This window comes from Euleptes europaea, chromosome 18, assembly GCF_029931775.1.
Source record: "Euleptes europaea isolate rEulEur1 chromosome 18, rEulEur1.hap1, whole genome shotgun sequence".
NCBI lineage: Eukaryota > Metazoa > Chordata > Lepidosauria > Squamata > Sphaerodactylidae > Euleptes > Euleptes europaea.
Window position 1 is genome coordinate 32242973 of NC_079329.1, and position 72089 is coordinate 32315061.

A 72089-nucleotide genomic window follows, 5' to 3' on the forward strand; every position below is an offset into this window, starting at 1 on the left:
TTTTAGGGGAATGGGAGGCTTGGATGAAATATTGTGAATATGAATTAAAACTGGGGAAAATGGAAGAATACCTATTAATCTGATCTAGAGGACATAATTAATATTAAGAATTATAATCATTTATATTAATAGAAGATGTTTTATGAAAGTTTAATGAGTTTATGAATAGTTAAGATCAGACCAATTACGATGGGATGAATACTTTATTAGAGGCGGACAGAGGTGATGGGGAAGTCATAAATTTTCCTTTAATTGTTTTTTTGTTAGAATTTAAGAAACTATAACAACATTGAGATAGAATTCTGAATTTCATATTACCTTTATTGTTGTTTATTATTATGGAAAATTTTTATTATAAAAACCAATAAAATTATTGTAAAATACCCAGGAAGCTGCTTTACACCAAGTCACAGTCTTGGTCAGTATTATCTACTCTGACTGGCAGCAGGTTTCCAGTCTCCCAGGTAGAGGTCTTTCCCAACATATATCACCTTTTCATTTGAAATAGAGATTGGACAGGGTCCATGTGCATCCTCTGTTACTGCAGTGGTGGACCTACATTTTTGGGACCCTGAAGCTTGAAATGTTATGGGGACCTCTTTGCAACCAGCATCAATAGGGCAACATCCAACAAGGTGCAGCCTGAATTGAGAATTCAGATGTCCTTTTATGGTTCTAATTGGCTGTAGCCTAAGGGCTGAGCTATACAGTTATTAAGCTGTGCACCAACAAAGAATTCGATGATTCAGCTGCCAAATGCAGGCTATGAATAGATTCTGGTGAGCTCAGTGAGCCCATACAGCTGGGGGTTCAGGTGCTGCAAGCCTCTGAGAAAATTTTGAAATTTGACCAATTACAGGGACATTTTGAAGCTGTATGAAATGGGTATTAGGGCGTATTCTAAGGTCAATATTAAGTACTTCAACCCATTGGCTTATGAATCTATCACTAAAATAGCCTTATTTTAATAACAAACACTTTAAAAACTCTTGATTTTATTGAAAAATCCACTCATTAAAAAAAAAAGTTTCTTCAGGGTCCCATCAGGATTAGGGGCCCTGAAGTTTAAGCTTCATTAGTTTCACTCTAGATCTGCCATGGTGCTACTGAGCTGCGGTCCACCCAAACATGCTTCTATTCTCTCAGCCACCTTAAAGAACATCTCTATTAATGATGCAGATGCCATTGTTGTTGGGGGAATATAAAACCTCAGGGTAGCCCAGGGAATGACCCTTCTGGCATCAGAAAGGGATGAACTTGGGGAAAGTACATCTTCTACACACAGAGTGTTAAGATACTTCCCATAGTTTCCAGGACATAGAGGTTCCATGGCACACAGGTTCCTCATGGGATCACAGCCACACATCAATCATTTTCTGTGAGGTGATTTTCTGAGCAGCATAATGTTTTTAGGAGGAAGATGCTTCTAATCCTAGGGCTTCTAAACTCTCCCCCCCCCTCCCATAAAATGAGAATAAATGAGAGTTTTAGCTGAAGCTCTGCTTCCCAGGACAAAATGGGAAATGCCTCCTAATCTCCTCCATCGGTATATGTTCAAAATTTCCAACCATCTATGGATGTACAAGGGATCACTCACTGGCTGAACCACTATCTGGCTAACAACAAAGAAGGAGAATTCACAGCAATTATATTATCCGTTCCATTGCCTAATAAAATTCTAGGTCCAGGTACATCACAAACTCCAACTATCCATGATTTTTAGCTAAGTGTGAAGCAAACAGCCTGCAGCCATATATCAGGTGAGCAACATGAATTCTTCATAAACACTCAGTGAAGTCACCAATGGAAATCCTAGTAGGCAGGTGTATCTAGCCTGCTGTTCTGCTAGTGAGAAAGGAAGGTCTACCATGAAAGACTTTGCTGGGTATTATGGGATCTGCACTGACCAAAGCTCTGTGGAATGGGAGCTGTTGTATGGAGAGAAATTAGGCAAGATTGAGGGGGAAAGCTGGTTGCATCCAACACAGAACTGGGTTACCAATGTTACATTTTGGGAGTCCCCCCCAACTCATTTACCCTTTTATTTTATTAATGATTCTTTGCATCTTCTTCTTTTCTTAGGTTACATATGCTTCTTCTCCAGTTAAGAATGACCAAAGCCAACCTGCTTCCTTTCACCATATGTTTCCAAATGGGGCCCATCAATATATGGGGCTTCTTCGATTATTGCTGCATTTCAGTTGGACATGGATTGAAGTGATTTATATAGATGATTCCAATGGAGAAAGTTTTGTACATGATGTGCTTCCCATGTTTTCGGAAAGAAACATCTGCTTTGACTTCATAGCAAGATTTCCCAGCTTAAAATTTTTACTGAGATTGCAGATGTCATATCAGAAGGAAGGGAAGTATTCAGTGTTGCAATGGGAAGCTCAACCAATGCATTAGTTGTTCATGGTGAAACCTCAACCATAGGAGTTATGACAACATTGCTGCACTTCATAGCATTTGAGAATGTACCTGTGGAGACAAAAGTTTGGATTATGAATGCCGAGGTGGAGTTCACTTCAGTTGCCGTTCAAAGAGGGTGGAGCATACACTTCCTTCATGGTGCAATCTCTCTCTCAGTTCCTGCCAAGAAATCATTAGGATTCCAGAAATTTATTCAGATGAGAAACCCTACAGTGGAAAATGAAGATGGCTTCATCCGGGACTTCTGGGAAAATGCATTTGCCTGTTCATTCCCTGAAACCATAGAGGACACGAATGCTGGGCAAATTTGTACTGGGAGGGAGAAACTAGAGATTCTTCCAAAGATTGTTTTTGAAATGAGCATGACTGGCCACAGCAACAGTGTCTATAATGCTGTCTATGCTGTAGCATATGCCTTACATGCCATGCATTTACAGAGAGTCAAGCACTCAAGAATGGGGGATAAAGAAAGACAGAAGCTTCTGAATCACAAGCCATTGCAGGTAAAATCCTGAGTAGAACAATGTCAGAAACCTCATCATACATGTGGGTGCATCATGTCCTGGAAATCACAGAAAGATGTCTCTTGCAGACGGCTTGAATTTTGGCTAGGTCAGCCTGAACTTCAGTTTGACAGCCAGTTCCCTTGTTCTCCTGTGTAAATGAAGAGTGCATTAATAAGGGTTAGAGAGAAACAGAAGCTTCTGAATCACAAGCCATTTCAGTAAATCCCGAGTAGATTAACATGAATAAGGATGTATTTTAATTTAACTATTTATATGCAACATGGTGTGCAATGAGGACCCAAAGCATGTCAAAATACAAAATTACAAAGGAAACAAACAAATTCCCATAAATGATGAATCAATGTCAGACCCGAGAATCACAGAGATAAATTTCTCATCATAGGAAGCCAAAGCGAGTCTTTGTGGGGTTCTGAAGGGGGCTGCTTCTCAAGGTAGAGACACCAAATTTTCAGCATGGTTGCTGATGATCCTCTTTACATGAACCCCAAAGTTTGGTTAAGTTTGGGTCAGAAGTCCAGTTTTATGAGCCCCTGCTTTTCCTCCATTGGAAATAATTGAGGATGGATGGGGGCACCCTATTTATGGTCCCATAAACTTGAACCCCTTGACCCAATATTTACTGAACTTGGAGGTGCTTGTAAAAAGAATCACCCAAACGTATCCAGCAAATTTGGTCCCTCTACCCTTAAAAAAACCTGCCCAGAGTCCCACAAAAATTCCCCTTTGAGTAAAATGGACTCAAAATCTTTTGGATATTTTGGAATGAAGCCAGGAAAAAATTGTGGAACTCCCTGCCCCAGGATGTGATGATGTCTGCCAGCTTTGGGGGCTTTAAGAGGGGAGTGGACATGTTCATGGAGGAAAGGGATATTCATGGCTATTAGTTGGAATGGATGCTGGTCATGCTGCATACCTGTTCTCTCTAGTATCAGAGGAGCATGCCTATTATTTCTGGTGCGGTGGAACACGGGCAGGATGCTGCTGCTGCAGTCGTCTTGTTTGAGGCTTCCTAGAGGCACCTGGTTGGCCACTGTGTGAGCAGACTGCTAGACTTGATGGGCCTTGGTCTGATCCAGCAGGGCCTTTCTTGTGTTCTTATGTTCTAACCCATGTTGGTATGGGGATTTGGCTGTGTGTGTGTGTGTGTGTGTGTGTGTGTGTGTGTGTGTGTGTGTGTGTGTGGTTTCTCCAATAAAATTTGGGACCATTAAACCCAAATCCAAAAAATACCAAAAGTTTTTTTGGTGCACACCCCTAATGGTTTCAAAGGAGTCATATTATATGGTATGTACCAGCCATTTGCTTGTTATTTGCAGTGTGCTATTTACCTCCTTCTTCCACTTTGGTTTTCATATTAATTTCATTCCAGGCCTAACTGAAAGGACTTTTCTCATCTTGAACTTTTTCTCTCTTTGTATTTGCCTTTAAGACAACACAGACCTTGTTGTGCATGTCCACCATTTGCTAAAGCCTAATGCCTGCTTTCCCTTCTTTGCTAGCTCCATCTCTTTCTGAGAGATGTCTCATTTAACAGCACTGCTGGGGAAAAGGTTGTGTTCAACCAAAATGGAGAGTTAATAGCTGGATTTGATATTATCAATTGGATCACATTCCCAAACCAGTCCTTCCTTAGAGTCAAAGTTGGGAAGGTAGACCCTGGAGCTCCCTCACACAAAGTGCTCACCATCCATGAAGAGGCCATTGTATGGCCCAGCAGGTTCAACCAGGTAGGGGCTAAACACAGTTCAAGAAGTATCTATTAAAATAGTCCATTATTAATATTCTGGAATAGACCTCTTCCAACTAGGGTTGCCAGCCTGGCTTCTAACCCCAGTGGTAGCAAAAAATAAAAGTTGGGGCAAAGCGACATTGTAATGGTCTGGGAATTCCCCAGATTCTACATTGAAACCCAAACAGATTAAGAGAATATCTAGAGCTTTGTGAAGCCACCTCCAGGTTTAGGCAGAAATGATGACACAGCATTGAACATTGTTGCTTCATACCCCACATGCTTGCTTCAGCTGAAATGGGGGTCTGGAGCCAGGGGTGGGAGATTGACTGCCATGACAGGCAATCTGGTAAAGCTAATTCCAACAAAGTGCCAATGAATTTCAGTCCATGGTTTTCAATGCCAAATGTTCAAGTGGCAAAACACTATTGAGCTTGGAAATGATTTAGAAGCTGTTCTCCCTAATGTTTTGAGGAGAAAAACCCATTTGGACTTTGCTTGCCTTTGTGTGAAACAAGGAAGTGAGTCTTCATGTTCACACTATTTATATTACTTTATTCCTATAGTATTATTTATAGAGAGTGTACATTTTTAAAATATGCTTTTTAGTCCCATATCCTGCACATACAAATAACATAAATTGGTTTAGAGCTGCGAAAGCCAGAGGCCAAAAATGAAACCTAGGGAATTTATATATTGCTTGGACTTGTATAGTATGCGCAAAAGACTCCAAGAATTGTAGAAGTTGTGAATTTCCAATCAATACCTAGTGTTCCATAGAGATAGCACCATTATGCTTTGGTAGAAACAGAATACTTGGCTATTGAGGTACTAATGCAAAGTATATGTTTTGAATGCTACAACATTCTTCTCTTTCCTTTACGTCAGACGCTGCCTCTTTCCATGTGCAATGAACCGTGTCTTTTGGGTTATAGTAGGACAAAGAAAGAAGGGAAGCCATTTTGCTGCTATGATTGTGTTCCATGTCCAGAAGGGAAGATTTCAAACCAGACAGGCAAATTATTTTCTATATATTTTATAAACTTCATGGAGTGTGTTCATTCTAATCTGAATCATGAATATCTGGATCATGAATAGCATGTAGACACATATTTCCATAGTATTTAGAAATGTTATTCACTTTTCTGTGGTGACACTGATAGCTCATAAGAGAATGAAGTTTGACACAGTCCCTGAAGTGTGTGCTGGTGTGTACAGCATTTGCTCTGAAGGAGACAAGGAAACAAAATAAAGCAAATCTATAAAAGGCTGCAGTAGGAGTGTTAGCTCTCAGATTTTGATATTCAGGCATAGAAGACCACCTTCTCTCATTTAGTAGGGATTCCCTTGCTGCGTTGACTAGTAAAACTCTGGCAGCTTCTGCACCCAATTTGAGCATGACTTTCTGCAAATATAACTGAATGAGTAGAGTGCAAACTCATCTTTCCCATTTCAAACCCTCAGTCCTCATTCAGGAGAGAGGGCTGTTAATTGCTATTTACTGGAATTGTTGACCCCACTTTTCTTTTGTAAAGCAAGTCACCAAGTGACTTATAGAAACCAAAAAAGAACACCAATCTAAAAATCACAATGCAATAATAAAACAGAAGTACTATGCATAACTTTACCCTGTAGAGTTATGAATAGTACTTATTCCATTTTTAGTAAATATTCTATTTAATATTCATTGTAAATATTCTATTTTTCAGATATGAATTACTGTTTCCAGTGTCCAGAAGATTGCTATTCCAACAATGACCAAGATTCATGCCTTCCAAAAGACATCAGCTACCTGTCTTATGAAGAGCCTTTAGGCATCAGTTTTGCTGTTTTTGCTCTTTCCTTTTCTTTCATCACAACTTTGATCTTAGGTACATTTGTGAAGCACCAGAACACCCCCATTGTCAAAGCCAACAACCAGAGCCTCTCCTACACTCTCCTTGTCTCTCTCTTCCTGTGCTTCCTTTGTGCTTTGCTCTTCTTGGGCCGACCTGAGAAAGGGACATGTCTCATCCGTCAAACTGCATTTGGCATCATTTTCTCCGTGGCTGTTTCTTGCGTGTTGGCCAAAACCATCACCGTGATTCTAGCTTTCATGGCTACCAAGCCAGGGTCCAGAATGAGGAAATGGGTGGGAAGAAGATTGGCCAGCTCTATAGTTATTTCCTGCTCCTTCTTTCAAGCTACTATTTGTACAGTGTGGCTCGCAACCTTTCCTCCTTTCCCAGATTTTGATATGCACTCAGTAACTAGAGAAATCATTGTAGAATGTAATGAAGGGTCAGTGGCCATGTTTTACTGTGTCTTGGGCTTTCTGGGGTTGCTGGCACTTCTCAGCTTCACTGTGGCTTTCCTAGCCAGGAAGTTACCCGATAGTTTCCATGAAACCAAATCCATCACCTTCAGCATGTTGGTCTTCTGCAGTGTGTGGATGACCTTTGTTCCAACCTACTTGAGTACCAAGGGAAGTATATGGTGGCTGTGGAGATCTTCTCCATTGTGGTCTCCAGTGCTGGGTTACTGAGCTGTATCTTCCTCCCCAAATGTTACATCATTCTGCTGAGGCCTAATTTGAACAAGAGAGAGCAACTAATAAAGAGAATAAAGTAAAGAATATGTCAATGTTTCCTGCTGGAGGAAGCTGTCAAAAGTAATGTCATAAGATTCTCAGCAGTTCATATCTGCCTCACTTTTTACTCAGTCTGTGCAATCAACTAAGACATTTGTTGGTACTGCTTTGCACAATTCCCAAGCTACTAGGCTGCTCCTGCAAACGATAGGCTGTTTTGGGAATAGTCCTTCATCTTCAGATGCGTCAGGGGGCTCACGAGCTCCTGAACTCGTGTGTTCTTCTGTAAGATTACGGTCCACTTAACATTTGTTTGGTTAACTCTCTGAAGAAGAATCTTGAAACAAGAACATTACTGTATCCTTGTTAGTTTCATTTTGCCCCATTGCTTGGTTCAACGGCATCCTACACAGCTCCTGAAACAGATGCAGATAGTGCCCCAAGTTTCAGCTTGCCTCCATGCTGGGTTTAACGTCAGTCTACATGGCTCCTGAAACAGATGCCGATTGCGCCTTGGCTTATTTTCAACTTGTATTGACTGTGAGAGCGATTTCAGCCTCAGACACTTACCTGATTTGATAGAGCCACAAACACTTGGCTTTTCTCCAGCTCACCTTGTCTTTCTTTGTAGCAACATTGCTACATTCTGTGAACTCTACGTTGTTTCGTTCTTTTGCAGGCGTTTAGTTTGAACTCAAGTATGGGGCAATTTTGATTGTCTTTACATTGTGATTATTTGACTATATAATACATTTTTGGTGCCTATTGTATTGTATAGTGATCATAGCTGCTGTGATTTTTGTTCTGACCTCCATGTACTAGCTGGGGATCTCCTGCTATTACAACTGATCTCCAGCCGATAGAGATCAGTTCACCTGGGGAAAATGGCCACTTTGGCAATTTATGGCATTAAGGTCCCTTCCCCAAACCCTGGTCTCCTCAGGCTCTGCCCCCCAAATCTCCAGCTATTTTCCAACCTTGAGCTGGCAACCCTAACTTAATAGCATGTGTGCCATTCACAGTTTGGGTGAATGCCAGTCTGATCGCTCATCCTTTCCATGGTCCAGTGTGGGTGACAGAGAAGCTTAGAGTGAAGGCACAAGTTGGGTCATGCGACTCACTCAAATGACTATGCAGGAGAAAGGGAACTGGTATCAAGAAAGGAGGCTTTCATGCAAGACGATGGTATTTGTGGAGTTGGTATAGGTGCTGCTGCTTCAGGCATCTTGCAGGGTTCCTTTTTGTAAAAAAAAGGGGGACCTGAATAAACAGGTCCCCGCCTTGTGGACTTACCGGGCAGGAGACAGGGGAAGGGGAGTTGGTCTCTCTGGGTGGGGCTGCCGCCATCTCGCGAGGCCAGGCTTGCCTCTCGGCTTCTCCCCCTCCCTTCCAAATGCGGGGGGGGGGGGGTCCTGACGTCACCCCCCCCTGCGCCTATTTAAGCCGGCGCAGCCGCCTGTGCGAACAGCCTGAAACTTTTCAGGGACCTCACAGAGGAGCTGGGGGTCCCCTTGGCTCCCGAGAAGACGGAGGGTCCCACCACAAAATTGGTGTACTTGGGCATTCTCTTAGATTTGGTGGCGGGTACTTCCAGCCTGCCAGAGGAGAAATTGGCCGCCCTTCGGGCGCTCCTCTCCTTGGCTCTAGCAAGGAAGAAGTGCACCTCGCGGGAGATACAGGTTCTTTTGGGTCACCTTAACTTCGCCTGTAGGGTAGTTCGTCCGGGCCGGGCATTTTGCGCCAGGCTCGCCAGGGCCACGGTGGGGGTTAAGTCCCCTCATCATCGGATCCGGGTGACCAAGGGCATGAAGGCGGACCTCCAGGTTTGGCAGTCATTCCTTGCGAACTACAATGGTATATCTCTGTGGCAGTCCCCCCAGGAGGTCAGTCCTTCTTTGTGTGAGAGTTCCCTCCTTGCTGGGCTAACTTCTTAAAATCAATTGCTCAGGCTGGGATGCAGAAACAAAAGATTTATTGAAGGCTTCAGCAGGATAAGACAGACACGGGTTCAAAGTTGCAAGTAAACTGGCAAGCCAGGGTAGCAGAATATATTTTCTCCAGGACACGCAGGCCACTGGGGTTCACACTTGTTATGGGAAGTTACAAGATAGATTGGTGCAATACAAAACATCAAACGGGTCCCAGGGAGTTGCAGAGATCACCAGACTTTCAAGGACAGCTCGGCCGGGGGAGGGATGGCAGGAAGCGCAGTGGGGAAGGGCACCTGGGAAAGACAGGCAAGGCGCCTGGTCAAGGGGGAGAGGTGTGAACTGCTTTTACGAGTTCAGAGAGATAAGCAGAGAACAAGGGAGAAAGGGAATCAAAGGCACCAGACCCTCACATTCTGCCCCCCTTAAGGCCCCCCTCCCGCAAGGTCGGGCGGACGAGGCTTATCGGGATAAGCATGGTGGAACTCTTGCACCAGCCGAGGGGCCGCCATGTGGGGGGCAGCCACCCACTCGTCATGTGCAGGACTGAGATGTTTCCAGCGTACAAAGTAGAACAGTTTACCCTTTTTCCATTTAGAATCCAACACCTTGGACACCTCCAGATGGGTATCCCCTCCCACTACCGTAGGAATCTCAGTTTTGGGAGGAGGGTGAAACTGGGGAGCCGCTACGTAGGGTTTCAGGAGGCTTATATGAAAGACAGGATGAACCCCTCTGAGGGTCTTTGGGAGGCTGAGCTCCACAGTGACTTCGTTGATCACTCGGGAAATGGGAAAGGGTCCCACAAAACGGTCGTTCAGTTTTTTGCAGGGGCGGAGGGAACGCAGGTTTTTCGTGGAAAGATAGACCTGCTCCCCTACCTTGAGCTCCCAGCCCGGAGACCTGTGCTTGTCGGCTTGTTCCTTGTACTTGCGTTTAGCCCGCTCGAGGTTTTTGAGCAACCAAGGCCAGGTAGACTGTACCGCCCGTACCCAATCTTGGACCTCGGGAACGGCTTGGAGCTCTGGAGTGACGGGCGCGGCACCGAAGGGGCCGAACTCGGTCCCATAGACCACCTGGAAGGGGCTAAAGCCAGTAGAGGAATGGGGGGCATTGTTGTACGCATATTCTGCAAAAGGCAACAGGTCTACCCAGTCATCCTGGTGGTAATTGACATAACAGCGAAGATAACATTCCACTACAGCATTTACACGTTCCGTTTGACCATCAGTTTGGGGGTGATAAGCCGAAGAGAGCCCCTGCTCCTGTACCCCCATCAACTTTAAGAAGGATCGCCAAAACTTGGCAACGAATTGAACCCCCCTGTCGGAGAGGACCTTCCTGGGGATCGAATGTAGTCTGAGGACATGGGTGACGAACAATTTAGCCAGACCCTGGGCCGAGGGGAGTCCCGCGCAGGGGACAAAATGGACCTGCTTGGAGAAAAGGTCTGTGATAACCCAGAGAACCGTCTTTCCCCGGCTGGGAGGTAGGTCGGTGATAAAATCCATGGCAATTACCTCCCACGGACGGGTGGGGTTTTCCAGGGGTTTCAATAGCCCAGGGGGTTTTCCCATCCTTTTCTTGGCTGTGGCGCAGATGGGGCAACTGCGCACGTACAATTCCACATCGGCCCTCATACCAGGCCACCAAAATTGTCTCCTGACCAGATGTAGAGTCTTAACAAAACCAAAATGCCCAGCCAGTTTGGCGCCGTGTACCAAGCCAAGAACCTCTTTGCGAAGAGCCCCTGGGACATATAGTTTTACCCCCTGTACCCACCAAGTGTCCTTTTGCTCCATGCCTGGAGGAAGCGTATTCTGCTCCACCTCCCTCAGCGATGCGTCACGGAGCCTTTGCTGGAAGGCTTCCGGAATACCTTTGAGCAGGGAGCCGCTCCCTGGTTGGGTCTGAGAGCGGGTGGTGACGGCTAGTCCCAGAACCTCCCCCCGTTGCTCGGGAGTGAACAGGGAGTCTATCGGGCGATCGAAATCGTTGCGGTACTGGGGGAGCCTGGAGAGGGCGTCGGCCAAGGCATTTTCTTTTCCGGGGACATGTTTGAGGGTGAACCGGAACTTAGCGAAAAATTGAGCCCACCGAATTTGCTTCGCGTTGAGCTTTCTAGCTCCTTTGAGGGCCTCGAGATTTTTGTGGTCGGTACACACCTCAAAGGGGAAATCGGCCCCTTCTAGGAAATGCCTCCAAATGGTGAGGGCATGCTTGACAGCCGCCGCCTCCTTCTCCCAGATTGCCCAGTTGATTTCGGCTTGGGAAATTTTTTTGGAGAAGTAGGCGCATGGTCGCAAGTCTCCCTGTTCATCTCTTTGCAATAGAGCCCCCCCCCATCGCTACGTCCGAGGCGTCCACCTGGACTACAAAAGGTTTGGTACAGTCCGGATGGGCCAGAACTGGTTCGGACGAAAACAGCAGCTTCAGCTTCTCAAAAGCCTGCTGGCAGGAGGGGGACCATTGCAAATGGGCTGAAGGGAGGGCGGCGTTCGCCCCTTTTCCCTTGGTACGCAAAAGGGAAGTGAGGGGAAGTGCCACTTGTGCGAAATTGGGTATGAAATTGCGATAGAAATTGGCAAACCCCAAAAACTGTTGTAATTGGCGACGCGTAGTGGGGGTTTCCCAATTTCGCACGGCCAGAACCTTGTCAGGATCCATTTCAAGACCCTGATGGGAAATGACATAGCCCAAGAAGGTAATGGAGGGGCGGTGAAATTCACATTTAGACACTTTAGCATACAGCTTGTGTTCCCGCAGCCGCTGGAGCACTTCGCGGACAAGGCGAACGTGTTCCTCCATAGAATCGGAATAGATGAGGATGTCATCCAGAAATACCACCCCCCCCGAAACAAAAGGTCATGTAATACTTCATTAATCAATTGCATAAAAACACTGGGAGCCCCCGAAAGTCCGAATGGCATGACTAGGTACTCAAACATTCCAAAACAGCTTGAAAAGGCCGTCTTGGGTTCGTCCCCCTCCTTAATGCGGATGCGGTGGTAGGCTTCCACCAAATCCAATTTGGTGAAGATCCGGCCTTCCTTCAATTGCGCTAAAAGGTCTGGAATAAGAGGAAGGGGGTAAGCGTTAGACTGGGTGACAGCGTTGAGTCTGCGAAAGTCAATACAAAGTCTCAAGTCACCCGTCTTTTTCTTCACAAAGAAAGCAGGAGCGGAGTACGGAGCTTTAGAAGGGCGTATGAAGCCCCGTGCCAGATTGGTGTCCAAATAGTCCCTTAACACCGCCTTTTCACTGGGGCTCATGGGGTACACTTTGCCCTTGGACAGTTTGCCTTCCCCCACGATTTCAATAGCACAGTCCGTGTCTCGGTGTGGGGGCAATTCATCGCACTCCCTGACATCAAACACATCCGCGAACTGGGAATACTCTGAGGGCAAGTCAGACGGAGGGGAGATGGAAGGGGGGGGGCCCACCAAGGCGGCGGCTGGAGTGCATAGTACATGTTCCTTGTCGTGCACCCCACAAGGGTCCTCAGGAAACGTGAGGACCCGTCTGACCCAGTCAATGGAGGGATTGTGCCCCTGCAGCCAGTTCATCCCCAATACTATCGGGGTAACAATAGGGGCAATGGTGAAATACAGTCGTTCCCAATGTTCCCCCACAGTCATGATTACTGCTGTGGTACGGTGAGTGACCGGTCCCTTCTTAAAATCACTCCCGTCCATCTGGGCAAAGCGGAGAGGGCCAGGTAGCCGTTTGCGGCGAACGCCCAACCGCTTGGCTGCCTCTACGCTGATCATGGTCCGGGCGCATCCCGAATCTACCAAGGCAGGGAATTCTATGCTGGGTCCCCCCTTGGGCAGGGAAAGGTGTGCCCTGATATAAACATTGTCCTCTTGGGCGCTTACCATCGGTGGAGCTCCTCGCACAACGACTGGAACGGCCTGCTGCGGAGCCCCCTTTACAGCAGACCGGAGGCGTTTTTTGCCGGTACTTCCCATTCTTCTCCCTCACTGGAGGACGGGGAAGTGGAGGTGGCAATCTGGGACTCAGTAGAGTCAAAGGTAGCATTTGTAATCCTGGGTCCCGTTGGACCTGAAGAGGTGGACGCTCCATCCTGGGAGCGCGCCTGTAGAGCGGAAGGTGCGCCGCGCCGGTCTGGTGCTGCGCTTCGACGGCGAGGTTGACTTTCCACTGGAGTCTTCGCTGGTGGTGCTGGCATTGGGCGCGGGGGCGTGGGTCGACCCGAGCGAGAGGGACACTGAGATGCAAAATGCCCCTTCCCGCCACAGGTCAGACACACTCCGGTCTCAAAGCGCTTGCGGCGTTCGGCCGTGGAAGGGCCACCCCCAGGGCGGGCATCCTTGCCGCCGGTCCTGTCGCTCCGAGCCTTGGGATCGCGCCCGATGCGTTGTCTGGATAGGGTTAGCAGCTGCTTCCGATTTTCGATGTCGGCGGCGTGGCGGACCCAACCCTCTACATCGGGGGGGTTCCCCTGCATGAACGCCCAGTGTTGGAGGTCCGGATTCAGGCCCTCCCTGAAGCATTGCACCCGGGTTGCTTCGCTCCAATCCAGAATCCTACTGGAAAGGGACTGGAACTCACTTGCATACTGCGCCACCGACTTAGTCCCTTGGCGCAGTTGCATCAGGGTGGCCTTAGCCCGCTCCCCCAGGTTCGGGTCCTCGAAGCGGTTCCGGAGGGCAACCATGAATTCGTCAAGGCTGCGCAGTACGGGTGAGCGGAGTTCATACTGCAACACCATCCACGCCGCCGCTTCACCCTGGAGCAGGGAGGCCACATATTGAACCTGGGACTCCTCAGATGAGAAAGTCCGGCCCTGCTCCCGCATGAAAATGTCCACTTGGACCATAAAAAAGGTCAACTGGTCCGCCGAACCGTCATACGTGATCTTCAGGTCGCGGCGGGTCGGTGGGTTGGGAGGAACGAGGGGAGCCGCTGGCGTCCCATCCGGGAGGTTGCCAGGGGGAGGCTGTACCTTCAGCGCATCCATGGCATCGGCCATTCCCTTCATTACCTCTTGCATCACTTCCATCCGTTCTAGCAGGTCCTGGCGTTCCTCCTGCCACTGTCTCCGTTCGTTGTCCATCAGGGCCTCCCGGCGCGCGGGGTCGTCCTCGAGTCCCGTGCTCGGGAAGGCCAGCCGGCGCTCCCTCGACTCGGTTCTGGAGAGCGACCAGCCCTTGGGGGAGTCCAGCCAAGAGTTGTAGGTGCCCTTGGGCTTCGTACCCAGACCCAGTCCCCGACGAGGGACCTCGGTCGGTTTCTGCTTGGCCTCCTCCTCCTTGGAGTCAGGCTCCTCCGGTGCTCCGGGCTTGTCCTTGTCCGGTGACACCGGAGGAGTGGAGTCCCCATCGCCTTGCATAGCTGTCCACGAGGGTACAGTTGCAGAGCGAAAAGGTAAGGACTTGCAACTTAATGTGAGAGTTCCCTCCTTGCTGGGCTAACTTCTTAAAATCAATTGCTCAGGCTGGGATGCAGAAACAAAAGATTTATTGAAGGCTTCAGCAGGATAAGACAGACACGGGTTCAAAGTTGCAAGTAAACTGGCAAGCCAGGGTAGCAGAATATATTTGCTCCAGGACACGCAGGCCACTGGGGTTCACACTTGTTATGGGAAGTTACAAGATAGATTGGTGCAATACAAAACATCAAACGGGTCCCAGGGAGTTGCAGAGATCACCAGACTTTCAAGGACAGCTCGGCCGGGGGAGGGATGGCAGGAAGCGCAGCGGGGAAGGGCACCTGGGAAAGACAGGCAAGGCGCCTGGTCAAGGGGGAGAGGTGTGAACTGCTTTTACGAGTTCAGAGAGATAAGCAGAGAACAAGGGAGAAAGGGAATCAAAGGCACCAGACCCTCACACTTTGCAGGTTCACTCAGACGCAGCGGGCAGCACAGGTTTCGACGTTTACTTCAACGGGCGGTGGTGTGCGCAGCGATGGCCTCAACATAGGGAGGACTCAGGGATATTGCGGGACCTCACTTTTTTAGAACTTTTCCCGATATTAGTGGCTGTGGCCATTTGGGGTCCTTCCCTTGCTGATTCCAGGGTCCTCTTCTGGTGCGATAATCAGGCCATCGTTCGGGTGATTAATCGTCAGTCCTCACGCTCTGAGCGGGTGATGCGCCTGGTGCGCAGGTTTGTTTTAACCTGTCTTACACACAATGTCTCCTTTTCTGCCAAGCATATCCCAGGCGTTAATAACGAGGTCGCAGATGCATTATCTCGCTTTCAGGAGGGGAGATTCTGGACGTTGGCCCCGGAGGCGAACCACGACCCGGACCCGTTCCCGGCCGAGCTGTGGGCACTTGGAGGGATATAATTTTGCAGGGGGTATTTAATTCCATCTCATCTGCTACTCTGAGGGCGAATTCGGGGGCCTTCGATAAGGTAATGCTTTTTGATTTGAGTATTGGGGGTGATGGAACCTTGCCTTTGGCGCAGGACACGATCCTTCAGTACCTGGCTGGGATAAGGCTACGAGGCCTGGCTCCCAAGACGATGTCTCTGCATATGGCTGCCGTGGCCTTCTTTAGTAAAGCATATGGCCACGAGGATCCCTGCCATGGATTTGCCATACAGCGTGCAATAAAGGGCTGGAAGAGGATCTCCCCTCGTCCTCCAGACGCCAGGCGCCCCATTACGTTCCCTGTCCTCAGCCAACTGACCGCACTCCTCCCTTCATTATGTCACTCAAAATTTGAGGCAAAATTGTTCGCCACGGCCTTTGTATTGTCCTTTTACGGGGCTTTTCGCTGCAGTGAGCTTGTCCCGGGCTCTGCCCGGGATGGCTCCGGTCGTGCCATAGAGATGGAGGATGTTACGGTCAGTGAATCTTCCCTTACCATCACGTTGAGGCGGTCTAAGACCGACCAGTCTGGCCGCGGAGCCACGGTAGTGCTTCATGCGGTAAAAGATCGGCCATGTTGCCCAGTAGCCACGCTACAGTCTTACCTAAAGGTTCGCCCTTCAGCCGCCGGCCCCCTTTTATTGCATGCTGACGGTGCTTTTCTGACAAGGTACCAATTCATGGCAGTGCTACAAACTTGTCTCAGGTCGGCGGGCTTGCCCCCTAAGGAGTTTGGTACCATTCCTTCCGGATTGGAGCGGCATCCTACGCCGCCGATTGCGGATTGTCACCTGACATCATTCGCTCGATTGGCCAATGGAAGTCTGGTGCTTTTCGCACACACCTCCATAAGTGACGTCCCTGCAATTTTGTCCTGGCAATGGTCTTTGTTTTTTCCTTCCTCTTTAGGGCATCGGAAGGTGGTGTGGATCCTGGGCCACAGCATTGTGCACTGGGCTGGCTGCTATGCTAAATCCTCAGGATGGGGCAGAGCGCTGGGACTGCAGGAGTTTGTTACCGTGCGTTGGATCGGTCGCCGGGGGATGCGCTGGGACTCCTTTTCATCGGCTGTGAGATTGAACGTGGACCGTTTTGGAGTTCCGGATGCCATAGTGGTCAAGTGGGGGAGAACGATCTGCCGGGACGGAACGGGCTGGATCTACGGTCATCGATTATACGGGACTTTGGGGACTTGCATGCTGTGGCCGGGCATAAGGCTGTTTTGGTCTGAGTTGTTGGAGCGGCGGGTGTGGTGCGGCGCGGCTGAGCCAGACAGAGTGGACTTTGCCAGGAAGAAGGTGTGCCGTGCAGTGGGCCGTTTCATTGAGTCGCTCGGCGGCATCGTGATTCGACACGAGAAGATATCATTCAGGCTGTGGGAGCTGTATCGCCCTGATGGTGTGCACCTGTCCGACTGGGGTCAGGATCTGTGGTTGCATGAGGTTCGGGGCTCGCTACTTTGTTGGTCACAGCAGTAGGAGCGTTGGCGGGAGCAGGGCGGTAGCCCCTGCTCTTTGGCAGGTTTTTCCATGGGGTCTGATCCAAGTAGGGAAGATGTCCTTTTCCTTCCCGTTTATGGAGACCCCCATAAGGGGTCTTGGGATGGAGTACAGCAACGATGCCCAGCTAAGGGGCCTGCAGTGGGTACTCCAATCCCAGGTGGCACTGGCTCCACACAGAGATGCCCGTCCTGGTGGGGCCTCATAAGTGCTACTCCGGTGTTGTGCCCACTGGTGGTTGGGCTGTTTATTGATGCTTTCGATACGTGTATCAAGTTACAGGGTGGTGACTTGATATCTTGGATCCGCCCCCATGTTTTTCCGCCAATGCTCCGTTCTGTTGTGATCAATAAAAACTGTGGCCATTTACACCCAAAGAGCATGTGTATGTGTGTTTACTTAAAGTATTTCTCCTTCCCTTGGAGCCGCTGGCCCGTGGGTCCACAATGTACAGCCTGTAAGCCACTTTCAGTTCTTCACAAATACTCCCAGCCAGGAGACCTCATCATTGCCTGAATTATTTCTCAGATCTACATGACCTCTGATGAGATGACATTTGGAAAATATCCCTTTCAGGAACTGTTTGGTGAACTCATGTGCGGTTCTTTTTTCTGAATGATATCCTATATTCAGATAAGATTCCTAGTTCACTTGGTTCTTTAGATAGACCTCAGCTTTGCTGGAATGTAAAAGACCTCTACCTGAGTTCCTAGAGAGCAGCTGCCAGTCAATGTTGACAATACTAAACTTGACAGTCTAACAGCCCATTCCTGAGAATGGGGCTGAAAGTCGATAGAAGGCAGCGTGACCTTGCCGCCGGCGTAAAATGCGTGTAATCATGCGATTACATGCATTCATGCTGGCGGCAAGGCCAGTCCCGCCGGCGGCTGAGCGCTGTGGGACTGCGCCTCCCCCCTCCCCTGGTGTGGCCTTTCCATGGTGCCGGCAACAGCGTGGAGAGGCCGCACTGGCTCAGGAGGGCGTTCTGGCGGCAGGCTGGGGGCGGGCTGGGGGGAGGAGCTGGCAGCTAGTCGGCTCCCTATCCCCTTTCAGCCACTTGCACCAGTGGCCGGAACAGCGTTGCTGTGCCTGCTATTTAGCAGGCACAGCCTCACTGTTTTCAATGACACGAAAAGCCCCAGTAAAACAAACAAACAAACAAAAAAAGCCAAGAAACAGCTTTTTTTGTTTTTGTTTAATGGCGTAGGTGAAACGGTTTAGGAGGAGGCGCCACTGCACCTCTTCCCCGCAATTCCCCTACACTCTCAGCTGTAAGGGTTGACTCAGCAAAAACCAGCTTAATGTGTTCATGCTCGCACAACCTACCCTGCCTATGCTGCGTATTATTATTATTTTGTTAATATAAGTAGTCATTCTCATTCTTCTTGTGATCTAGTATGAAATTCAGCATGCATTCGGCAAGTGTAGTTGAGTCATTATACCGGTAATCCCAATGTTGATTCAAGGGGCAACACATAAATACATAAAGCTGCTTTATGATGAATCAGACTATTGGTCTCTCATATTCAGTATTGTCTACTCTGACTGGCAGCAATTCTCTGAGGTATCATGCAGAGGTCTTTCATATCACCTTAAACTGATCACTTTAACTGCATATGCTGGGGACTGAATCTGGGACCTTCTGCCTGCAATGCACAAGCTGTCCCACAAGGCCATGGCCCAACCCAGATTTGCTCTCTTTAAGTATTTGAAAGGCTATCACTTAGAGGAGGGCAGGGAGATGTTGGCAGCAGAAGATAGGACTCAAAATAATGGGTTTAAATTATGGACAGAAAGGTACTGGCTAGAGATTAGGAAAACTTTTTTTTTAATGTAAGAGTTGTTCAGCAGTGGAATTGGCTGCCTAGGGAGGTGGCGAGGTGGTGAGCTCCCCCTCACTGGCAATTTTCAAACAACGGCTGGACAAACACTTGTCAGGGATGCTCTAGGCTGATCCTGCATTGAGCAAAGGGTTGGACTAGATGCCCCCTTCCAACTGTGATTCTATGATTCTCACCCCCACAGTTCAGTATTCCATGCCATGTGCAGGTGTGCTTGTTCTGTACTGGTAAGCAGGTCTCTGTCATAAGTTAAAAGGTGCATTCTTATTCTTACTCCCATTTAAACAGGCTGCCTAGAATGTCAATGGATAATGCCAATATATGACTTCAAGGGGGAACACATCAAATTTCCTCCCCCCACCTTCCCTAGATTTAACAGCCACTGGCTATCCATCAACCACTTCACACTTTAAAAAGGGGAAATGGAATTTATTTTTTTCCCTTGACACTATAAAGAGAAAAGTTGCCACATCTCTCACGCAATTGGCTGATTTATTTGACAGCAGATATAGCAGTATCCGCTGCACAGAATCAATTGAGTTGCTCCCAGAGAAGGTTTTGAAAGCTTGGATTTCCAATCTGGATTGTCAAAGCAACATGTGAGCGATCAAAGGAACAGAGCCCTGCCTGTCTCTTCACCCTTTTCATTTCTCAAAAGAAAAGGAGACGTTTTTATAAGCAATACAGATTTGCTTATTTATTGATTTCGATCTCCTTTTGAAAAGCTGTGGAGCTTTGGCTACCTGTACAAATTACAGTGATTTCAGTCATTCCAGGAAGAGATAATTACCTGTGCCAAATTTGCCTCTGGTTGTCAGTAGCAATACAGGGAAAAAAAAAGATGTTCACAGACCTCCTCTGCTCCTTAGTGGGATATTATGAAATAGTCAGTATCTGAACCAGGGTGGTCCAAGTGTTTCAGGTGCACTAGGTGAACAATGACCCCCCCAACATACACACACATTCAAAAAAGAGAAAAATGAGAAGTCCTACCATTAACTTTCTATTGAAGAGATAGGACAATGTTTCCAAGTCATTGGCAACCATAGATAGGCCAAATGTCTGTCAGTATAAGACAACGCTCAACTGAGCACAAACTTTTGGCACCCCACAATCTCTGCTGCCCTAGGAAATCACTAAGGTTTGCGTAGTGGTTGGTCTGGCCCTGATCTGCTTGAGCAAACACCAACCATCAAGTTGGACTGGCAGCTTTTTTTTATTTATTTATTTTATTTTTACATGAACAAAGAAAAAATATCATTTTATCATACAGAATAATAAAGTAAAAAAAATTAAAGTATGTTAGTTGAATCAAGTAAAAAATAAATCCATATATAGTACCTATAGTACCCACCACCCACAATAGTGTACGCCACCATATCCTCCCACCACCATGTAGAACATCCGGAGAAGTGTCTTAGCAGGTTAGTATTACAACAGTTTACCATACTATTAAGCTTTTAAAAAATTATATCTATAGCCCATTCACAGTATTAGTAAGATTCGTCTTTGCCTGTTTATCCCAATATGCAAAGGCCTTTGACCAAGACTTTTTGAATTCTTCCATGTCTTTCCCATGAAGGGAATCTGTTAGTTTGGCCATTCGCACATAAAACCATAGTTTCTCTCTCCAGTCTTTAATTGCAGGTCTATTTACCAGCTTCCAGGATCTTGCCATTGTAATTCTCACCGCCGCAAAACTATATTGACATATGACTCTGTCGCTTCTACTGATTTTATCCTTTGCAATCCCCAATAAACAGAAAGCCGGATCAAGTTTTACCTTAATATTAATCAAATTATTGGTTTCTTTAACTACCTTTCTCCAATTTTTTTTGATCTTTTTACAAAACCACCAAGCATGCATAAAAGTTCCACTTTCAATTCCACATTTCCAGCATAAATCTGTATTTCCTATTTTCATTTTATTTGCCAGCACTGGTATGATATATCATCTGCAGAACATTTTATACATGTTCTCCCTTATTTCACTAGAAATTGTAAATTTAAATTCTCTTTTCCATAGTACTTCCCACACCTCTAGATTAATATTAAAACCTAAATCTCTCATCCATTTTATCATCACCGGTTTAATCCTTTCTTGCTCTACATTCATTTCTGTTAAAGTTGTATATACCTTAGCTATCAATCCTTTATTTCCCAAGTCTAATATTAATTCCAATTTAGATTTGCTTCTATTGAAACCTATACATTTATCTTTATTAAATATATCATTTAATTTATAATACATGAACCAATCTCTAATTTTAAGCTCTTCCCTTGATTTAAGTTGCCAGTCTTCTCCAATATAGTCAATGATATCTCTATAGTTACCCAGGTCTAAATTAAGTTGATTTCCTCTTTTCATAAAGGCTTCACTAGGATTGAGCCAGCCTGGGGTTTTATATTCTAAAAATCTCTTATAACTTTTCCAAACTTGTAATAGGCTGGATATAATAATATGTTGGTTAAAATCCCTATTTACCTTATCCTTTTCATACCACAAATATGCATGCCAACCAAATCTAAGATCAAATCCTTCCAATTCTAACAACCTAGGATTTTCTAATAAAATCCATTTTTTTTACCAGCCAAAACAAGCTGCTTCATAGTACATTTTCAAATCTGGGAGACCTAATCCGCCTAATTCTTTTAGCTCAATTAAATTATTATAAGCTATCCTATGCCTCTCATTACCCCAAACAAAATTCAAAATTTCTTCCTTCCATTGTTTAGAATTTTTTACCCCTTTTATAATAGGCAAATTTTGAAATAAAAAAAAGCATTTTGGGTAAAACCATCATTTTGACTACTGAAATCCGTCCCCAGAGCGATAGAGGTAACTTCTCCCACTTTTTAAAATCCCTTGCTATATTTTGCCAGATTTTAGCATAATTATTCTGAAACAGATTCAAATTGTTTGAAGTTAACCAAACTCCTAAATACCTTATTTTAGTTTCAATGCAAAATTCTGTTTTACTAATCAATTCTCTTTGTTGTGATAGAGTCATATTTTTAACCAGAATTTTTGTCTTATTTCTATTTATCTTAAATCCTGCTAGCTTTCCATAGACCTCAATGATGTTATTCCACTTTGCAACTTGACAGTTAGGGTTAGTCAGAAAACAAACTAAATCATCTGCATAAGCTTTGACCTTATAGTGATTTCTCCCAAACCTTATGCCTACAAAATTATCATCCTGTCTAATCTTATTCAACAATATTTCTAAAACTAAAATAAACAATAAAGGTGAAAGAGGGCAACCCTGTCTGGTTCCCTTCTGAATTTCTAGTTGTGATGATAATTCACCATTAATAAGCAATCTGGCCAACTGTTGCGTATATATACTTTCGATAGCTCTTTTAAAGCCAGCCCCAAATTCCATAAATTGTAAGATTTTTTTCAAAAAACTCCAGTTGACATTATCAAAAGCTTTCTCTGAATCTAAAAATATCATAGCAACTGGGGTGTTTGGGTTATATTCAGCCAATTCAATCAGATCTATCACTGTCCTAACATTATGATTAATCATTCTGCCAGGCAGGAATCCCAATTGATCTTCATGTATGAACTGATTTAGTACCTTTTTAAATCTTGTAGCTAAACTATCAGCAAAAAGTTTATAATCATTATTTAATAATGAAATTGGTCTATAATTTTTAACATCCAATAAGTCTACATCTGGTTTGGGTGTTAACGTTATATTTGCTTGCTTCCAGGTTTGAGGAATGGAACCCTTCTGCAAGCATAAATTCATTACCTTCAATAAGCATGGCGATAGCTGCCCTTCAAAAGTTATATAATATAATGTTGTAAGACCATCCGGACCAGGAGATTTGTTCAACTTACTCTTGCGTATTGCATCCTTTAGTTCTTCTGTACATATGGAAGAATCTAAGAGAGATCTCTTCTCCTGAGATAAACCCTCCCATTGAAATTGCCTTAAATAGGCCTCTATCTCCTTATCTGAAACCAAATTTCTTTTATATAATTTTGTTTAATGCTCTACAAAAGTTTCCATAATCTTTTGTTTATCTGTTATTGCTCTACCACCTTTGTTAATTCTTAATATTGGCTTCTCCGGGTTTATTTGCATGTTCAAAGAAGCTCTGTCTTTTAAACATTATTTTATTTTCGATCTCTGAAGTTATCAATATGTAAGCTCTGGCCCTGCGGCAAACCCATAAACAGATTTCAGCAGATGGCAAATCCACAAAAGCAGTTTTATTGGTTAGAATCAACAGGTTTCAGAAGCCATATTCAAAAGGACACTAGTAAGGGGCAAAGGCAAGGTGCATAGTATATATGGAAAAGCAAAAGGAGATAACTGGTAACCTAGGCAACCCCCCTCCCAGAGGCAGGAAGGAGCACTTGGCAATTCCCACAGTATGGGAATCTATGAAGACTAAACACGGGGCACAGACTGGCCTTGGACAGAACAGCACAACAGCACCTGGAAGCAGCACAATTGCACTACCGCATACCATCCTCATGGCCTGCTCCTGACACAATAGCTCATATTGTTGTTGTAGGATTTTAAGCTTTTTAAGCTGTTCTGTTTTAAGGGTTTTATCTTGTGCCATTCTCATCTGTTTTTCCACTAATTTAATTTCTTCTAGAATTGTTTTCTTTTGTTTCTCCTTCTTTTTATACCACCTTGTATTTTGCTGAGTCAGGAAACCTCTGCTTTCCCTGCATCACAAACTATTGTATCATCTGTTCCTTTATCCATATTCTCCATAAAATAGTTTCTAATGTCTAATTTCAATTTGTCTGTGATATTTTTATTTTTTAATAAAAAATCATTAATTGACCAGGGTCTATTTTTCCTGTCTCCTATTTTTAGTGTTATTCTAATAGCATTATGATCAGCTATTACTCTAGGTAATATTTCCGGCAGTTTGGACATAATCATTAATGCTTCAGATGCCCATATCATATCTATTCTAGAGTGAGATAAATGCCTGGATGAAAAATATGTAAAACCCTTTTCAAGACCATTTAATAATCTCCATATATCAAACATTTCCCACTGATCTGCAATGGTGTTAAACGAACCAGGCAACTTTCCCTCACAATCTACTTTTTTTCTTTTGGGCAGTTCTATCTAATTTTGGTTCCATTACCCCATTAAAGTCCCCGGCATATTGATCAAGGTCATAGACAGCAATAATGAGTATGACTTTGAACCTACTCTGGTCAATTCAATGGGGCTTACACCCAGGAAAGCGTTCTTGGGATTGGTTTGAACAAATATTGGATGTACCAGTACCAGTCCCTTCTACTGAGCTTTGCCTTCTGGTTCTGGAGTTCCATGATATACAGACCCCCCCTCCAGCTGGTATCCCTGGGATGGCTCCCCCTGAGATGGAACCCTCAGAGGAGGTCCTGCCCACATTAGCAAGAGTCCTATCACCCTCTGCTTCTGCATGACAATGGAGGTAGCTTACCCAACATACGGTAACAGAATATAAGGATGGGGCCTGGGGAGGTGCCCCTTTAAGAACTGCAGCAAAGAGGAACCTGAGGTAGCTAGTCAAACTATGGAGGGCTATAAGGGCCGCTCGATTGCACATGGGCGGTTATTTGACCATGTTTTCTAATGTGTCAAAAAGTTTGTTTTATGCATATGGCATTTGTATCCCAGCATTGGGATGTGGAATACTATTGTATAGCCCAATTTCGTCACATCTTGGAAGCTAAGCAGGGTTGGTACATGGTCTGGGGATTACCAAGGAAGACTCTGCAGAAGAAGGCAATGGCAAAGCAAAATCATTTATTGTGGTCCAAAGACCAGTTCAACACAAACTTTTAAACTCTACAACATTCAGTTTTCCCCATATAAAATGTACAAATCCACTATTATTTAAAATTCATGCACTTCTTAACAAACAAAGAGATATTAATTCTAAAAGGACTGCCTATTAAGACCATATTTTTTTAAAAAACAATAAAACTATTTGCATTTCATAAATATAACTTAATTAAAAGGTACAAAATGCAGTACAAGTTCGACAAATTGGATTTAGCTTTCCTCCTTAAGTTAAAACTGAGCTCGTTTTTATGGAAATCTTTAGAGGGCGAATTTTAAAAGCTATTTCACAGAACCCAGCTGTGGCTAATGTAACTTGTTCTTTTTCCCCTTCCAAAAGCAGCTGCAGTATTGCTGAATCTGAGAGCTCTCTGTTGCCCTTTAACAAGGGTAAAATGTATCTAGAATGCTCTTCTTTATATCAGGGGCATCTTAGTAACACATGGGCCTCAGTCTCCATTTCTCCAGTTTCACTTGCAATGCAGTTCTCAAAAATTTTGACTGCACCCGTTCTAATGGCAGAAGTTGACAGTGAGAGGCTCCCAGCCATGATCCATATAGAAGTTGTGCCAAAGATTTTGCTCTGAATAATTTAAGGGCGGCGGGGACATAATGGCCACTTTTCGTCCTTACGAACTTTGTTATCATATGGGCCGACCTCTGTCCTACAGCTGCCACTCCATTTAAATGAGAGGCCCTTGAGCCTGTGTCCTGCATTATGACCCCTAGATATTTGAAACTTTTAACTTGTTCTATAGCTTGCCCATTTAGGCTCCAGTTTTGAGTCTGTGGTCTTTTATCAAAAATCATGATTTTGGTTTTTTGAAGGTTTAGCTGCAATTGTTCAGCCTGACAATAATTTTTCAATTTTATCAAAGCTCTTTTCAGGCCTACTCTGGTTCTGGATAAAATTACCGCATCATCCGTGTATAAAAGGATCGAGATATGGCAATAAGCTATTTTCGGAGGATGTAAATCTAAATCATTCAGCTCCCTAACTAAACCATCAATATAATAGATAAATAGCGAGGGGTCCAAGATGCATCCCTGCTTGACCCCTTTCTTGGTACACACCAATCTAGATAAATGTCCTTGTCTGCTACATTTAACCTTTAAGGATGTATTGTCATGTAGCGCTCTCATAAGGTATAACAGCCTCTTATTCACTGTGGACTCCTGCAGTTTCGGCCATAGCCTGGTCCTTGAGATTGAATCAATAAATGTGGCAAATAACGGGGTTGACCTCTTAGCTATATACTTCTCAAAGAGATGTTGTAACACAAGACAGTGGTCAATGGTGGATCTACCACTTCTAAAACCAGCTTGTTTGTCAGCAATAATTTGTTCATCTTCCAGCCAGCTCTTAAATATATCTAGCAAGTGCTTGGCATATAATTTGCTAATAATACTCAATAGACTAATTGGTCTATAATTGGCTGGATCGTCCCTTTTGCCTTTTTTATAAAGAGGGACTACCACTGCTACAACCCAATCCTTGGGAATGTTACCCGTAGTATCTATATGAGTAAATAGTGCTGCCAAAAAAGGTGCCCACCACTCAAGATTATTTTTTAGCAGCTCAGAAGGAAGGCAATCCAAGCCAGGAGCCTTTCTGCTCTTTAACTGATCAATCAGAGATTTCACCTCTCTCGTTGAAACTTGGGGCCAGCGGGGAGTATCATCTAACATTGACTTTGATCTTACAGGGATGACGTCATCATACATATTTTGGAAGAAAGTGACCCAGGTATCTGGTGGAATCAGATGATCCAGAGGTGAGGAATGTTTCCTACCTGTACTAGAAGTTAACTTCCAAAAGAGGCTCGAATTCTTCTCTTTAGCTGCTTGGATCACACTTTCCCAAAGGGCTCTTACCTCTTTCTTTTTCTTCATTACTAAAAGCTTCTTGTATTTTTGCTTTAAGGAAGATAGAGCCTGAAGAGCAGCTAACCTATCTTCTCCTTCTGTTCTCTTATACCTTCCATATGCCTGTGTTAGTTCTCTCTTTGCCGCTTGGCATTCTTGATCGAACCAAGACTTGGATGTTCTATGACACCCTAGTCTAGTGGAGTGGGCCTTTTTAGTCATAATATATTTCAGTTTCTGAATCAAGCTATCATATAGTACCATTACTTCTTGCCCTGCTTCATCCGCCAAAAATGCGGATATATAAGTATCTAAATTTTCTTGTGCAAACATCTCCTTTATGTTGGAATCTAATGTTGAAGACCACTTAATCGTACAGCCCATCTGTTCTGTTGTTAGCTGCTGTGCCAGATAACCCAATTCTAAGTGAGCGTCTTTGAACGGTGAGCTAGTATATAACAATATTGGGAGATGATTCCCTTCCAGGTGAGGCACAATATGCAGACTCTCAATTAATGGGAGGAAATGGCAACTTACTAGAATATAATCAATACAGCTCGTTCTGAGCCCAGATATAAAGGTAAGTTCTCCGGGGTAATCCCCCATAGTTGACCCATTCAGGACAAATAAATTTGTTCGGTAAGCCATTTGTGCCAGGCAGCTCCCTGCAAAATTGACTGGCAATGGCAAATCAACTCACTTGCCTTGAAAGACCTTGTTGGGGGTATCATAAGTCAATTTTGACTCAGCGGTTCATGCATACATACAAGCATATCCCACCATTTGTAAGATGCAACAATCATTCAGGAAGATGCTGAGGGTCTTCCTAAGTAAAACTATGAACTTAAGATACGAATACAGATTTGCAATGGTGATTGTGGAACCACAGAAATAGGTTATTCTTGATTAATTAATTCAGTGTTCCTTTATTCATGAATTATCAATGGAATTACTAAGGGAGTATGGCAAATAGGTATTGGTGGACATTTATATCCTTCACAGTCTGATAAATCCCATTGTGGTATATGGTTAATTTAATAAAGAACTGATCAAAAAGCCACATAGTTATAATAGGGAACTGTCCTTAAAATTTTACATGTTAAAGAAAGATACTCAGCAAACATACAATCCGAAGATTAATTTATATGAATCAGTCATATAGTGGTGGTGTTTCCTTCAGAGGAGTGAGAAGAATGGATAGAACTGTGGACACTTTCACACATGCTGAATAATGCACTCTCAATTCACTTTCAATGCACTTAGAAGCTGGATTTTACTGTGTTACAGGCCATTCCTGAGAATGGGGCTGAAAGTCGATAGGAGGCGGCGTGACCTCACCGCCAGCGTAAATGCGTGTAAACATGCGATTACACACATTCACGCCAGCAGCGAGGCCAGTCTCACCAGCGGCCAAGTGCCGCTGGAGTGCGCTTCCCCCCTCCACCAGCGCAGCCTCTCTGTGACGCTGGCAACGGCGTCGAGAGGCCGTGCCAGCACAGGGGGGCGTTCTGGGGGCGGGTTGGGGGGGAGGAACCTGTGGTTAGTTGGCTCCCTATCCCCTTTCGGCCACTTGAGCCGGTGGCAGGAACAGCATTGCTGCTCCTGTTATTTAGCAGGTGCAGCCTCGCTGTTTTCAGTGGGGCGAAAAGCCCCAGTTAAACAAACAAACAAAAAAAGCTGCAAAACGGCTTTTTTTTGTTTAATGGCATAGGCGAAATGGTTTAGGAGGAGGCGCTGCTGCGCCTCTTCCCCACCATTCCCCTACACCGTCAGCTCAGGAATGGGCTGATAAATGGCAAAATCTGCTTTAAATTATCATTAAAGTGCATTAAAAGTGGTTTGAAAGTGCATTATTTGGCATGTGTGAAAGTGCCCACTGAGAAGAATTGCTAGAATTGACACCGATTTTAGCCCAAGATGGCTCTTACGTTAGGCCTATGATCATTAGGAATAATTGGAGGGTTTTATTTATTCATCCTTCTAATTAGCTGGTTCCTGTTATTCAGATCAGGTCTCAGAACAATAATGTAGCATTTTGGGGAAAAGATACAGGCCAATAACCCAGCGCTGGATGCCAAGATCGAGAAGATCTCCACCGCTACCATGTATTTCCCTTTAGTGCTCAGGTAGGTTGGAATGAAAGACAACCAAACACTGCAGAACACCAGCATACTGAAGGTGATGAACTTGGCTTCGTTAAAGCTGTCTGGCAATTTTCTGGCAAGGAAAGCCACAGTCAAGCTTATGATGGACAGAAATCCCATGTAGCCCAAGGAAATATAAAATAGCATGATGGATCCTTCATTGCACTGGGCTATGATCTCCCTAGTCAGGGACTGTGTGTCAAAATTGGGGAATGGGGGAGAGGTTGCTAGCCACACGACACAAACGGCTGCTTCTAGAAGGGAACAGGAAAGGACTATGGAGTTGGTCAGTCTTTTCCCCACCCACTTCCTCATGTTGGATCCTGGTTTGGTAGCCAAGAATGCTACAACCACAGTGACAGTTTTGGCCAGGACACAAGAAACAGCCAGTGAGAAGACGATGCTGAAAGTGGACTGCCGGAGGAAGCAGGTCATCTTCCTGGGCTGTCCAATAAAGAGCAAGGAACACAGGAAGCAGAGCAAGAGGGAAACGAGGAGAGTGTAGGTGGTATCACGGTTGTTGGCCTTAACTATGGGGCTATCTTTGTGCATAATGAAAATTGCTAGAACCAAACATGTGATCAGTGAAAAAGTAAAAGCAATGGCAGTCAAACTGATGCCTAAAGGTTCTTGGTAAGAGAGAAAGCTTAGACTCTTGGGCACACATCGATCATGCTCCATGCTTGGATACTGATCTTCTGGGCACTCGATACAGTCCTCCATATCTGTTAAAAAAAGGAAAGGGAATAGATCCTATTTCAGGGTCACATGACCAGTAGTTCAGGCGCAATCCTTATTATCACCTTTGCTATAAAATCAATGAGGGAGGGATTCTTCATGTTGATTTCTCACTCTTTGGTATATTTGAAGATAGCATTCTAATATGCTCTCATCCGCTCTTCTTTTTAATATTAATGAGTGAGGCAGAGCATTATGATTGCCTTATTGAAGCTGGGATGCTATTGTGCCCACCCTTTCATTTCAAATGATGCATAGGGCACCATGGATCACACTAGATTTTGTTCAGCCGAGGGAGGCTAGTAAGAAATTGTCATGAACCTTCCTGGGCCAGACTGAGACTTGGAAACAGACTCCTCAGATAGGATTGCCAACCTCCAGGTGGTGGCTGGAGATCTTCCGCTATTACAAGTGATCTCCAGGCAACAGAGATCAGTTCACCTGGAGAAAATGGCCACTTTGGAAGGTGGCCTCTATGGCATACCCCATTGAAGTCCCTCCTCTCCTCAGACCCCACCTTCCTCATGCTCCACCCCCAAAATCTCCAGGTATTGCCCAACCTGGAGCTGGCAACTCTACTCCTCAAAGGATGAACAGGAGGAGGTAGGGATCACCTTGGGGACAGATTGGGAAGCCTCCCATAATTCTTTGCAGGTGACTTTTCACCAGTGGGAAGAAATGGGGGGCATGAATTCATGCCAGCTTCAAGTCAGTACACTTACATCACTTGTCATAGAAAATGGAAGTGAGATAGGGGATGCTGCAAAAACTTTTTTTGTGTGGAACACTTGAAGGTCTCAACTGGACTCAGATATGGGAAGACACTCCTAAGAAGATGTACAGGATGAGCTAGGAACCACCGTGGGGGCAGATTTGGAGGCCTCCGATCATTCTCTCTTGTTGCCTGTCGGTGCCTCAGGCACCAGGAAGATTAAATGGGGAAATGAATGCACAACAGCTTTGCACCAGCACACTTATGTCACTTCTGGGAAAAACTAGAAGTGTCATAGGGAAACATAGGGGATGTTCTAGCATTTCATAAAATTCTCTCTTTTTTTTGCAAAATGCTAGAGAGTCACCTATATCACTTCCAGTTTTTCCCAGAAGGGACATAAATGCCCCAGTGTGATGCTTGTGCGCACCAAGGCTTGTCCTCAGTTCATCCCAGAGGCTTGGAATTTCAGCTTGGCAGCCCCAGTTCACCAGACTGGACCCACATCCAGAGCCAAGGAACTCCTTCCCCTCACTCTCATAGAGCCAGACCCAGAAAACTGGGCCCAAGGTCTCCTTTAGAGTTGCCAACCTCTGGGTGGTGTCTGGAGTTCTCCCAGTTTTACAGCTGATCTCCAGACAAGAGAGATCAGTTCCCTTAGAGAAAAGAGAAGGTTCAGAGGGTTGACACTATGGCATACCATCCCTGCTGAGCATCCTACCAAACTCCACCCTTCCCATGCACCACCCTTATATCTCCAGGAACTTCCCGAGCCTATTCTCCACCCCCCCACACACACACACTCACACCTGGAAGGACCAGTGAAGGTAGTAGGGTTGCCAGCTCCAGGTTGGGTAATATCTGGAGATTCTGGGGGTGGAGCCTGAGGAGGGGATGAACTTCAATGTCATAGAGTCCAATTGCCATTTTCTCCAGGTGAACTGATCTCTATAGGTTGGAGATCAGTTGTAATAGCAGGAGATCTCTAGCCACCACCTGGAGGTTGGCAACCCTTGGAGATAGCCCAATGGCGAAGAAGTGCCAGGCTTGCACCCTGGGCTCCTTCACTGAGCCAGATGCTTGCTCTGGTATATGTAGTTATAGTTCCTTGCAGGAGAGGGTCTCAGTCAAGCCCTAGCTGAAATTGGTAGGGCATCTTTCAGGGTATTGAAGCCCTGGGCAAGCCAGTGGATAGTTGGAGCTAGACTTTAGAGTGACCCTGAAGGGCAGACTGCAACCTCCAAGCACTGAGTGGGGCCATGATCCAGAGAAGTCTATAGTAGGACTGCCAGATGAGAGCTGGCAACAGGAAGGAGTCTCAGGGGGGCAGGGGAATGCAGACTGCTGCCACTCCAACATTGCAATGTCACTTCCAGCACAAACTGAAAGTGATGTCATTACAGCAAGGTGGTGATCGAGGATTCACTAAAGCTCTATGGTTTCCCCAGATTAGCACTGGAAGTAGCATCACGCCATTGGCACAATGACTATTTCCCCTGCATTTTTCCCAAATGCCATGCCAAGCAGTGGTGTGGGTACATGGCGACCAGGGAGAGGTATCCTGCTGTAGCAGAAGACCTTGGATCCCTCGTCCATAGCTAGCTGCAGCACTAAGCTGTATGAAACACCACAGGTGCTTATAAACATACTTTGCCTTCTCCATTCAGGCATTTGCTGTATGCTCACCCACAGTTTAGAATAGTGCAGGAATAACCCTTTTTATCCTCCTCAAATTGGCTGTTCTTGGGTATCTTTTTTTTGGGGGGGTTGATTTTTGTGATACTTTGGTTGAGGTAGAATGAACAGGCTTGGTGTCTAGGAATGGCAGGCGTAACCTATGTTGTCATAAAACATGTAGGGCTAATTTGTGAGCATCCTGAGATGTCTCAGGAAGAAAGGCGGTTCATAAAGCAGCCCATCGTTCATAGGAATGGCTGGGTGGCTAGTGGAGGAGACTCCATCAGTGCTGAACATCGTCAGACTAACCCTCAGCTTCTTCAGTGGGTGGTTGTGGGAGGAAATGGCTACCAGTCGCAGTTAACAGGTTTGGATAAGAGATGTTGGCCAAGTTTGAAGCCAGGGTGGCATTGCACCACTGTGGGCAGCACTTAATAATTTGAATGGACAGTTTGGTGGTGCAAATCAGCTATTTCATTTCATAAAAACTCAAGTTTATCCCATATCTCATTATCATGTATATTGAACACATATGAACACATGAAGCTGCCTTATACTGAGTCAGACCATTGTCCATCAAAGCCAGTATTGTCTACTCAGACCGGCAGTGGCAGTCCAGGGTCTCAGGTAGAGGTCTTTCACATCATCTACTTGCCTAGTCCCTTTAACTGGAGATGCCGGGGATTGAACCTGAGACCTTCTGCATGCCAAGCAGATGCTCTACCACTGAGCCACAGCCTCTCCTATTCTTTTTTTGGGGGACGGTGTGGTGCTGGAATAAAGAAAGAGTTAACTGGATCATCAAAATAATGATGCGCACAGGTGGCCACACCTCACCTACCCTCCTGTTCTGTGATCTTCCCTTCTGGACACAGAACACAGTCATAGCAGCAAAATTTCTCCCCTTCTTTCCTTTTCTTCTGGTAGCCAGGTTTGCAGTGGTAATTGCATAAAGACAGAGGTAGTCCCTATCCAAAAGTATGAAGAGTTACAAGGCAGCAGTTGGAATGTAATTTCCCAGAACATTAGAGGTTCAGTGACCTGCTAGTCTATTTCTGCTCACAATATAATTTTTGCAGCATCTCTCTTTTCTGAGATAACATAGAAAACAAGGAAATGTATTACTCAGCCCTCAGTCCATAGTAAAAATGTTATCTGGCTCGCTCACAAAGCCTCCAAATTTTAAGGAAGGCATGGACAAGATTTCAGAGTGTTTCACATGTTTTCAGATGTTGACAGGAATACCATAATTTGGCAGTTTGAAGTACAGTCTCTTATTAGTTTCTGAATGTGAACGATAGAGCTTTCTTGACATAAAAGATCCAGAATATGGACCTTTCCAGCTCCAGTCATCCAAATCTATATATCTAATGCTTAACATGGCCAGATCTGTAGATAATGTGGAGATTGTGTGTGTGTGTGTGTGTGTTAAGTGCCATCAAGTCGCTTCCGACTCATGGCGACCCTATGAATGAAAGTCCTCCAAAATGTCCTATCTTTGACAGCCTTGGTCAGATCTTGCAAACTGAAGGCTGTGGCTTCCTTTATTGAGTCAATCCATCTCTTGTTGGGTCTTCCTCTTTTCCTGCTGCCCTCAACTTTTCCTAGCATGACTGTCTTTTCCAGTGACTCTTGTCGTCTCATGACATGACCAAAATACGATAGCCTCAGTTTAGTCATTTTAGCTTCTTGGGTCAGTTCAGGATTGATTTGGTCTATAACCCATTGATTTGTTTTTTTGGGAGTCCACGGAATCCGTAACACTCTCCTCCAACACCACATTTCAAAGGAATCTATTTTCTTCCTAGCAGCTTTCTTCACTGTCCAGCTTTCACACCCATACATAGTAATAGGGAATACGATGGCATGAATTAATCTAGTCTTGGTGGCTATTGACACATCCTTACACTTCAAAATCTTTTCTAGCTCCTTCATGGCTGCCCTTCCCATTCTCAATCTCCTTCTGATTTCTTGGCTTCAGTCTCCCTTTTGGTTGATGGTGGAGCCAAGGAATAGAAAGTCTTGAACAATTTCAATTTCCTCATTGTCAACCTTAAAATTGTGTAATTCTCCTGTAGTCATTACTTTTGTTTTCTTGATGTTCAGCTGTAGTCCTGCTTTGGCACTTTCTCTTTTAAATTTCAGCAGTAGTCGTTTCAAATCTTCACTATTTTCTGCCAATAATGTAGTGTCATCAACATATCTCAAATTATTAATGTTCCTTCCTCCAGTTTTCACTCCACCTTCATCTAAATTTAATCCAGCTTTCCTAATTATATGTCCTGCATATAGATTGAAGAGATAGGGAGATAAAATACATCCTTGTCTGAGTCCTTTGCCAATTGGAAACCATTCTATTTCTCCATATTCTGTTCTGTGGCCTCTTGTCCAGAGTACAGGTTGCACATCAAAATGATCAGATGTAGTGGCACACCCATTTCCTTTAAAACCAGCCATAGCTTTTCATGATCCACACAGTCAAACATGGAGATTGGAGGTATGAAAAGACAACACAGGCATTTGTACAAACCTGAAAAAATCCCAGGTTTACAGAAACAACTCTGAAATCTAAATAAAGTCCATTAGGAGTTAACTCTCCTCCTCAGAAATAATAGTAGCAGTGCCTGTAGCTTTAGTAAACACAACAGTATTGCCAGCCTTCAAGCCTTGGTTTCTATGAGTAGGGTGACAAGATATGGCCATTTACAGGGCTGTTTGGGCCTTTGAGGAGGCCCTTTATAGGGCTGTTTGGGCCACTGAGACCAGCACCAGCAGCCACCATTAGACAATTTGCTATCACATAATTTGCATGAATCCACAAGGTCGGCCTGCTTGCTACAGCAGCCAATCCACAAAAGTCAGTGTGGTATAGCATTTAGAGTTTCAACTCTTTGTGGATTTCCCATTATGCAACTGGGCCTTGCCAAGTGGCTGGCACATAACAAAGCCATTGTTTCCCCAGATTCAGGCTTCAGAGGAAGGAAAGGAGGGAAAGCTGGAGACAGGGTGCAGATAAAAGTAGGTTGGCTGTTGGGTGGAAAGAAGCAAAGGAAGCAGGGAAAGGGGAGAAGATATGGGTTTAGGGGGAAGGGAAAGAGAAAATATTGTGTGGGAGAAATGAATGGAGTGGGGGAAGGGAAAGCAGATGCCCCCATAAGTCCTTGCAGCTCTCCAGCTTGTACCTTAAAACCATCACCTTGTTAAAACTTCTTGGCCAGACAATCATATCCTCATGAATAATTAATTCTTTCCCTTCAGCACCATTGGGATCCACCCTTCCAATCTTAACCAACTCGAAGGATTTGTTTGGGAACGTGACCAAATTCATTATGTCCAGTGTAGCTCCCATTCTTCTGTCATTAGTAAAGGATATTGTTTCACCTGCTGAGTTATTAAATACAACTCCTTGAAGGAATGGGTGGACCTAGTTGAAGGAGAGAACAGACACAAGCATATTGATGTTTCATGCCAAGATTTACAAAGGTTTTTCCTTTATGTTTCCCTTCAGTGTAATTTCATCTGGACTGAGACTTTCAGTTGAACTATTTTTCAATTCCATATCAGGAGTATCTTGTGGACTATCTAGTCCACTATCCTGTCATCCCACTGACCCAACCAGTTCTTCTGGGGCCCCCATAACAGGACATACAGTAGAGGCCAAGGCCTTTCCCCCCATTTGGCAAAATATTGTAAAACACATGGAATCAGCCTGGTAAGGATTTCCCCCTTTATTTCATGTGTATGACTGTATATATAAAAATAAAATATATCCAAAAAATGGGTGGGGTGGGAAGATCATTATTTAATAAGAAAATACTTGTATAATCCAAGATCACAAAAAAGCCAAGGGAATACATACCGGAAGAAAGCAACAAGTGTTAGAGAAACTAAGAAAAGAACCCACAACAAGCATTACCTGGGTGTGACCTTGGCATTTCTCTCTGAGAAATAAGCACAAAACAGTTGGAACCGATAAAACAGAGGATGGATGCCCTTCCGATGCAACTGACGGAATATTTCTATCACCTGACAATACCAAAACTCAGAAGAGCATTTACTTTGGCAAGAATGAATGCCCTTCCTTTGGCAGTTTTGGAGGGCAGATATAAAAAGTGCGATATGCACACAGAACATGTAGATGCTCACTATAACATATGAAACTATTGAACATATGATCATGGAGTGCCCTATATTTAACGAGATGAGGGCCAGTTTAATTAATCCTATAATTAAAAATATGGAGAGGTCCAATGAGGCATCTGGCAGTACGAAGGCACAGGTAACATGGCTACTATCAGATACAAATGATTTTGTTACTCTGTCTGTGGCAAAATTTATAGGGGCAATAATTAAATATCAAAAGAATAACACTAAGGATGGCATTTTTATTCCCTTATTTTCTGTTCAAGGCTATAGCTGTATGAGCAGTACAGAGAGAGTGAGCTTGTGGAAATATTACCAGCCAAGGCTGGACATCCCAAAGTTCAGCTCTTTTAACACCTCTCATTAATCTCCGGCTTCATCTGATGAGTATATCAGTTGCAAAGTATGCCCTATGGCACAGCAACATAGACAAAAAGATATGCAATGGCTTGATGTTTCATTGTGAAAATTTCCTCTAACATAAATGCAGAAGTTTGAATGAATGCAGGTTGTTCAAAACAACCTCAAAACTTAAACACGTCTTCATAACAATGAGAAATTATTGAGAAAGTACTACCTTCCAAGGCTGAAGATCTTGAAATACAGCTTCTTTCCTGTCCACCTTTGATTTGCAGTTTGATCTGGAAGTATACACAGAGTGCAAAGCATGTGCCACTGCATAGACAGCATTATAGATGGTGTAACTGTTGCCACTCATGCACATTTCAAAAACAGGCCCTGGGAGGTTCTCCAGCCTCTCCTCCCCAGTACATGTATCATTAACATTTGTTGGCTCCAAGGCATTTGGAAATGTACAGTCAAATGCTTGCTCCCAGAAGTCCTTGAAGAAACCATCTTCAGGTTTCCCAGAAGGTTGTATGTCCTGAAGAAATTTGTGGAATGCTAGAAGCTTATTTGAGTGAATTTTGAAGGCAATAGCACAGTGGAAATATTCAAAATCCAATTCCCTCTGAACGCCTGATACTGCAAAATTAATCTGGGCAGTCATTACCCACACCTTTCTAAATGAGATATTTTCCTTATATCTAGGATTGCCAAGTATCATAAGAGCATTGAGTGCTGGAATAGTCAAAGATTCTCCATAGAGGACAAATGCATTGACTTTGCTATCTGTGAGAGGCGCATATATATTTGAGATTAAACCAATGAGATCAAGAAAGGAATCCACATGTTCTCGGTCTAAGACCCTTTCTGTGAAGGCCGAACAGATTCCATTCTGAGAGAGCAGTGGCTCCAGGACTTGCAGAAAATGTTCTCCACCATCGTCATCTGCAGCAAAGAGCCCCACCCACTTCCATCCAAAATGCTGAAGCAACCAGATAATCCCCATATACTGATGGGATGCATTAGGAACAATGTGAAAAAAGGAGCTCAGTTGTCTTGCATCTCCCTCAGGGGCAAATGAGCCATATGGGAGCTAAAGAGACAAGCAAAGATACTTTAGAGATGAGAATGTTCACCATTTATGGCCACATTTTCCCAGATCATTGGAATATGGTACAATTTCTGGGAACAAGTCATAGGAAAAAATCTTCAAAAAGCTATATTGTACTACCCAGTGCTTCTTGAGACCCACTGCTTCCATATAAAAACTCTTCTGAGGGATTGTGGGCCACTGTCATCCCTATCAGGGGAGACATGGAGAGGCATAGTGGGGGCCATACTGAGCACCCTGCTCTGCCTTTATATTGGCTTTTGCTCAGGAGCATCCAGTTTCAGAATCACAAGGAAAGGGGATAGTAAGAACGCTTGTACTCCTCCTGTCCGCAAGCCCCACTGTCTGCCTGTGGGTAAGACTCTTTCTCTTCTCCCTGGCATGTCTTCTGGCCCGCTTTTAAAGAGGGCATACAATGTGGGATAGGCCCCAGACTGTTAGGGCAACAGAAGCTGTGTGAGAGGTTGAAGCCAATGGGGATGGCTGTCCTGCTCCTGCCCACCCCTAGCAACCCCATTGGCTCATCCATCATTTGGTGCCAACGCTAACATGTTTCTCCAAGGCTTCAAAGGGGCATGTCAGCCCCTCTGGACCCCACCCCTGTGGTCACCTCCTCAGTTGCTTGGTGAGGCATAAAGCCAACGGTGGGCATGCCAGAAGCACACCTGGGTCACCATAGCAGGACTTCCAAAATTGATAGAGCAACAAGTGACATTTCTTGCTATCTCCCATCACTTCCCATTTGTGGGACTGCTTTTGTTGTCTTTGCCATATTCTGAAAGTTTGGTGCAGCTACCTCATTTGTGGGTGGGATCTCCATCCACTGTGACAGTCCTCTGGTCAATGTCAACAACTACAGAAGCCCCCCCCCCCAAGGCCAGGTAAGCCCAGTAGTCAAGGGACAGACAGACATCTTTGTTTTCTTCAATGGTTTACCAGGCAACAATATATTTTGCCAATAATCATGTAGTCAACATCAAGGGAACCCATTAGCTTCTATACCAAGTTTGTTGGCTCTCCAAGGCAAATGCCTGGCCACTTTGTGAAACAGGATGCTAAACTAGATGGATAACTTGTCTACTTGAGCAGGGCTCTTCTTAATCCTAAAGAAAAGAGTTTATGAAATCAGCCCCATGCACAGACCCTACCTGTGGAATCTTGTAAAGATGTAGGATATTTGCCATATAGAAGGAAATATCAGAGTGAAATCCTCCGATGATGGCCATTACATTTTTCTGCATGTCACATTCATAGTTTGGAAAATATCTGTGGAATCTGAACAACAGTTCCAGAGTAGCATGATACGTCATCTTTGCATCATAGTAGCTGTCATAGATGTGGAACCCAAGAGTGACATTGGACAAGATCTTGGGATTCTCATTGATCTCATTGACTGCAAACGCCAAGGCCAGGATGTGTTGGTAGAACTTTGTCATCAGTCTGTAAAGACAGTTCAATGTCCTTAATAGGAGAATTGTTTTGTGCATCTAGGGAACTGGGCTTTTGCCACTGAAAGCTTCAGCTGCAATTATTTATTAGTGTTTACAATGCCTCGACGGATGACTGATAAAACTCTTAAATTGCTAAAGGTAGGTGAGAAGCAAAAGTAAGCAGTGACAAAAACAGAATCAAAAGTCTAAATGCAACATTCCAGTAACTGGCATGTACAGACCAGGAGAACTATTATATCCAGTGTAAAAAAATGCAAGAGAACAACAAAAATAGAATACCACTAAAACAAAAGTACAAGAGATCTGTTCCACAAGATCCAATAAATCAAATGGAAATTTCAAGCATGGTTAGGCATGCTGAAAGATCAACATGAAAATACATTAACTGTACAGGACAAAATAAAGAAAAGATGGGGAAATTACACTGAAGAAGTATACACAAGAGATGAAAGGCTGACAGATTCCTTCCAGGAAGAATCTGTTGACGAAGAACCTACAGTTTTAGAAAGTGAAACAAAAGCTGCACTCAGAGAAATTGGAAGAAACAAATCATCATCAGTAGATGGGATATCAATAGAGCTATTCCAAGTCACAGAAAGGGAATCCATCAACATCTTAACAAGAATATTCCAACAAATACGAAAACAAAACAATGGCCCATAGTCTGGAAGCACTCAATTAACATTCCAATTCTGAAAAATGGAGACTTCAAAAATTGCAGCAACTATTGGATCATCACATTAATTTCTCACCCTAGTAAAGTGATGCTCAAAATCATAAAACAAAGACCGTTACCATATATGGAACAAGAAATGTTAGATGTTCAAGCTGGATTCAGAAAAGAAAGAGGCAATAGAGATCATATTGCAAATTTACCATGGTTTCTGGAGCATACCAGAGAATTTCAGAAGAAAATCAACTTGTGTTTCGTAGATTACATAAAAGCTTTTACCTGTGTGGATCATGAAAAGCTATGGCTGGTTTTAAAAGAAATGGGTGTGCCACAGCATGTGATTGTTTTGAGAAGAGGCTACTGTTTGGACAGAATATGGAGAAACTGAATGGCTTCCAATTGGCAAAGGTGTCAGACAAGGTCGTATTTTATCACTTTGTCTATTCAATCTGTATGCAGAACATATCATAAGGAAAGCTGGGTTAGATTTAAATGATGGTAGAGTGAAAATTAAGGGGAGGAACATGAACAGTTTGAGATACACTGTTCTTCAGTGTTACTCCTCTGAAGATGGCTGCCGCAGCTGCTGGCAAACCGTCAGGAAAGAATATACCAAGACCACGGTCACACAGCCCGGATAACCTACAAGAACCGAGTTTGAGATATGCTGATGATATCACATTATTGGCAGAAAGTAGTGAAGACTTCAAACAACTACTGATGAAACTTAAAGCAGAAAGTGCCAAAGCAGGATTGCAGCTGAACATCAAGAAGACAAAAATAATGACTTTTGGGTAATTATATAACTTCATGGTTGACAATGAAGAAATTGAAATTGTTCAGCTTTTTCTTTTCTTTGACTCCACCATCAACCAAAAGGGAAATTGCAAAAAAGACATCAGAAGGAGATGGAGACTGGGAAGGGCAGCCATGAAGCAGCTAGAAAAGGTTGTTAAGTGTAAGGATGTGTTGCTGGTGACCAAGATTAAGTTAATTCATGCCATATTATTCCCTGTTGCCATGTATGGGTATGAAATTTGGACAATGAAGAATGCTGAGAGGAAGAAATTCATTTGAAATGTGGTTTTGGAGGAGAGTTTTACAGATAGCGTGGAATACCAAAAAGACAAATAAGTGGGTTTAGTGGTTATGAGCAGTGGTTTGGAGCGGTGGACTCTGATCTGGACAACCAGGTTTGATCCCCCCACTCCTCCACATGAGCGGCAGAGGCTAATCTAATGAACTGGATTTTGTTTCCCCACTCCTCCACATGAAGCCAGCTGGATGACCTTGGGCTAGTCACAGTTCTCTTAGAGCTCAGTCAGCCTCACCTACCTCACAGGGTGTCTGTTGTGGGGAGGGGAAGGGAAGGAGATTGTAAGCCGGTTTGATTCTCCCTTAAGTGGTAGAGAAAATCGGCATATAAAAAACAACTCTCCTTCTTCTTCTTCTAAATCAAATCAAGTCTAAACTCTCCCTAGAAGCTACAATGACTAAACTGAGGCTGTCATAATTTGATCACATTATGAGAAGACAACACTCACTGGAAAAGATAATCATGCGAGGAAAAGTTGAAGGCAGCAAAAAAAGAGGAAAATCCAACATAGGATGGATTGACTCTATAAAGGAAGCCAAAGCCCTCAGTTTGCAAGACCTGAGCAAGGCTGTTAACAATAGGATGTTTATTCATTGGTTCTCCATAAGTCAAAAGGAACTCGACAGCACTTTAAACACACAAACACACACACACACATTCTCCTCTTGAAGCTTCTTTGTTTGAGGACGGCCACTATTAGGTCTGAAGGACAAGCTAACTTTCATGCCAAATCATGAAACTATCCTCAGATTTTAGCATTACAATAAAGAAGAAAATATGGTAGCTGAGATATAGAGAAGAAAACCATGAAGAATATTAAAAGGTACTGGGAGGGACAAAACACAGTACAAAATGACATCAAGAGAGTTTACTGGATAGAAAAGTTCAACTAGAGAGTATGATGGTGAGAAACTGGAAAAGGCTGCAAGTTTGACAATCTGAAATTGCATGCCACTTAATTGCTGTGCAGGAGCTATCTTTTAAATCCAGCTGTGTATATTCCCATTTATATCCCCATTGTGGGGATGGACTGTGGCTCAGTGGTAGAGCCTCTGTTTGGCAGGCAGAAGGTCCCAAGTTCAGTCCCCGGCATCTCCAGTTAAAGGGACTAGGCAAGCAGGTGATGTGAAAGACCTCTACCTGAGACCCTGGAGAGCCGATGCTAGTCTGAGTAGACAATACTGACTTTGATGGACCAAGGGTCTGATTCAATATAGGCAGCTTCATATGTTCATGTGTTCATTTTTGATAGTTTTGTTTATTCCAAGCTGTTGCCTGCTTTCATGGCATCCAAGAAGCCTGGGTGTTGCCTGGAGTTCATCTCTGTTTCCAGCCTACTGGCATGCAGTCTTGTGGACTATTCTGTATCATCATTAGTACTAACATCAACCACGGGGACCAATTTTTTACTACTCTTTTTATTATTCATTCATTCCCTGGCCTGTTCACCTTTGTCATCATTATAAAACAAAAGGAATAAGAATGAAAAAGAAGAAAGAGCTCCATAAGAAACCACAAAAGGTCCTGAATATCAGAGGCCGGACAAAAAATTATCCTTAATTGTTTAAAAACAAATGGTTATAATATGCAGCACAAAAAATCCCAGTAAAGTGTAAACATTTCTGAATGTCCTAATAACAAATAAATTGCAAACCATCCTCAAAAAGACTAACAATTTCTGAACATCCTGACAATAAGTAAATTCTGTTAAAATATAACAGTTCCAGAATAACAATTGATGGTCCGCCAGCTAATTAAGACACCATTTTGATATCTTCTGAATTATTTTTTGTCTGTTGCAATCCTCCAACTTTAATAACAGAAAGAATGTACTTGGTAGGATCATGTTGGATCGGTTTATAGAAGGTTCTGTCAGAGAGTTTTAACAACTCTTCCCATTGTTTGTCTCCTGGCCCATTCACCTTTCTCAGCATTATAAAACAATACGAATTCCAATTTTGTGAAGTTATGTAGAAAATACGTTGTCATTTTCTCCATGCTTCACAATCTCTCATAGGTTTGTCGCCTTGAAAGTTTCCCATTTTCCACAACCTCATAAATATGCTCCATATAGAATTTGTGCATTTCAAACTACATGTACATTTGGTGTGACAAGTCCTGCTGGCATTTATCTCCTTGAGTGATGGACTCTAATCTGGTGAACTGGGTGGGTTTCCCCACTCCTACACATGAAGCCTGCTGGGTGACCTTGGGCCAGTCCCAGTTCTCTCCGAACTCTCTCAGCCCCACATACCTCACAAGCTGTCTGTTGTGGGGAGAGGAAGGCGATTGTAAGACAGTTTGATTCTCCTTAAAAGGTAGAGAAAGTTGGCATATAAAAACCAACTATTCTTCTTCTTCCTATGCTCTCAACTCCTCCTCTAAAACAGTACAAAAAAAACCCCCTCATTGTGAGAGTGGAAGCAGATTAGAGAAGGGGAATCTGTGGTGAAGCATTAAAAATATTATTAGGGATTAAGATGTCCAAGGAAGAAGAAGAAGAATTGGTTTTTATATGCCAATTTTCTATACGACTTAAGGAAGAATCATACTGGCTTACAATCACCTTCCCTTCCCCTCCCCACAACAGGCACCTTGTGAGGTAGGTGGGGCTGAGTGAATTCCGAGAGAACTGTGACTGGCCCAAGGTCACCCAGCTGTCTTCACATGTGGGTGTGGGGAAACAAACCCGGGTCTCCAGATCAGAGTTCAGAGTCCAGAGGATAAGAGGAGAAAAATGTTGATTCCTTACTGTGGTACCTCGAACAACTTCTGTGAAGGATGACCATTGAAGGTTACTTCATTAAAATAGTAAATGGTCAGAGAAGCAACCCCACCAATGAGGAGATTCCCTGGCTGGTACCATTCATGTGGAATAGGGATGGAGTCCTCCACTGGGCACTTTCTAGATTTCACTTTGCATACTATTGGAAGCAGCAGCAACACTATCTGCCTCAACATCTGCAAGCAACCTTTGATTCTGGATCTAACCTTCCCTGCGTCTGTCTACAGTTTCAGCCAACTTAATCCAGATACCTTGGATGGTGGATGAATCTGTCAATACACTTCTTAATTTATAAGCTAAAGAATCAATGCCATGCAAATGGAGGTCTTGAATGACAGCTGCAATTACAAATACTCTGAACACAAGTCAGCTTCACAAGGCAAAATGTACAAGCTCAAGCTGACAGAGCCCCACCTATTCTCTTCCCCAAGGTTTCAGTGGCTAAGGGAGTGTTTATAACCATTTTCAGGCTTGCTTATTCATTGTTTGCTAGTGTGTTGCCCAAGAAAATGAATTGCAGTGATTTATCTAATTGTGGAGGGAGGTAATTGCCTCTGCAGATGTTCCCCAGATCAGGCCTTTACCCATCTCCCCTGAACCTTGGGTTCCCAACCTTGGGTTCCCACCCAACCTTGGGTTCCCAACCTTGCTTAGGGTTGCCAGCTGATGTCCGGCACCTGGGGGTGGGGATCATCACTAGGGATGTGCTTTCATATATATAAAACCTTATTGCCAGTCCATGCAGATGATGCTAATGGGCAAATGGATCATTTCAGTATAAACCAGCCTCATGAGTCCACCAATTTATTAAGTGTTCATCTGCTATACCAGGGGTGTCCAAACCTTTTTCAAAGAGAGCCAGATTTGATGAAGTGAATATGCGTGAGGGCCGACCATTTTGCCTGACATTCTTAATTAAATTAATTAAATGCAAATTAACTATTTTATGCAAAGTTTATTGCAAACGGCATACTTATTATGCCTATAACCACAGACTGCACCACAAAAACCATGGCTACATTCCTTCCTTTCCCCAAAGCCCCTTTCAGCTCACTGGACGCTCCCCAGCTTCTAAATCTCCAACCTTCCTTCTGTAGGGAGGGAGCAGGAACTCTTCCTCCTCGCAAGGCATCCGCAATGCAGGGAAGGGGCTGCATCTCCCCCACCCCACCCTTCTGCAGAGAGGAAGAAGGAAAGAGGAGAGCCAGATGGAGCAGCCCCCCCACTCCCAGGCTTTTCGGTGTTTGTGTGTGTGTGTGTGGCTGTCTTTCCTCTCCCGGATTGGGGCCAGACTCTGACCTCCCTTGCATTTCCCTTCCCCCCACCTTTCCCACTCTCGAGTCCCCCCCAACCCATCCTCAGCATCCCCCTTGACCCACTCGGGAGGAGGTGCTGCTGCTTTTCCATGTGTCAGAACAAGAAAGGCCGTGTCCCCACGCGCGGGCTCTGGGTAAGAAGGAAGTGGCCTCTCTAGGGTTTCAGACTCGCTGGCCTTTATTCCGGGGGGTGGGGCTGAGACAGCCAATCGAGGCAACCCTCCGCCCAAGCGTCGCCCCCTCGTTCGGGGATGCAAAGCACAGGCGCAGCCCCCATGCGCTCCCTTTTCTTTCTCTGCAAAACAGGCTGGGGGGCCGTATTAAACCAGCCCAGGGGCCTCAATTGGCCCCCGGGCCGGACTTTGGACATGACTGTGCTATACCAAGCTGACCCCTCCCCCTCCCCTTTCTGCGACAGCCAATAGGGTTTTGCCTTAGGAAATTTCCTCTAATCCATTGCTGTCTCAGAGGGCTTGCTAGATGTCGGTACCTATGCGCTAACAGCCAATACTGTAGTTAACACCCCAAGGTATGCCCTAACAAGCCCTATCGGATCAGATATATTAATGCTAAACCCCAAACCCTAAGAACAATGTGAAGCTGGTAAAAGACATCCCCTTCAAAAATGATATGAAAGAGATTCTGAAAATTCCTGCTTGTCCCTAAAAGGTGACCAGTTATTCCCACATTGTTGTATCCTAGAAAAAGAAAGTAGATGGGCAACTGCCAAAACAAAGATCAATGGCTGAGAGGCAGATCCAGCATTTGTAGTCTCTTCTGTGCCTCTCTTATGGCACAGCCCCACCCATTTTACAACCTTGTTTTCTCATAAACTGGGTGGAGGCAAAGGTGCAACAGGATAGGGAACAAACATCTCAGAAGAAGATGAAATGAGAGGAGGGTCTAACAGGGCCATAACTAGGGTTGCCAATCTCCAGGTACTGGAAGGAAAAATACACCTATGCTATAACAAAATGGTAGTAGGAAACAATAGCACAAGGCTCAAAAAAGATTGCAACAAGTATATTAACACAATAACAGATAAGTGACAAATTGTAAAAAATCACTAAGTGTAACAGTGCAAAAATGACAATGACTACAATACAAAAATACAAACAATTTGTCTCTCAATGTACAATGACAGTAGTCATTGTCATTTTTGCACTGTTACACTTGGTGATTTTTCACAATTTGTCACTTATCTGTTATTGTGTTAATATACTTATTGCAATCTTTTTTGAACCTTGTGCTATTGTTTCCTACAACCTCCAGGTATTAGCTGGAGATCTCCTGCTATTACAACTGATCTCCAGCTGATAGAGACCAGCTGGAGAAAACGGCCGCTTTGGCAATTGAACTCTATGGCACTGAAGTCCCTCCCCTCCCCAAACCCTGCCCTCCTTAAGCTCCGCCCCAAAAACCTCCCGCCAGTGGTGAAGAGGGACCTGGCAACCCTAGGGGAGCTAGGGGAGCAAGGAGGGCAGCTGCCACCCCTGAGGCATGCAGAGAGTGTGGCAGAATTGCATTGCCTACCCAGCACAGAGGTGCCTACAGGAGAGGCAGTTCTGTCTCTCTCTTTGCATGCAGCAGGGGCGCCGGCTGTTCTCCTGCCCCCCCCCCCCCCAGTTATGGCCATGAGGTCTAAGGAAAAATAACATACATGAAAACAACAGCTCGTACAGCTCACTTGACATGGGAAGTTTGATCCTCCTGCATTCCATATGGGATATCTGCCCCGAGTCCAAGGCTATTGGAAAGTTTTTTTCTGCTTTCACACAGCACTGAGGTGCATTTGTGCACCTCTGGCAGTTTCCCAGCTTTTCTCTGACCTTTTTCAACCCTGATAACATCTAAAGTTTTGTGAAATATTAAGTAGAGCTGGGATGGTGGCTCTGTGTGTGTGTGTGTGTGTGTGGGGCATTTGGATTACCCACCTCAGGTAACAGCTTCCCCCCCCCCCCACAGACTCTGTCCTTGTGGCATCCAATTCTTTCCCCTGCCAATGGGGGTGCTTTTATTTTAAAAAAGCAAATCAGCACTAGAATATTGTTATATCAAAATATCATTGTAATAATGGGTTCCGCAGGTAAAAATGTAATGTGACCTTTCTTCTTTAAAAAAGTAAGTCTCCAGACTCTTCCCTTGTGGACATAAAAGGAAAAAGCCATATCCTCTTCATAAGGGAAGAGGATAGAGACGTTTCTTTTTTTAAAATTGAAAACTGGGCATTCAGATAAGCTGTTGCATTTACCATTCCAAAGGTGAATTGATAGAACAATATTCTAGTGCTTTTTAAAAAAAAATGCAGAAATAATGCAAAAGCCCTACTGGTCCAGGGGAGGGGTGTGTGGCAACTTCCTGTGGAAAACTGCTATGTGGAAGCCCTGTTGTCGTGGGAAATGTCCAAAGCAATACTCATGACACATCCATCACAATTACAATCATATCTTAAGAGACAGCGTTCTCGTTACCAAATGGACCAAATTCAAACTCATTCCTCTACATTCTCAATAAATGTGAAATACATAAGACATAAATACTGAAATGTAGACCAAAATTAATTGATATGACCTGTGGATTAAGGGAGAAAAGTCTTAACAATGGACAAAGTATGAATTAGCCCTTTCCCAGGAGCAAGTCCCATTTACTAAATGAGTTCTGATTAGACCTATTTAGGATTATGCCCTAAATGTTACAAACTACAGTTAGGAGAACACAATCCTGGAAGGGAGCAGTGACCTCATTATCATAGATTGTATCTTCTATTTTTTCTTTTAAATTAATTCATCAAATGTAGTGTACAGTACCACAGTTAGATTCTTTAATTCTTTCTCTTTATTAGCTGCTCCTTTGTGTTCAGCTCAGGTCTCAGCACAATAATATAACATTTTGGGGAAAAATACAACCCAGTAATGCTGCACTTGAAGACAAGATAGAGAAGATCTCCACGGCTACCATGTACTTCCCTTTGGTGCTTAAGTAGGTTGGAACAAAAGACAACCAAAAACACTACAAAAGATCAGCATGCTGAAGGTGATGAACTTGGCTTCATTGAAACTGTCAGGTAACTTCCTGGCTGGGAAAGCCACAGTTAAGCTGATGAGGGACAGAAGTCCCATATAGCCCAAAGCAATATAAAACATGGTGACAGATCCTTCATTACATTTTGCCACTATCTCTTCACTCAGTGACTGCATGTCCAAATGTGGGAAAGGAGGAGATGTTCCTAGCCACACCATACAAATGACTCCTTGAAGAAGGGAGCAGGAAAGGACGATGGAATTGGTCAGCCTTTTCCCCACCTGTCATGGGCCAGGACGCAAATAGTAACATGTCCATAGAATCCCATATAAATCTCAAGTGTATAAATAATAATGTCATGCTGTGATGTATGTTATTCAAGGCTATTCAATACTTGTTCTTAGTACTCCTCTGAGATAGGCATGGTGCAGCTGCAAGATCATGAGATGTAGAGTTGCCTGCCATGTGAATGAGTAACAATATGAGGAGACATCAGCACTACTTATCAGAGGCAAAGGGATTCTCTTCCTCGTATGAGTTAAGCTAGTGCAACTCAGTTCTCTGTCTTGTATCAATGTCGTTAACTAGAAGGTCTTTCTTGTTTTGGAGCGAGAGAGTTCTTCTTAAAGGTCAGATAAGATAAGTGTGGAATATAGCTTCCCTGTGAAAGTGCTGACTGTGAGCTGTATGATGTAATAAGTGTAATGGGTTCCTACAGCCTTTCCTCCAGCTGCTGACCTAGAGGAGGAAACTATTCTCCTTATTGTATTCTTGACTAGGACGCAGTGCTAAAGTATTGTCAAGGACAAGGACACTCTATTATAACCCTCCATTCCACAGGTATAGAAGCATCACAACCCTACATTCCCTGGGTACAGAAGACAAGCACTTCAAGGCCGCTGGTGCTTTACCCTATGCTCCAGTGGTGCAGAAGTATCTAACCTTAGATCAGATAACCACTGATCTTGAGAGGATATAAGGCAGAGCTGAACAGGCAGAAGGGAGAGAGGGTTGACGGAGGACGGCTTCGGCTGTCTGGCCTCACTCTCTCCACATCTCTAAGATGTAAAACCTAGGAGTGTTAGTGGAGGACAACACTGGTTGTCTGGCCATTAGCTTTCCTCATCTCTTGCGTGAGATGTAAGAATTGAGGTATTGGAGGGCAACACTGGTTGTCTGGCCATGGCTCATTCTATTATTTCATATCTTGCATGATATGTAACTGATATTTCACAAAACTTCTTGTGAGATTGGAAGATTCCTTTTTGAAGGAGATTCATTTCCAGATGGCCTGCTAAGGCTGGATGTCTGAAATGGATGCTTGCAGACTATTCCTTCCTATGAATAGGATGGAGACTCTTAGAAGTCCTACTAACCTTAACGTGGGTCTAAAAGTAATGGGATCTTTCCATATTTGGAATACTGACATCTCATTAATTCCAGCAAGGATTAATGAGTTCTCACAAAGATCTATATAGTCTGACTTGGCTTTCGAAGACACAGGTCCTTCAAGAGATGAAGAGACTGGAAATATGTTCTTTGAGACACTCTCAGAGATTTCTCTAAACAACCAGAGATATCTCTCAGGGTATGAGTCAGAGGTTTCCCCAACAGGCAGGGGACGCTTCTGCACTCAGCGACAATGATAGTGCATACACAGATTGCTTATACAGAAACTCTTGCACTGAACTAGAGGTTCATACAAGGTTCTCTCTAAATATTGGCATATAGAGAGACTACAGAGTTGTAAGTAAAAACTCTTGAATATTAAAGCTACACATAGCTACAAAGCACTGACTGACTTCAGCTTTGCATACACATAAACCTGTTCCTAACATGGATCAGAGGCCTTTACACAGGCTGAGAATAATGTAGGAATTCTCTATGGTTTCATAAACCAGCATGAAATACTTAAAGAGCCTTTGGACTTCAGCTCTTATATGAACTAGGAACCAGAGATTTTCTGACCTTTGCATATACCAAAGATAATGCAAGAACATAGAAATATTGGAAAGATTCTATGTCCTTACAGGAAAGGTTTGAATATCTTAAACATGAGTTAGGACCTTTACAAATCTCCGTCAGCTAAGCATATGAGCTGGAGAGATTTAGAAATAATATAAGGTTGTACTTGGTTTACTACAACTTATGTTTTATATTTCAGATACTCTGAATTAAGATGCTTTTAACTATAACAGGTCTTTTTCCATTGTACAAATCATATTTTACAGGATTTCTGTAACTGTTATATTCCTGAATGAAATGGAATTATAAGTTCAAGGTTTGAACTCTCATATAGAGAAATTTAAAGAAACATAGAAAATGCTTAAGGTTGTTTAAGATTGCTTACATAAATGAACATGAATAAGAATCATAATGTTTGTACTTTATGACATGTTTTTAAGAGTGTGTAAATATTCACATGCAGATATTTTATGTGAAATAAAAGGTAAAATGAAACCCACTATTTATAAATTTATTTGACACACTTCAAGAAAAAGACTTGCTTCTTAAAAGTAAGTAAATCATTGATTCTTGCTTTGGTGACTGGCTGAATAAGATAATATATCACTTCTCAGGAAGTGGTCTTTTCTAAGAGCCTAGTCACATCAACAGCATGAACCGTGACACACCCACTTTCTCATCCTGGATCCCAGTTTGGTGGCCATGAAAGTGACAACTACAGTGATGGTTTTGGCCAACACACAAGAAACAGCTACTACAAGGATGATGCCAAAAGCAGATTGTTCATTTATGCAAGCAATTAAAGTCTCAAATTACCTCATCAACAGACTACGGACATCCAGCATAGATAACATCCCCTATACAGCTTTGTATAAGAGAATACCATCCCTGAAGCATCTGAGAGTGTTTGGTGTCAAGGCATGGGTTAATATACCTTTAAAGCTAAGGGGGGGGGGGAAGGAAAAAAGTCCAAGCCGCTTTTATTCCTCGGGTATCAGAATGCTGCAAAATCCTACCGTTTTGCTGATACCAATAACAAGATTACAATAAGCAAATCTGCCAACTTCAGCGAGTCATTTAATTGGGCAAAATTGCATGGCTCAGATGAGATCCCTGAAACAGTGTTTATGCCCATTAAGGAGCAGCAAGGAGCCAGAGGTAACGGTGGTTCTCCGGCTAGTACTCCCAGAAGGGAGAGTGTAGAAAGTTCAGACAGCTCAGAAGGATAAAGTTCTGACACTTCAGGGGGAGAAGCTGCAGTCAGGAGATCTGAGAGAAGCACCAAAGGTGTGCCGTCGGTGAAGTTTGGATTTGAAGATTGTGACTGTATATATAATGTGTCTGCAATTGAGCCAACTTGTTATGAGGAAGTAATTTCTCTGGAAAGGAGAGAAAGAGACATGTGGGTAAAGGCGATGCAGGAGGAGATGAATGCTTTGAATGAATATAATGTTATTACTCCTGCTACATTACCCAGAGACCAGTCTGCAATAGGTTGTCGTTGGGTCTTTAAACTGAAGCAGCTGGCAGATGGTACTGTGAAATGTAAGGCAAGGATAGTTTGCAAGGGGTTCGCCCAGCGCAAATATCTGCATTACAATCTGACCTTCAGTCCCATGGTTTATTCTACCACAATCAAAACAGCTCTGGCTGTGGCAGGGTTGAAGGGTCTAAATGTGTACCATTATGATGTGCAAACAGCGTATTTGAACACACCTTTAAAGGAAGAAATATTCATGAAGCAAATACCTGGTTTTGAATTAAAGCAGGAAAGCATGGTCCTGAAATTAAACAAAGCTTTGTATGGTCTCCATCAGTCTGCTAGAGAGTGGAACCATTGTTTGACTGATGCTATCAAGAAATTAGGATTCAAGCAGAGTGTGTCTGATTCCTGTTTGTTTTCCAAGTGTTCAGGACAGAAAGAATGCTTTGTGATGTCTTGGGTAGACAACCTGTGTTTAATGACTAATAATAAAGGTGACAAAGAGCATTTTGAAAAGCTACTTGGCGAACGTTTTAAGCTAAAATGTCTAGGCAGAATAAGTAACTACCTGGGAGTGCAAATAAGCAGAGGTGAAGATGGAAAGTTTTCTTTATCTCAGCCAGATAAAATACAACAGCTTCTGGAGAAGTTTAAGATGTTAGAAGCTAATGTTGTAGACTCTCCCATGGTAACAGGTTATGTGAGTGGAGAAACAGATGGACAGGCAGAGTGTGATAGAACGATGTATCAATCTCTGGTAGGAAGCCTGCTGTATCTCACAACCTGGTCTAGACCAGACATATATCAGGCTGTGCATTGCCTGAGTAAACAATGCATGTCACCAACAGTAACTGACTGGAAGGCAGCTAAAAGGGTGCTAAGATACCTGAAAGGATCTATGCACAGGAAGCTTGTGATGGAGAACTGGTTGCCTATTCTGACGCTTCATGGGCAGACCAGGCAAAAGCAAAGTCCACCAGTGGGTATGTATTATATCTGGGCAAGGCTCCCATTCACTGGAAGTCAGTAACTCAGTCATTCGTTGCAATGAGTACTTGTGAGGCTGAGTACAGTGCAATAAGCGAAACAGTAACGCAGTTGGAGTGGTTCATGTACCTATTGAAAGAACTGTATGTAACTGTAAATGCACCTGTTAAGGTATATAGTGACAATGCTGCGGCAATGAGCTTGGGAAATGAGCAATGTTTCAGAAGCAAGAGCAAGCACATAAGGATAAGATATCAAAATGTGGCTGATGCAATAAATATAAAGGATATATATATATTGTAAAGTGTGCAGGTGAAAGGAACGTGGCTGATCTGTTCACTAAAGCAGTGAGTAGTGACAGATTTCAACAATTAGTCCAATTATTATAACAACTTGAGAAGGAGTGTCAGAGTATCAAGTTAGTTGTAATAATCTGACAGTAACAGCTGTGTGATAGCTGTCAGATCTGGGAGATCTGGGAGGTCAAAGACGATGTAAGCAGAAGCAATAGCCTTGCTGGTACCAAAGGGAACTGCAGGAATCCGGATCTGGGCAGTTGGCTGATGCAATGCTATGGGCAGGTCTACAGGTGGCCTAATGCAGATCAGGTGCAGTGGGTGTATATAAGGCTATGTAACTGTGATTCTGTAACACACAACATCTAACCTAACCTTTCCTATTTGGAGGAAGCCTGGAAGTAGTAGTGGAGTAGTGTACATGATGGTATGTTTTATCTGCGCACTGTAAATAAAAGACACTGTTTCTTATAAAGCAAGACTTCTGGTGGTTATGTCCTGGAGGAACTCCTAATCCACTTGCTTCCACGTCATCTTCCTAGGATATCCAAGAAATAACAAAGAGCAGAGGAAACAGAGCAGAAGGGAAACAAGAAGGGCATAAGTGATGTCCCAGTTGTTTGCTTTCACTATGGGGGTATCTCTGTGCTTAATAAAAATTCCCAGAACTAAGACTGTGATCAGGGAATAAGAAACTGCAATGGAGCCTAAACTAACTCCTAAAGGTTCTTCATAGGACAGATAGCTTATCACCTTGGGAATACATTGATCTTGGTCCTTGCTTGGATATTGATCTGTTGCGCATTTCATGCAGTCAAGCATATCTGAAACAGAAGGAAGAACACAGTGCCAGTTCAAGTGAGATTTTAAGGTAATCAGAATGTTCACTAGGGGTGTGTAAAAATGCGGGAAAATTTTGATCCAAGTATATTATATCCCAAAATTTTACAGCTTCCCGAATATTTGGTTTGAGGGAATCATATCCTTGGTTTCTGATCCTGTGTAGAAATTCTTCTAAACTTTTGGAAGGCTGACAGAGACCATTGAATTATTTGCACGCATTGGTAAATTATTGTTTGGAAAACGGTCATCAGAAAATACCCTGAATTCTGGAAAATGTGGTGCACTACCAGCATCATTTTAAGCAGAGTAACCCCCTTCTAAATAAATTGAAGTAAATGTGCTTTGAAGGGTATAACTCTGTTTAGGATGGCAAAGAACATCACCTACCCTTCTGGTCTGAAATCTTCCCTTCTGGGCAAGGAGCACAATCGTAGCAGCAAAATTTCTCTCCTTCCTTCTTTTTCTTCTGATAACCAGGCTGGCAGTAGTTATTGCACACTGAAAGGGGCAGCTCCTATCAATAAATATGAAAGAAGCTTCAGAAGGGGGAAATTTTATATTTTGTTATTCATCAGCTGAGGTATAAGTGCAAAAAAATGAATAGCTGACATGGAAGTCAACAGAACATTCTATAAAACAACCGTTTGCAGGAATCTTTCCTAACGTGCTTTACAACGCATACCTTGTTAAAAGTTCTTTGCCACACAATCATATCCTCTTGGATGTTGAACTCTTTTCGTCCAAGAACATTTGGATCCACCCTTCCAACTTTCACTCTAAGGAAAGACTTTTTTGGGAACGGGACTAGGTTTGTAATGTCAAAGCCCACTCCCATTTCACTCTCTCGATTAAAAGGCATTGCTTCTCCAGCTGAGTTATTAAACAAAATGCCTTGAAGAAATTTGTGAAGCTATTTGAAAGAGCAAAAGAGGAAAAAGAGAAAAATGCTAATCAGAGTCTTTATGCTGAGATCTACAACAGATTATCCATTAATAACATGCACAAAATCTTTTGGCCAGTTACTGGAAGATAAAACAACAGCTCCTCTGCCTATAATTAGTTTATTCATATGAAGTCATTGCATTGTGGAAACACTACCTGCCAAGGCTGGAAATCTTGAAGTTCTATTTTTTTACCTTCCACACTTTCTCTGTGTTTTGATCTGAGACTGTCCATGGAATGGATAGCATGCGCTATGGCATAGACTGCATTGTAGATGCTGTAGCTGTGGCCAGTCATGGTCATTTCAAAAAGAGGTCCAGGAAGGACATCCAGCTTCTCGTCCCCAGTACAGGTTCCATCATCTGTCATCCCATCCAGAGGATCTGGATATAAACAATCAAAGGCTTGTTCCCAGAAGACCTTGAGAAAGCCATCTCCATGAGCCCCATAAGGTTTTATATCATGAAGGAATTTTTGGAAGCCTAAAAACCTCTGTGAGTGAATTGTGAAAGAAATGGCACCATGGAAGAATTGGAAATCCCAGCCCTTATGAAGTCCTGTCACTGCAAAATCAATCTGGGCTATCATCCACACCTTTTGAAATGGAGTCTGTTCCTCATACCCAGGACTGCCTACAAACATAAAAGTGATCAGTGCTAAAATGGCCCTGGATTCTTCATAAATGATACACACACTGGCTTTGCCATCTGCAAAAGGTTGATATATATTTAAGACGAAACCATTAATGTCATGCAAATCGCTCCAGTGGGCTTGGTTGGGGATGCTTTCTGCAAATGCCAAACAGATCCCATTCTCGGAAAGCAATGGCTCCAGATGCTGCAAGAAATGTTCTCCACTGTCATCATCTGTAGCAAAGAGTCCTACCCACGTCCATCTGAAATGTTGCAGTAATTGGATGATGCCCATATACTGATGGGCTTCATTGGGGGCCATATGGTAAAAAGAAAGGAATTCCACTGAACCCCTCTCAACTGGGGCAAATGATTCATAAGCCATCTAGAACAAAATACACAGGCATTTTAGAGATGAGCTGGGAGAGGTGACTCTGTGCATATGCTTGATTATGCAATGTGTTTTTCTTTCTCGTACATTTGGTATGTTAAAGCAAAAGAAACCTCTTGTTGAATTTTTTGCAAGTCTATTCTGGGAAATGGTAATGGGAAAGAAATCTGCTAAAATACCCACCACGCTATGCTGTACTTGCTGATACTGAGGTGGATTCAAATATCCTCCAAGCAGCCTCCCCCCATGATAAGGAGCTTTCTGCCAACTGAACTGATTCATTAGAAAAGAGGAAGAGTCCAGTAGCACCTTAAAGACTAACAAAATTTCCGGCAGGGTATGAGCTTTTGTGAGTCACAGCTCACTTCTTCAGATATCTGAAGAAGTGAGCTGTGACTCACAAAAGCTCATACTTTGCCAGAAATTTTATTCGTCTTTAATGTGCTACTGGACTCTTCCTCTTTACTACTGCTACAGACAGACTAACATGGCTACCCATTGTGATCAAACTCATTAGAGAAAGAGCCAGTTAAGTTGGAGGAAGACTATCTTGATTGGAAGAAAGAATCAAACTTTGCTCAGTAGAGTGGAATGATAGGGATAGGACCCACCCCATTACCAGTCTCTGTCTATATTATTATTATTATTATTATTATTATTATTATTATTATTATTATTATTATTATTATTATTATTATTATTATCCTTTGACCAAACATAAAAAGTTTGCAGTTACATGGCATACACAAACCGGCAGTATAAAACAATACATTTGATTAAAACACTATACAAAATATTACTCTCTTTAAAAGCTGGTCAACAATATAAATTTACACAGTCAGACCCCTCTACAACTTTTCATTTCTATTTAGATTTCCTATAATTAAATACTATTCTACAAAACTTGGCCACTAACTTTACCTGAGAAAATTCATCCGTAAGAATGATGTTCACTCTAACAAATTTAAGATAACCAGTGCTCTTTCTTAAAAGAAGACCAAGAATCTTCTTTCTGTCCTCCTTATAGTACCTACACCTGAGAAGGACACGTTCCAATTTTTCTGGTTCACCACTGTTGCAGGGACAGAGCCTTTGTGAAAGGGGAGTCTTTTAAAATTTTCCTTCTAATACTGCAGAGGGCAGAGCCGAACATCGAGCTAAAGTAAATGCTATCCTAGTGGTATTTCCTTCTAATATTGAAAGGTCAAACAACAAAAAGGTCAAACAACAAAGACCCTGCAGTGTCTCAGACTAGACTTATTTTTTTTCCAGCCAGGCATACTTCTCCCTCCTTCTGAATCACAAAATGATTCCCGGAAAAGAAAATCATTTGTGAAATCACTCACAGCACCATGTGCGGATCCTACCTGTGGAATTTTGTAGAGAGCTAAGATGTGGCCCATATGGAAGGAGATATCAAAGCTAAGTCCTCCAATGATGGCCATTAGATTTTTTTGGGCATCACATTCATAGTTTGGAATATATCCGTGCAATTTAAATAGCAGGTCCAGAGTGGTACGACAGGTCATCCTGACATCATGGTAGCTGTCGTCGATGTGGAACCCAAGATGGGCAAAATCTTGGGATTCTCATTGATCTCCTTTATGGCAAACACCAAGGCCAGGACATGTTGGTAGAGCTTTGGCAACATACTTTAAAAACAGTTATATTCTTTTTTTATAGGAAAATGTCACTATGTGTTAAGTCATTTTAGCAGAACTTCAATGAAAGAATATGCCCCAATTTCCCATTTTAGGGCCTGGGTGAAGATTTTTTTTAAAGTATTGTGTGAATTATTAATGTTATAATTATTTACGTTTATAGTCTGCCTTCTCATTGGGACCCAAGGTGGATTTTCATGTGTATGATAAAAAAAATATTTTAGCCTATCAGTAAATGGATTACAAGATATGATAATACTTCAATCGAACAGCAAAGATTCCTAGTAAGACAAAAACACACTTGGGTGTAGGATTGCCAACAGATCTGGAGACAAATGTCCTGCCCTTTTCATAGGGGCTTATTCTGTGGAAATGGCAGACAAAATTTTCCATCACATCACCTGGTAAATCCCATCCTATTAAGCTTCTGTTAGAGGGACAGGACATTTTAAACATTTTTTCTCTCCAGGTTTTTGACAAATATATCTGTTTAAGGCAACAAAACAATAAACTTAGGACAAACATAATCTTTAATAAAAGTCACATCCTGATCTGAACCATTAAAGTACAACTTTGCCATTTCCCTGCCCTTCCCAGGTCATCTAAAACTTCAGTGAAAGGGTACATCTGCTCTCTGAATTGATTCCAAATAAAAGCACATATGTATAAGCATCACATAGATCTCAGCTCAACCTTTGGCACCCCACAATCTCTGCTGCCCTAGGACATTACTAAGGTTTGCATAGTGGTTGGGCTGGCCCTGATCTGCTTGAGCAAACACCAACCATCAAGTTGGACCGGCAGCTTGATCAGGGTCATAGATAGCAATAATGAGTATGACTTCTAACCTACTCTGGTCAATTCAATGGGGCTTACTCCCAGGAAAGCATTCTTGGGATTGGTTTGAACAAATACTGGATGTACCAGTACCAGTCCCTTCTACTGAGCTTTGCCCTCTGGTTCTGGAGTTTCGTGATATACAGACCCCCCCCTCCAGCTGGTATCCCTGGGATGGCTTCCCCTGAGATGGAACCCTCAGAGGAGGTCCTGCCCGCATTAGCAAGAGTCCTATCACCCTCTGCTTCTGCATGACAATGGAGGTAGCTTACCCAACATACGATAACAGAATATAAGGATGGGGCCTGGGGAGGTGCCCCTTTAAGACCTGCAGCAAAGAGGAGCCTGAGGTAGCTAGTCAAACTGTGGAGGGCTATAAGGGCTCCAATGCACATGGGCGGTTATTTGACCATGTTTTCTAATGTGTCAAAAAGTTTGTTTTATGCATATGGCATTTGTATCCCAGCACTGGGGTGTGGAATACTATTGTATAGCCCAATTTCGTCACATCTTGGAAGCTAAGCAGGGTTGGTACATGGTCTGGGGATTACCAAGGAAGACTGCAGAAGAAGGCAATGGCAAATCAACTCACTTGCCTTGAAAGACCTTGTTGGGGGTATCATAAGTCAATTTTGACTCAGCAGCTTATGCATACATACGAGCATATCCCACCATTTGTAAGATGCAACAATCATTCAGAAAGATCCTGAGGGTCTTCCTAAGTAAAGCTATGAACTTAAGATATGAATACAGATTTGCAATGGTGATTGTGGAACCACAGAAATAAGTTATTCTTGATTAATTAATTCAGTGTTCCTTTATTCATGAATTATCAATGGGATTACTAAGGGAGTATGGCAAATAGGTATTGGTGGACATTTATATCCTTCACAGTCTGATAAACCCCTTTGTGGTATATGGTTAATTTAATAAAGAACTGATCAAGAAGCTACATAGTTACAATGGAGAACTGTACTTAAAATTTTACATGTTAAAGAAAGATACTCAGCAGTCATAAAATCCAAAGATTAATTTATATGAATCAGTCATATAGTGGTGGTGTTTCCTTCAGAGGTGTGAGAAGAATGGATAGAACAGTGGACACTTTCACACATGCTGAATAATGCACTCTCAATTCACTTTTAATGCATTTTGAAGCTGGGTTTTACTGTATTAAATGGCAAAATCTGCTTGCAAATTACCGTTAAAGTGCATTGAAAGTGCATTATTCAGCATGTGTGGAAGTACCCATTGAGAAGAATGGCTAGAATTGACACCCATTTTAGCCCAAGATAGATCTTACATTAGGCCTATGGTCATTAGATATAATTGGATGGTTTCATTGATTCTTCCTCCTAATGAGCTGGTTCCTGTTATTCAGATCAGGTCTCAGAACAATAATGTAGCATTTTGGGGAAAAGATACAGGCCAATAACCCAGCGCTGGATGCCAAGATCGAGAAGATCTCCACCGCTACCATGTATTTCCCTTTAGTGCTCAGGTAGGTTGGAATGAAAGACAACCAAACACTGCAGAACACCAGCATACTGAAGGTGATGAACTTGGCTTCGTTAAAGCTGTCTGGCAATTTTCTGGCAAGGAAAGCCACAGTCAAACTTATGATGGACAGAAATCCCATGTAGCCCAAGGAAATATAAAATAGCATGATGGATCCTTCATTGCACTGGGCTATGATCTCCCTAGTCAGGGACTGTGTGTCAAAATTGGGGAATGGGGGAGAGGTTGCTAGCCACACGACACAAATGGCTGCTTCTAGAAGGGAACAGGAAAGGACTATGGAGTTGGTCAGTCTTTTCCCCACCCACTTCCTCATGTTGGATCCTGGTTTGGTAGCCAAGAATGCTACAACCACAGTGACAGTTTTGGCCAGGACACAAGAAACAGCCAGTGAGAAGACGATGCTGAAAGTGGACTGCCGGAGGAAGCAGGTCATCTTCCTGGGCTGTCCAATAAAGAGCAAGGAACACAGGAAGCAGAGCAAGAGGGAAACGAGGAGAGTGTAGGTGGTATCACGGTTGTTGGCCTTAACTATGGGGCTATCTTTGTGCATAATGAAAATTGCTAGAACCAAACATGTGATCAGTGAAAAAGTAAAAGCAATGGCAGTCAAACTGATGCCTAAAGGTTCTTGGTAAGAGAGAAAGCTTAGACTCTTGGGCACACATCGATCATGCTCCATGCTTGGATACTGATCTTCTGGGCACTCGATACAGTCCTCCATATCTGTTAAAAAAAGGAAAGGGAATAGATCCTATTTCAGGGTCACATGACCGGTAGTTCAGGCGCAACCCTGATTATCACCTTTGCTGTCAAATCAATGAGGGAGGGATTCTTCATGTTGATTTCTCACTCTTTGGTATATTTGAAGATAGCATTCTAATATGCTCTCATCCGCTCTTCTTTTTAATATTAATGAGTGAGGCAGAGCATTATGATTGCCTTATTGAAGCTGGGATGCTATTGTGCCCACCCTTTCATTTCAAATGATGCATAGGGCACCATGGGTCACACTAGATTTTGTTCAGCCGAGGGAGGCTAGTAAGAAATTGTCATGAACCTTCCTGGGCCAGACTGAGACTTGGAAACAGACTCCTCAGATAGGATTGCCAACCTCCAGGTGGTGGCTGGAGATCTCCCGCTATTACAAGTGATCTCCAGGCAACAGAGATCAGTTCACCTGGAGAAAATGGCCACTTTGGCATACCCCATTGAAGTCCCTCCTCTCCTCAGACCCCACCTTCCTCATGCTCCACCCCCAAAATCTCCAGGTATTGCCCAACCTGGAGCTGGCAACTCTACTCCTCAAAGGATGAACAGGAGGAGCTAGGGATCACCTTGGGGAAAGATTGGGAAGCCTCCCATCATTCCTTGCAGGTGACTTTTCACCAGTGGGAAGAAATGGGGGGCATGAATTCATGCCAGCTTCAAGTCAGTACACTTACATCACTTGTCATAGAAAATGGAAGTGAGATAGGGGATGCTGCAAAAACTTTTTTTGTGTGGAACACTTGAAGGTCTCAACTGGACTCAGATACGGGAAGACACTCTTAAGAAGATGTACAGGATGAGCTAGGAACCACCGTGGGGGCAGATTTGGAGGCCTCCGATCATTCTCTCTTGTTGCCTGTCAGGGTCTCAGGCACCAGGAAGATTAAATGGGGGAATGAATGCACAACAGCTTTGCACCAGCACACTTATGGCACTTCTGGGAAAAACTAGAAGTGTCATAGGGAAACATAGGGGATGTTCTAGCATTTCATAAAATTCTCTCTTTTTTTTTTTTGCAAAATGCTAGAGGGTCACCTATATCACTTCCAGTTTTTACCAGAAGGGACATAAATGCACCAGTGTGATGCTTGTGCGCACCAAGGCTTGTCCTCAGTTCATCCCAGAGGCTGGAATTTCAGCTTGGCAGCCCCAGTTCACCAGACTGGACCCACATCCAGAGCCGAGGACCTGGCTGAGGGGCCTGCTCTTGAAGCCTCAGGAGCAGAAAACACTGTCACTTGTGAGACCCTGGAACTCCTTCCCCTCACTCTCATAGGGCCAGACCAAAAAAACTAGGCCCAAGGTCTCCTTTAGGGTTGCCAACCTCTGGGTGGTGTCTGGAGTTCTCCCAATTTTACAGCTGATCTCCAGACAAGAGAGATCAGTTCCCTTAGAGAAAAGAGAAGGTTAAGAGGGTTGACTCTATGGCATACCATCCCTGCTGAGCATCCTACTCTCCCCAAACTCCACTCTTCCCATGCACCACCCTTATATCTCCAGGAACTTCCCGAGCCTATTCTCCCCCCCCCCACACACACACACACCTGGAAGGACCAGTGAAGGTAGTAGAGTTGCCAGCTCCAGGTTGGGTAATATCTGGAGATTTTGGGGGTGGAGCCTGAGGAGGGGATGGACTTCAATGTCATAGAGTCCAATTGCCATTTTCTCCAGGTGAACTGATCTCTATAGGTTGGAGATCAGTTGTAATAGCAGGAGATCTCTAGCCACCACCTGGAGGTTGGCAACCCTTGGAGATAGCCCAATGGCGAAGAAGTGCCAGGCTTGCAGCCTGGGCTCCTGCACTGAGCCAGATGCTTGCTCTGGTGTATGTAGTTATAGTTCCTTGCAGGAGAGGGTCTCAGTCAAGCCCTAGCTGAAATTGGTAGGGCATCTTTCAGGGTATTGAAGCCCTGGGCAAGCCAGTGGATAGTTGGAGCTAGACTTTAGAGATTAGAGTGACCCTGAAGGGCAGACTGCAACCTCCAAGCACTGAGTGGGCCATGATCCAGAGAAGTCTATAGTAGGACTGCCAGATGAGAGCTGGCAACAGGAAGGAGTCTCAGGAGGGCAGGGAAATGCAGACTGCTGCCACTCCAACATTGCAATGTCACTTCCAGCACAAACTGAAAGTGATGTCGTTACAGCAAGGTGGTGATCGAGGATTCACTAAAGCTCTATGGTTACCCTAAATTAGTATTGGAAGTAGCATCACGCCATTGGCACAATGACTATTTCCCCTGCATTTTTCCCAAATGCCATGCCAAGCAGCGGTGGGGGTACATGGCGACCAGGGAGAGGTATCCTGCTGTAGCAGAAGACCTTGGATCCCTAGTCCATAGCTAGCTGCAGCCCTAAGCTGTATGAAATACCACAGGTGCTTATAAACATACTTTGCCTTCTCCATTCAGGCATTTGCTGTATACTTTCCCACAGTTTAGAATAGTGCAGGAATAACCCTTTTTATCCTCCTCAAATTGGCTGATCTTAAGGATCTTTTTTTTGGGGGGGGGTTGATTTTTGTGATACTTTGGTTGAGGTAGAATGAACAGGCTTGGTGTCTAGGAATGGCAGGCGTAACCTATGTTGTCATAAAACATGTAGGGCTAATTGGTGAGAATCCTGAGACATCTCAGGAGGAAAGGCGTTCATAGGAATGGCTGGATGGCTAGTGGAGGAGACTCCATCAGTGCTGAACATCGTCAGACTAACCCTCAGCTTCTTCAGTGGGTGGTTGTGGGAGGAAATGGCTACCAGTCGCAGTTAACAGGTTTGGATAAGAGATGTTGGCCAAGTTTGAAGCCAGGGTGGCATTGCACCACTGTGGGCAGCACTTAACAATTTGAATGGACAGTTTGGTGGTGCAAATCAGCTATTTCATTTCATAAAAACTCAAGTTTATCCCATATCTCATTATCATGTATATTGAACACATATGAACACATGAAGCTGCCTTATACTGAGTCAGACCCTTGGTCCATCAAAGCCAGTATTGTCTACTCAGACCGGCAGTGGCAGTCCAGGGTCTCAGGTAGAGGTCTTTCACATCATCTACTTGCCTAGTCCCTTTAACTGGAGATGCCAGGGATTGAACCTGAGACCTTCTGCATGCCAAGCAGATGCTCTACCACTGAGCCACAGCCTCTCCTATTCTTTTTTGGGGGGACGGTGTGGTGCTGGAATAAAGAAAGAGTTAACTGGATCATCAAAATAATGATGCGCACAGGTGGCCACACCTCACCTACCCTCCTGTTCTGTGATCTTCCCTTCTGGACACAGAACACAATCATAGCAGCAAAATTTCTCCCCTTCTTTCCTTTTCTTCTGGTAGCCAGGTTTGCAGTGGTAATTGCATAAAGACAGAGGTAGTCCCTATCCAAAAGTATGAAGAGTTACAAGCCGACAGTTGGAATGGAATTTCCCAGAACATTAGAGGTTCAGTGAACTGCTAGTCTATTTTTGCTCACGATATAATTTTTGCAGCATCTCTCTTTTCTGAGATAACGTAGAAAACAAGGAAATGTATTACTCAGCCCTCAGTCCATAGTAAAAATGTTATCTGGCTCGCTCACAAAGCCTCCAAATTTTAAGGAAGGCATGGACAAGATTTCAGAGTGTTTCACATGTTTTCAGATGTTGACAGGAATACCATAATTTGGCAGCTTGAAGTACAGTCTCTTATTAGTTTCTGAATGTGAACGATAGAGCTTTCTTGACATAAAAGATCCAGAATATGGACCTTTCCAGCTCCAGTCATCCAAATCTATATATCTAATGCTTAACATGGCCAGATCTGTAGATAATGTGGAGATTGTGTGTGTGTGTGTGTGTTAAGTGCCATCAAGTCGCTTCCGACTCATGGCGACCCTATGAATGAAAGTCCTCCAAAATGTCCTATCTTTGACAGCCTTGGTCAGATCTTGCAAACTGAAGGCTGTGGCTTCCTTTATTGAGTCAATCCATCTCTTGTTGGGTCTTCCTCTTTTCCTGCTGCCCTCAACTTTTCCTAGCATGACTGTCTTTATCAGTGACTCTTGTCGTCTCATGACATGACCAAAATACGATAGCCTCAGTTTAGTCATTTTAGCTTCTTGGGTCAGTTCAGGATTGATTTGATCTATAACCCACTGATTTGTTTTTTTGGCAGTCCACGGAATCCGTAACACTCTCCTCCAACACCACATTTCAAAGGAATCTATTTTCTTCCTAGCAGCTTTCTTCACTGTCCAGCTTTCACACCCATACATAGTAATAGGGAATACGATGGCATGAATTAATCTAGTCTTGGTGGCTATTGACACATCCTTACACTTCAAAATCTTTTCTAGCTCCTTCATGGCTGCCCTTCCCATTCTCAATCTCCTTCTGATTTCTTGGCTTCAGTCTCCCTTTTGGTTGATGGTGGAGCCAAGGAATAGAAAGTCTTGAACAATTTCAATTTCCTCATTGTCAACCTTAAAATTGTGTAATTCTCCTGTAGTCATTACTTTTGTTTTCTTGATGTTCAGCTGTAGTCCTGCTTTGGCACTTTCTCTTTTAAATTTCAGCAGTAGTCGTTTCAAATCTTCACTGTTTTCTGCCAATAATGTAGTGTCATCAGCATATCTCAAATTATTAATGTTCCTTCCTCCAGTTTTCACTCCACCTTCATCTAAATTTAATCCAGCTTTCTTAATTATATGTCCTGTATATAGATTGAAGAGATAGGGAGATAAAATACATCCTTGTCTGAGTCCTTTGCCAATTGGAAACCATTCTATTTCTCCATATTCTGTTCTGTGGCCTCTTGTCCAGAGTACAGGTTGCACATCAAAATGATCAGATGTAGTGGCACACCCATTTCCTTTAAAACCAGCCATAGCTTTTCATGATCCACACATTCAAACGTGGAGATTGGAGGTATGAAAAGACAACACAGGCATTTGTACAAATCTGAAAAAATCCCAGGTTTACAGAAACAACTCTGAAATCTAAATAAAGTCCATTAGGAGTTAACTCTCCTCCTCAGAAATAATAGTAGCAGTGCCTGTAGCTTTAGTAAACACAACAGTATTGCCAGCCTTCAAGCCTTGGTTTCTATGAGTAGGGTGACAAGATATGGCCATTTACAGGGCTGTTTGGTCCTTTGAGGAGACCCTTTATAGGGCTGTTTGGGCCACTGAGACCAGCACCAGCAGCCACCATTAGACAATTTGCAATCATATAATTTGCATGAATCCACAAGGTCGGCCTGCTTGCTACAGCAGCCAATCCACAAAAGTCAGTGTGGTATAGCATTTAGAGTTTCAACTCTTTGTGGATTCCCCATCATGCAACTGGGCCTTGCCAAGTGGCTGGCACATAACAAAGCCATTGTTTCCCCAGATTCAGGCTTCAGAGGGAGGAAAGGAGGGAAAGCTGGAGACAGGGTGCAGATAAAAGTAGGTTGGCTGTTGGGTGGAAAGAAGCAAAGGAAGCAGGGAAAGGGGAGAAGATATGGGTTTAGGGGGAAGGGAAAGAGAAAATATTGTGTGGGAGAAATGAGTGGAGTGGGGGAAGGGAAAGCAGATGCCCCCATAAGTCCTTGCAGCTCTCCAGCTTGTACCTGACAACCCTCACCTTGTTAAAACTTCTTGGCCAGACAATCATATCCTCGTGAATCATTAATTCTTTCCCTTCAGCACCATTGGGATCCACCCTTCCAATCTTAACCAAATCAAAGGATTTGTTTGGGAACGTGACCAAATTCATTATGTCCAGTGTAGCTCCCATTCCTCTGTCATTAGTAAAGGATATTGTTTCACCTGCTGAGTTATTAAATACAACTCCTTGAAGGAATGGGTGGACCTAGTTGAAGGAGAGAACAGACACAAGCATATTGATGTTTTATGCCAAGATTTACAAAGGCTTTTCCTTTATGTTTCCCTTCAGTGTAATTTCATCTGGACTGAGACTGTCAGTTGAACTATTTTTCAATTCTATATCAGGAATATTTTGTGGACTATCTAGTCCAGTATCCTGTTCATCCCACTGACCCAACCAGTTCTTCTGGGGCCCCCATAACAGGACATACAGTAGAGGCCAAGGCCTTTCCCCCCATTTGGCAAAATATTGTAAAACACATGGAATCATCCTCATAAGGATTTCCCCCTTTATTCATGTGTATGACTGTATACATAAATATAAAATAAAATATATCCCAAAAAGGGGTGGGGTGGGAAGATAATTATTGAACAAGAAAATACTCCTATAATCCAAGATCACAAAAAAGCCAAGGGAATACATACCAGAAGAATTCAATGTGTTAGAGAAACTAAGAAAAGAACCCACAACAAGCATTACCTGGGTTTGACCTTGGCATTTCTCTCTGAGAAATAGGCACAAAACAGCTGGAACTGATAAAACAGAGGATGGATGCCCTTCCAATGCAACTGCTGGAATATTTCTATCACCTGACAATACCAAAACTCAGAAGAGCATTTACTTTGGCAAGAATGAATGCCCTTCCTTTGGCAGTTTTGGAGGGCAGATATAAAAAAGTGTGATATGCACACAGAACATGTAGATGCTCACTATAACATATGAAACTATTGAACATATGATCATGGAGTGCCCTATATTTAATGAGATGAGGGCCAGTTTAATTAATCCTATAATTAAAAATATGGAGAGGTCCAACAAGGCATCTGGCAGTACGAAGGCACAGGTAACATGGCTACTATCAGATACAAATGATTCTGTTACTCAGTCTGTGGCAAAATTTATAGGGGCAATAATTAAATATCAAAAGAATAACACTAAGGACAGCATTTTTATTCCCTTATTTTCTGTTCAAGGCTATAGCTGTATGAGCAGTACAGAGAGAGTGAGATTGTGGAAATATTACCAGCCAAGGCTGGACATCTTAAAGTTCAGCTCTTTTAACACCTCTCATTAATCTCCGGCTTCATCTGATGAGTATATCAGTTGCAAAGTATGCCCTATGGCACAGCAACATAGACAAAAAGATATGCAATGGCTTTTAACAGTGAAACATCATCTCCTCTAACATAAATGCAGAAGTTTGAATGAATGCAGGTTGTTCAAAACAACCTCAAAACTTAAACACGTCTTCATAACAATAATGAGAAATTATTGAGAAAGTACTACCTTCCAAGGCTGAAGATCTTGAAATACAGCTCCTTTCCTGTCCACCTTTGATTTGTGGTTTGATCTGGAAGTATACATAGAGTGCAAAGCATGTGCCACTGCATAGACAGCATTATAGATGGTGTAACTGTTGCCACTAATGCGCATTTCAAAAACAGGCCCTGGGAGGTTCTCCAGTCTCTCCTCCCCTGTACATGTATCATTAACATTTGTTGGCTCCAAGGCATTTGGAAATGTACAGTCAAATGCTTGCTCCCAGAAGTCCTTGAAGAAACCACCTTTATGTTTCCCAGAAGGTTGTATGTCCTGAAGAAATTTGTGGAATGCTAGAAGCTTATTTGAGTGAATTTTGAAGGCAATAGCACCGTGGAAATATTCAAAATCCAATTCCCTCTGAACGCCTGTTACTGCAAAATTAATCTGGGCAGTCATTACCCACACTTTTCTAAATGAGATATTTTCCTTATATCTAGGATTGCCAAGTATCATAAGAGCATTGAGTGCTGGAATAGTCAAAGATTCTCCATAGAGGACAAATGCATTGACTTTGCTATCTGTGAGAGGCGCATATATATTTGAGATTAAACCAATGAGATCAAGAAAGGAATCCACATGTTCTCGGTCTAAGACCCTTTCTGTGAAGGCCGAACAGATTCCATTCTGAGAGAGCAGTGGCTCCAGGACTTGCAGAAAATGTTCTCCACCATCGTCATCTGCAGCAAAGAGCCCCACCCACTTCCATCCAAAATGCTGAAGCAACCAGATAATCCCCATATACTGATGGGATGCATTAGGAACAATGTGAAAAAAGGAGCTCAGTTGTCTTGCATCTCCCTCAGGGGCAAATGAGCCATATGGGAGCTAAAGAGACAAGCAAAGATACTTTAGAGATGAGCATGTTCACCATTTATGGCCACATTTTCCCCGATCATTGGAATATGGTACAATTTCTGGGAACAAGTCATAGGAAAAAATCTTCAAAAAGCTATATTATACTACCCAGTGCTTCTTGAGACCCACTGCTTCCATATAAAAACTCTTCTGAGGGATTGCGAGTCACTGTCATCCCCATCAGGGGAGACATGGAGAGGCATAGTGGGGGCCATACTGAACAACCTGCTCTGCCTCTATATTGGCTTTTGCTCAGGAGCATCCCGTTTCAGAATCACAAGGAAAGGGGATAGTAAGAACCCTTGTACTCCTCCTGTCCGCAAGCCCCACTGTCTGCCTGTGGGTAAGACTCTTTCTCTTCTCCCTGGCATGTCTTCTGGCCCGCTTTTAAAGAGGGCATACAATCTGGGATAGGCCCCATACTGTTAGGGCAACAGAAGCTGTGTGAGAGGTTGAAGCCAATGGGAATGGCTGTCCTGCTCCTGCCCACCCCTAGCAACCCCATTGGCTCATCCATCATTTGGAGCCAACGCTAACATGTTTCTCCAAGGCTTCAAAGGGGCATGTCAGCCCCTCTGGACCCCACCCCTGTGGTCACCTCCTCAGTTGCTTGGTGAGGCATAAAGCCAACCGTGGGCATGCCAGAAGCCCACCTGGGTCACCATAGCAGGACTTCCAAAATTGATAGAGCAACAAGTGACATTTCTTGCTATCTCCCATCACTTCCCATTTGTGGGAATGCTTTTGTTGTCTTTGCCATATTCTGAAAGTTTGGTGCAGCTACCTCATTTGTGGGTGGGATCTCCATCCACTGTGACAGTCCTCTGGTCAATTTCAACAACTACAGAAGCCCCCCCCCCAAGGCCAGGTAAGCCCAGTAGTCAAGGGACAGACAGACATCTTTGTTTTCTTCAATGGTTTACCAGGCAACAATATATTTTGCCAATAATCATGTAGTCAACATCAAAGGAACCCATTAGCTTCTATACCAAGTTTGTTGGCTCTCCAAGGCAAATGCCTGGCCACTTTGTGAAACAGGATGCTAAGCTAGATGGATAACTTGTCTACTTGAGCAGGGCTCTTCTTAATCCTAAAGAAAAGAGTTTATGAAATCAGCCCCATGCACAGACCCTACCTGTGGAATCTTGTAAAGATGTAGGATATTTGCCATATAGAAGGAAATATCAGAGTGAAATCCTCCGATGATGGCCATTACATTTTTCTGCATGTCACATTCATAGTTTGGAAAATATCTGTGGAATCTGAACAACAGTTCCAGAGTAGCATGATATGTCATCTTTGCATCATAGTAGCTGTCATAGATGTGGAACCCAAGAGTGACATTGGACAAGATCTTGGGATTCTCATTGATCTCATTGACTGCAAACGCCAAGGCTAGGATGTGTTGGTAGAACTTTGTCATCAGTCTGTAAAGACAGTTCAGTGTCCTTAATAGGAGAATTGTTTTGTGCATCTAGGGAACTGGGCTTTTGCCACTGAAAGCTTCAGCTGCAATTATTTATTAGTGTTTACAATGCCTCAACGGATGACTGATAAAACTCTTAAATTGCTAAAGGTAGGTGAGAAGCAAAAATAAGCAGTGACAAAAACAGAATCAAAAGTCTAAATGCAACATTCCAGTAACTGGCATGTACAGACCAGAAGAACTATTATATCCAGTGTAAAAAAATGCAAGAGAACAACAAAAATAGAATACCACTAAAACAAAAGTACAAGAGATCTGTTCCACAAGATCCAATAAATCAAAGGGAAATTTCAAGCATGGTTAGGCATGCTGAAAGATCAACATGAAAATACATTAACTGAACAGGACAAAATAAAGAAAAGATGGGAAAATTACACTGAAGAAGTATACACAAGAGATGAAAGGCTGACAGATTCCTTCCAGGAAGAATCTGTTGACGAAGAACCTACAGTTTTAGAAAGTGAAACAAAAGCTGCACTCAGAGAAATTGGAAGAAACAAATCATCATCAGTAGATGGGATATCAATAGAGCTATTCCAAGTCACAGAAAGGGAATCAATCAACATCTTAACAAGAATATGCCAACAAATACGAAAACAAAACAATGGCCCATAGTCTGGAAGCTAGGGCTGTCAAAAAAAAAAAAAATTCGGTACAGTTCGGATTCGGCCGAATTTGGCCCTTGTGGGTTCGGTACGTGCCGAAGTCCGAACTCCCCCACTTCGGATCCGTTCAATTCGGCGGGAATTCAAAGTTCGGAAAAAAAATTCGGCTGAATAAAGCCATTAAAAACACAATCGCGCCTTTCTGCGGCTCTGGGGGGGGCATTTTTGGGCTTAGAGGTCCCAAACTTTCAGCAGAGCTTCAAAGGACGTATATTGAAAGACTCCCCAAGTTTTGTAAAGATTGGGTCAGGGGGGGCTGAGATATGGGCCCTGAAAGGGGTCCCCCCACCCTTAATGTATATCTCTCAGCAGAGCTTGCTGCCCACGCACAAAGCTCCCAGCCCCGACAAACAGCTGATGAGAGCAAGGGCGGGGCAGGTGCTAAGAACTTTGCAAAGCCACACAACTGAAAAGCAACACCTTTGCAAACATGCAAAGGGCGGGGCAGGTGTGAAGAATTTTGCAAAACAATACAACTGCAAAGCAACACAAGCATGCAATGCAACACCTTTGCAACAGTGCAAAGCAACACCTGACACCTGGGAGTTTGCATACCATGGAAAGGGACAGAGGCAGCTAGCTATGCATAATGAGCAGGAGGGGGTGGAATTTCTCCTTTTGCATTGGACTTGGGACCAGGCAGATGCATTCTTTAAGTCACCATTTGAAAACCAGTTTTGAGCAAGCATCAAAATAACCTAACTGATCTTATGAATGAGGAAAAACCTGAAGAATAAAAATGAAGCCCCCCCTCAAACCAGGGAGAGAGAGACTGGAGGGGGAACACACACCCCAGGCAGAACCGGCAAAAGCCCCCTTTGGCTTCCCCCCCACCCACAGAAACTGCTCCCTCCCCACACACACACACAGACTCTGCTTTCCCCCCACACACACACACAGAAAAGAAAAATTATAGATTAAAGCCCCCAAAGGGGTCTTACTGTGGCTGTCTTCTGTTCCAGCAGGAGGGGCTGGGAGGCTGGGTAATCCAATATGATTCCATTTGTATCCAATATAAGATCCATATGTATGCATCTCTCGAGGGTGATCCATTCATCCCAATAGGGAAAAGGGGAAAGCCCATATCTCGGGGGGCCCTGACCCAATGTTTACAAAACTTGGGTGGTCTCTTAAAAAGCCTTTTCTGAAGCTCCGCTGAAAGTTTGGGGTCGGCACACCCAAAAATGCGCCCCCTGCAGCCACGGAAAGAGAAAAGGGGGGAGCCAATATTTCAGCCCCCACTGAACCCATCTTTACAAAACTTGGGTGGTCTCTTAAGAGGGATTCTCTGAAGCTATGATAAAAGTTTGGAGGCTGCACCCCCAAAAAAGCGCCCCCTGCAGCCACGAAAATGGAAAAGGGGGAGAGGAAAAAGGGGTGGAGCCCATATCTCGGGACCCCCTGACCCAATGTTTACAAAACTTGGGGGGTATCTTGAGAAGCCTTGTCTGATGCTCCGCTGAAAGTTTGGGGTCGGCACACCCAAAAATGCACCCTCTGCAGCCATGGAAAGAAAAAGGGGGGAGCCCATATCTCGGGACCCCCTGACCCAATGTTTACAAAACTTGGGTGGTCTCTTAAGAAAACCTGTCTGAATATCCCCTGAAAGTTTGGGGTCTGTACCCCAAAAATGCGCCGCCTGCAGCCACGGAAAAAGCGAATGTGCACAAGCACCCCCTCACACACACATGAGGATTTCCCTCTCTCTCTCTCTTTCCCCGGCCGGCCGCACATCAGCTGATTCCTCCAGTACTCAATCCTGACTGATTGGCCAGAAGAAGACCCAGCTTGGCCACCGATTGGCCGGGGGAGGAGAATGCTGCTTACTGAAGGTTAT

At 43.7% G+C, this 72089-nt stretch overlaps 2 protein-coding genes and 1 pseudogene across 2 annotated transcripts; 1 reads left to right on the plus strand and 2 right to left on the minus strand.

The window, feature by feature from the left end:
- The first annotated feature begins 2142 nt into the window (after nucleotides 1-2142).
- Nucleotides 2143-7299, plus strand: LOC130490851 (vomeronasal type-2 receptor 26-like; annotated as a pseudogene).
- Nucleotides 7300-28511: 21212 nt separating this feature from the next.
- Nucleotides 28512-50578, minus strand: LOC130490852 (vomeronasal type-2 receptor 26-like). The gene is made up of 7 exons (XM_056864657.1): nucleotides 50541-50578; nucleotides 49136-49321; nucleotides 38566-38857; nucleotides 36539-37399; nucleotides 35015-35242; nucleotides 32660-32786; nucleotides 28512-29416 (listed from the first exon to the last, which is right to left on the minus strand). The coding sequence occupies exons 1-7, from the start codon at nucleotides 50576-50578 to the stop codon at nucleotides 28512-28514; spliced, it is 2637 nt and encodes an 878-aa protein (XP_056720635.1).
- Nucleotides 50579-59135: 8557 nt separating this feature from the next.
- Nucleotides 59136-69524, minus strand: LOC130490853 (vomeronasal type-2 receptor 26-like). The gene is made up of 5 exons (XM_056864658.1): nucleotides 69237-69524; nucleotides 67211-68071; nucleotides 65681-65908; nucleotides 62612-62663; nucleotides 59136-60040 (listed from the first exon to the last, which is right to left on the minus strand). The coding sequence occupies exons 1-5, from the start codon at nucleotides 69522-69524 to the stop codon at nucleotides 59136-59138; spliced, it is 2334 nt and encodes a 777-aa protein (XP_056720636.1).
- Between the last annotated feature and the right edge of the window lie 2565 nt (nucleotides 69525-72089).

Coding starts and splice junctions, on each gene's coding strand:
- LOC130490852 (XM_056864657.1), bottom strand. CDS start 50,578: ATGTTATCTATGCTGGATGTCCGTAGTCTGTTGATGAG. Junction 38,858..49,135: donor ACTTTTAGACCCACGTTAAG/GTTAGTAGGACT, acceptor CTGTCTTTACAG/ACTGATGACAAAGTTCTACC. Junction 37,400..38,565: donor ATCTTTACAAGATTCCACAG/GTAGGGTCTGTG, acceptor TTGTCTCTTTAG/CTCCCATATGGCTCATTTGC.
- LOC130490853 (XM_056864658.1), bottom strand. CDS start 69,524: ATGACAAAGTTCTACCAACACATCCTAGCCTTGGCGTTTGCAGTCAAT. Junction 68,072..69,236: donor ATCTTTACAAGATTCCACAG/GTAGGGTCTGTG, acceptor TTGTCTCTTTAG/CTCCCATATGGCTCATTTGC. Junction 60,041..62,611: donor TTCATTCTACCTCAACCAAA/GTATCACAAAAA, acceptor TTTTTTTAACAG/ATATGGAGGACTGTATCGAG.